General features: G+C 45.5%; 1 protein-coding gene and 1 long non-coding RNA gene across 3 annotated transcripts; one reads left to right on the top strand and one right to left on the bottom strand.

The window, feature by feature from the left end:
• The first annotated feature begins 11,489 nt into the window (after positions 1–11,489).
• KCNK1 (potassium two pore domain channel subfamily K member 1) lies at positions 11,490–57,599 on the top strand. 2 transcript variants are annotated; one of them, XM_074373142.1, is made up of 4 exons: positions 11,490–12,302; positions 53,342–53,737; positions 56,147–56,235; positions 56,665–56,881. In XM_074373142.1, the coding sequence occupies exons 1-4, from the start codon at positions 11,948–11,950 to the stop codon at positions 56,731–56,733; spliced, it is 909 nt and encodes a 302-aa protein (XP_074229243.1). In that variant the 5' UTR covers positions 11,490–11,947; the 3' UTR covers positions 56,734–56,881. The 2 variants fall into 2 exon arrangements, with proteins under 2 accessions (XP_074229243.1, XP_010950408.1); XM_010952106.2 differs by lacking the exon at positions 56,147–56,235 and having other exon boundaries at positions 11,492–12,302; positions 56,665–57,599.
• On the bottom strand, positions 44,794–60,547 carry LOC141579022 (uncharacterized). Its single transcript, XR_012509906.1, has 4 exons — positions 58,301–60,547; positions 56,475–56,571; positions 49,098–49,298; positions 44,794–46,947 (listed from the first exon to the last, which is right to left on the bottom strand). It is a non-coding gene; the product is annotated as an uncharacterized LOC141579022 (long non-coding RNA).
• Between the last annotated feature and the right edge of the window lie 10,879 nt (positions 60,548–71,426).

Here is a 71,426-nt window from a genome sequence, read left to right as displayed (position 1 = left end):
TTTATTTGGATAAGATTAAAAATCACTACCAAAAGCTCCTCCTTCCCTGATCTTCAAGAGACTCATATGCCAAATTCATTCTAAGAGTCGCTCATTCAGGGAGGTTTCTGCCCTTCTGAAATCTGGCTTGAAAGGCAGTCTGTTAGATATGATAAAGATCTTAGAAGTACGGAGGTCTGTCAGGGCTTATTTTTCAGCAACTGTTCTTTTGTTGCCTTATTCTCATCATTGATTCCATGTCACACACTTTCATCTGCGTGTGTGTGGTCTTCAGCAAAGACAAGTGTATTTCTCAGTGATCTAAAAGTCCTTGGAAGGTGACAACGTATAGTGACCAGAAGCTCTTATTGCCAAGCCCTTGGGTTTCATTTTTAAATATATCACCAAGCGCATCACGGAGATTTCGTAGGTATGTCTCAGAGCAGCCTTATAGATACACACAATTCAAAGGGCAGGGGACCCTCTGGGACACTGAAAGAGCACTGAACTAAGATGCCCTTGAAAAAGCGCGTCTCTTGTTTTTAATTTACTCACCTAGAAAAACTGGATAATAATGCCTCACCTACTTCCACAGATACTATAATGAAATTCTAATGAAATTACTCTGATTGCATCTGATGAATGATCCCTACGGAAATGATCTACAGACTTTAAAGCAGCAAATAAAAGTGAAATGATTTAGGAAAACTGAAAGGCTTTTAAGAGAAAAAGAAGGGCTCTGAAAAGAATGGTCATTCTAGAGTGAAAACTAGCATGCCCCCTATGTTCAGTGAATAGTAACAAAGGCGGGGCCAGGCTGGTGTTGGTTTACTGTGACACTGTTTTTCAAGTTGAAAGTGACCATGTTTTTTGTATCCGGTGAGCAGTGGGGGAGGTAGAGGGTGACAGGGAGGGAGGTGAGCAGAAGCAGACAGGTGGACCACAGCCGGGAGCAGCCAGCCTTGAGATTCAGTGGTTGGTATGCTTACTATACTCATTGTCACAGAAACAGAAGAAACCGGGCTTAGCGAGATTGTGTAATTCTACGAAGGTCATGCTAATTGCAGGTGGTGGAATGATATCTGAAACTGGATGATCTGACTCAAAAGTCCAGGCTCTCAGCGCTCATGCCAGTGTGTTATAATTGTTTATCCTGCAATCTGCATGTCTGTTGAGGGTAGGAGGTCTTCGTTCTAAATACCCGGAATATTGCCTTATATCTGGAACAGAGTAGATATTTAGTACATTTTTTCTTTCACTTTTGAAAATCATTACTGTGGTTTATATTGTATGTATTTATTATACATACATAGTATGTAAAATATATTGTATGTATAATGCATGTATACATGTGTGTGCATATTGTGTGTAATTTACATACACTAACATTTATCTATTTTAAGTGTGCAGATTATAACTTTTGCAAATCATCATGCACGTTTCCACTCTTTCTCTTTTTGCTCGGATTCCTCCCTCTGCCTGAAGTGTGCAGATTATACATCAATCCAATCAGGATATCCAATATTTCCCTCTCCTCAGAAGTTTCCTCATGCCCCTTTGCAGTCCGTCTCTCTCCCACCGCAGGCAACTACCAACCTGGTTACCACTGTGGGTAACTTTCACCTGCTAGAATTTTATATTTATGAAATTATACAACACATGTTACTTTGTGTCTACCTCCTTCACCCAGCACACTGTTTTCAGATTCATCCATGTGGTTATGTGTATGAGGACTTCATTTCTTTTTATTACTGGGGATACGCCGTTGTATGAATTCATACAATTTAAACAAATTGAATTATGAGTGATGCTACAATCAACATTTGAAAACACACATTTTGGTGACTGCTTTCTTTTTTTCTTCTTATTTTTTTAGAGCTCTTTCTCATTTTTTCAGCTTTATTGGGGTACAAGGCAGACAAATTACTGACCGACACCTCGAACTTGAGTGGACTGAATTGTGTGCTTTGTTTCCATAGGCTCCCTATTTAAGGTCAGCTGATTAGTAACCTTAATTCCACCGGCAAAGTCTGTTTATGGCAGTGCCTAGATTTGTGTTTGATTGAACAGTCAGGGGACAGAACTCTCTGGGGATCTCTTTAGAACCCCACTTACCCCTCTGCTCTGGTGTCCTGATGCAGCACTGCAGGGGGTGGGGGGTGCTATGGTTAGTAGGGAGTGATCGCCAATGCAGCAGTTTTGCTTTCAAAGAAGGTACTGGACAAGCATAGAAAATGCCAGAGCAAAACTCTGAATTCTTGTGGGGACTAAAACATACCATGGCTATCCCACTAATTTTGCATACCGTGTGAACGGCTCAGACACCACAGGGAGACACACAAAGCCTTTTTATTTGGGGTGTCTTAGTGAATTAGGGCCCCCAAAGATAGCCAGTTATGGAATACGGTTTCACCCAATTCCCTGAGGCTGATGGGGAGCTGAGCTTCAGGAAAAGGTCTGGATGAGGCACTGCACAGGGTTTTAGCTCCTGTCTGCTAAGTCTGTGCTGTACACACTTGTGCTACAAACTCCCTATTACTCTGACACACTGATAATTACAGTGTTCCTACTCTTTTCTGAATAAAAAAGATTCATCATCCACTTTATCCTGAAAAGAATGGCTAAACATTTTCTGTACTCTGGAGAATATAACCATATGCTTGATCACAAAAAAAAAAAAATAGCAGATCTATATCTTTTCTTTTTACCTTGTTTATTCACTTGTACTCTGCCTTCAGTTAAATTTTTATTTTATGGTCTTGCTAATTCTTATCTCAGATTTTTTCTTAATTATTTTTTCCTTAATTTTTGCTTATCCACCCGCTGCTATTTCAAGTCCTAGCTCAAGAATGACTCCCCTCAGGAAGACAGTTTGGGTAACCCAGCCCAGTTCACAAAGTGTCTTTTATCTTCTGAATACTTGGGGCTTTTCTTAAAGCCCAGCTGAGGAAACTGATCCCAGCCAGGCTTTACTTTTCAATAGTGCTCAATTTTATATGTATGTAAAAATTATTTTCCTTGATTCTCACTGTTAGACACAGACAGGTGATGGGTTAATATCATACTTCTTTGGTTTTTTGTTGTTGTTGTTGAGCGCGTGAAGAAAAAGAGGCTTCAGGGCGTGAAGTGACTTGCTCAAGGTGCACAGCTGGTGGGGGGTGGAGCCCGAGTCTTCTGAAACCTAGCCTAGTGCCCTGCTCCGTACCTGGCGGTCTTCGAGGTGCGAGGGACCATTCCTCAGCCTGTTTCTTTTCTTTCCTCTGTCACTCATCAGGTCCCCGAGGACTTTGGAACATGGCTGGTGCTGTCGCTCACGCCTCAACTCCTACCATCTTCTTGGGAGATAGTTAACATCTATGTGCGTGTTCCAAACAGCAACCAATATCCATATGTTCTTGAACTTTTTTCCTCCAATCATCTTACCCCTTTACTAAGCTTCCATTGCCAAGTCAAAACAAAGTCATTTTCTAGAGGTGTTCCATGTATATTAAACTGGATAACACGCCATTTTGATTTCTATCTCCACCAAGAATTCTCTGAGCTCCAAGCTCGTATATAGGACTGCCCAGTGGAACAGATTGTCTTAGATACCTGAAAAGTACCTCGCACTCAGCTTAATGGAAATCGTGAGTCTTCCCTGCAAACCTTAGGCTCCTCTAATGTTTCCAACATCAATTAATGGCACCGCTGCCATTGAAACTGATCAATGAGCCAGAAACCTGATGCCTTTCTTACACCTACCTGCCCACGCGGTCCAGCCCCAAACCCTGGAGACCTCTCAGGTCTAAGCCCTTCTGCTCTCACTCACTCACTCATTTTCATTCCACGACCACTTACTGAGCCCACTTTACAAGCCAGGTCCTGTTCTGGGCGCCGAGGCTACAGCGATGGACGGAACATACAGTGATCCTTGCCCTTGCTGAGCGCCACACCCTGGAGCAAGCTGCCAGCGTTCTCCTCCTGGGACAGCCCCTCCCAGACCGATGGTCCTGTCAGCACCCACTGCTGCTCTGACCCAGTCTTCACACTGCAAAGTGGCCATTTTGAAATGTGAATCCCTGTGCTGAAAACCCTTCTCTGGAATCCTAGGAAAAGACATGATCTGGCCCCGGCCGCCTTCCCAGCCTCTTTCCCCACCAGTTCCTGTCCCAGAGAACATCATATTCTCTGAGCCTAGCACTATTCGTGTTACCTGGCAACTTCCAACCTCCGTGTGTTAAAGGAAGCAAGAGACCAATGAATGGACAGCCCGCCCCAGCCTGCTGCTGGCAGGCATGCCTTCCTTCTCTGAAACCGTTCCTTTTGTTTGTTAGTTCTTTTGGGGAAGGGAGATAATTAGGTTTACTTTTTTAATTATTATTTTAATGGAGGTACTGGGGATTGAACCCGGGGCCTCGTGCATGCTGAGTATGAGCTCTATCTACCACTTGAGCTACAGTCTCCCGACCCCAGACCATTCTTCATCAAGTATCTCCTCTCTTCTCTTGCTTCTAGTCCAACTTTTCCATTGGCTCCTTCCCTGCGATACTCAATCATGCTCAAGCCTCTCCCGTCTTTAACACACATGTCCACTCCCACAGCCACACACCCCTGTGTCCTATGTTCCCATCAGCGGGCTTCCTTTCCTCCCATGCACGGTTTTCACTTCTCTGCCTCTCTCTCCTTAACTGCAATAACTCTTCTGCCCTTAAAACTGCCCCAGGTAAGGTTCTCAGCAGTGTCTTGATGGTGACATCTCCCCCTTCCCCTTTTGTGTCCTCCTGCGGCATCCAACACTCCTGAGAATTTTCTTGGTTAAACTTCTCTCCTCCTTTGTCTGACAGGTCACCACTCTCTCTTGGTTTACTCCCTCCTCCGCTTCCCAGTCCCTTTCTAGATTTCCTCCAATGTCTTCATGTTAAAATCTCTCTCATCTTAAAATAACAGGTACCACTCTCTCAGTCCTTCTGACTTCTGTCCTTTCTCCTCCCTTTTCACAGTCAGACTTTTGTGGAGCAGTATCTTCATTTGCTATTTTTGCTTTTTCATCTCCTATTTACTTCTCAAGCTACACAATCTACTTCCAACTCTTTAATTTCCTTGAGTTAAATTTCTCTTCCTTTTGTGTCTTCTCCTTTCTTACGTTTCATGCAAGTAGTTTCCTCACCTTGAAGCTGGTCCTTTCAGCCCCAGTGCTCACCACTGCCTGAAGATCCCCACTGGGTTTTCAAATAATTGTAGTGAATCTAGTTGGTAAACAGACAATCATCAGTTTCATTGGTTTTGCTCCAAGTTGTATCTCTAGTCCAATCAGTCGTGATGGGGGCTGGGACATGGCATCATCCTGCTTTTTCTAGAATCTGTAAGTGGATGTTTTGTTTTGTTTTTAAGGGTGATGGGCAAGGCAGACATTCAAAATTAAAAGTCTAATAGAGGATCTTTGCCTTCCATTAAAAAAAAAAAGAATCTCAAAAGTCTTCTTTATAAATGGAAAATCCTAGAATCCAATAGAACAAAATTACCCCTAAATAAATAATTTCCTGTCTAGGGCTCCTCTGGCAGGTCCTTGTACTAAGAACAAGTTTCCTCTCATTGAAAGCAATCACAGATATTTCATAAGAACAGGGTGGTTGACTATGGTTCTAAAAATATTTCCCACTAAATAATACACTGCAGCCTGGGGAAAGGGTAATCACTGTGATTATTTATTAATCAAACAAAGATATCGACTGTACATATGTCATGTGAAAGAATTGTGCTGAGTGTTCGCAAGGATACAAAGAACTAAGAGACACAGAGATTCCTCCTGGGACTGAAGGGTCTTTGGAGAAGACAAAGAATGTACTCATAAAATCAGTGATACTGGGAGGTGTATTTTAGGAACCTGGTGACTCGCACAGATAATGCTGAGTGAATTCAGAGAAAGAGAGAGAGGTTTGTGTGTGTTGATAGTTAAAGAAGGAGACCTGAAGGGAGGATTTGAATGAGGTGTTGAAATACAAGGAAGTTTACCTGGAAATGGTCTGTGATAGGAATCTAGGGGAGGGTCTAATAGAGCAAATACGGACGTGTATGGGGTGGGCGTTTACAGAGTTCACCTGGAGTTCTGGCCCTCCAGTTTAGTGGGGGTGGGTAGGGCATCTATCGGGCCCAGATCTGAACTTTTTCTGAGTAGATAAGTTCTTGAAAAGGTAAACCACTGCCCTTCAGCCTGAAGCCACTCTGGGCTGGAAGGCTTCCTGGATACCAGCTGGCGCCCTGCGTTCATCCTACTGTGTCACATGCAACCGAAATAGTTCATGAAGTGTATTGTCCTGTGTTGTCAAAGAATTCGCAGCTCAGGTGTATCCCCTAGGTGGGTGTGGGACAAGACACAAGGACCCTGATAATCGCCAGCAGCCTGGGCTGGACACTCCAGAAGGCAAAAAAGAAAAAAGACACCGTCCTGCCCTTTTTTTTTTTCTTTCTCTCTTTTCCAGCATCAGGGCCATAACCCCTCCTACACTATGTAATGGTCTGAAATCATGGAATAACCAAGCCTACAGGAACCCAGTCCGAGCTGCTGAGACACAGGATCTGGTTTTGGAGAGTGATCAGGAAGCCGAGGGCACAGCGAGGTGGCTTCGGGCTGGGAGCGGGGTCCCAGCTCACCCGAGCCTGCGCTGCTGCTGGAGAGGAGGGAGGGGAGGGTGAGGAGGAGGGGAGGGAAGCGCACCGCTGGGGGTGGGGTCACCTTCCAAGGCTTGAGGCAGGCAGAGCAGGGGAGGCCATCAGAATCTTTTGGCTCCCCTGTTAATTTCTTTTTAACTTCACCTTCTCCCTCTTTCATTTTCTTAACTTCCAGAAGCCCTCTGTGCTTTCCCTCCTTATCTCTTGTGCCCCCTGGAGGGCGTGTGAATAAGAGGTGAGCAAGATGGATTCTGTGTTCACACCCGCAGGTAAAGTGAGGTTAGGAGGCGTGGCCAGGAGACAGAGGTGAGGCCAGGGAAATTATGGGCATCCCTTAAGCCGAGGGTGGACAGTCTTTCACAGGCCTGTGTGGACAGGAGGACCACTTTTTCACTTGCTGTCACTTGTCACAGCAAGTCACTGTCACTTGCCACCCTACCAGCAGACCCTGTGTAGAGACCCAGCGGGATCTGCCCACCGCAAGAAGGGGGACTGTGACACCCTTTGAGAAAGATGGCAGAGAAGCTAGAGGCCTGCTCTGGCGGGGTTCCCTGTCACCTGGGGATGGCGCCACAGGACTGGATCACCGTGGGCATCCCTGGTTAGGAATCTCGCAATTTTCAGAGGCACTTCAGGACGACTGTGCTTCCTCTGTGTCACTCCTTTCTCCCCAGGCTCTTGACCTTGCCAATGCTGCCACCATCTCAGACTGGGAAAGAGCCTTAAATGACACAAGGCTCTCCACTTCACCTTCTCGTCTATCATGGTTTGCCTTCTGCTTGAACACTCCTGGCAGCGGGGCTGACTGCTTCGAGAGGTAGCTTGTTTCATTGATAGTCCTAGGATTAGAATGTTCTCTCTCACCGTGATTTTTAAATCTTCCACTGCATATCTGCCACCCACGAGTCCCAGCTCAGCCCTGGGAAGACACACAAAATAAATTCACTTTTTTTTGTTTGTTTGTTTTTTTGTTTTCTCTGCACCCAGCTTATATTTTCCTTCCTCGGGGCACATGCCTGGAATACTCCTGCCAGTTTCTCCAAGCTGAGTTTCCAGACCCATCACTCACCCGGTGTATCTCATTTGGGTGTACAGTTGCCAGGTCACTAAGGTCCCTTGTGCTGTGCCCTACCTGAACCGTCCAATGCTCTCTGGAAGTGAAGGATGTCTACTTCTTTAAGAATCCACATCACGGAGACATCCTGGAGCCAGTTGTGCAGTAGAGAAGCTTCAGCTCACTTTTGATGCCTGTCTCCCCACTGTCAACCCAAATGCTGACTTTTTAAAACTGTTTTAAAATACACATAACACAAAATGCACCATCTTAGCCATTTTTAAGCCAACAGTTCAGTGGCATTAAGCACACTTGTAATGTGCAACCACCCTCACCAGCCGTCTCCCAATCTTGCAAAACTGAAACGCTTTCCCCATTAAACAATCACTGCCCGTTCCCTCCTCCCTCCAGTCCCTGACAACCACAACTTGTTCTACTTTCTGCCTCTGCAAATTTGACTACTCTAGGTACCCCACGTAAGTGGAGTCATACAGTATGTGTCCTCGTGTGACTAGTTTATTTCACTCAATATTGTGTCTTCAAGGTTCACCTGTATTGCAGTACGTGTCAGAATTTCCTTTTTAAGGCTGAAAATACTCTGTTGTTAAGTATATACTACATTTTGTTTATCGATTCATCCATCAGGGGACACTTGGGTTGCTTCCACCCATTAGCTATTGTGAATAATGCTGCTATGAAAGTGGGTGTACAAATACTTCTTTGAGTTCTTGCTTTCAATTCTTTTGGGTATAAACTACAAAATTGAATCACCAACACTAGCATTTTGTTCCTGCTGCTGATTGACTGGGTTTTCCCAACTCCGTGTTTGTGAACTTCACTTTCTGATCGCAAGCGAAAAACTTTCCTATAGACCTACCATCTCTAAAAATGGCTCTTATCATCATCCCAATCTGTGGCGATAATTAACCCCATTACACGAACTGTTTGCCATTTATCCCTAATTGTAATACAGCACAGTAGTGATCACCTACACCATTAGCTCCCTGTCAGATTAACTTGCAAGCTCTGTGCCAAGTGTTTCTCACAAAGCTTGGTCACCTGTTGCCAAACTACATCAATTAAGGAGCGCAGTGATGTAGAAAGCAGCTGCAGCCTGCTGAGGTGCAGCCTCTCCCACGTGCCTCACCCCCTCCCACGCACCTCATCCCCTCCCTTCTCACCTTTGCTCCCTTCCAGGGAATCTCTACACATTTCCCTGAGCCTTCTTTCATATTCCCAGTTTTTTTTCTTCTTCTGAGAAATGCTTGGAATGGTCTCTGGCACACTGGGTGGGGGGAGGGTAGCAGGGTTGTCAGCTCCAGCTTGTAGATTTCCCGGGAGGAGGAGGCTGGCCAGGAAATAGCTTGTCAGCAGGGTGGTACGTAGGAATCATGTAGGGTAAAGGTTTCAACAGAAGTAGAAATCCTAACATCGCTAATATTGCTCCAGACGCATGCTGTCCCAGGTGCTCTATTGTTGCCTAAACTTCATGGCTGAAAACAACCACTACCTTGTTACAGCTCACAATTCAAGCCAAGTTCAGCCAGGAAATTCTTCTGCTACAAGGGGCATCGACAGAGGTTCCCTGGTGGTATTCAGCAGGTGGCTAGCCTGATCTGGAGGGTTGAGGACGGCTGCACTCATGTCCCAAGCCTCAGTGGGGGTGGTAGGAAGGCTAGTTCAGCTGGAACTGTCACCTGGAAGACCTACACATGGTCTCTCCAGCAGGGCAGATTACCTTAATTACTTCAGAGTCATCAGAGATCTTAAGTCGTGGCTCAAAGCTCCAAGAGAGGGGTGTTCCAGTGAAAAATGTCAGAAGCTTCTAGCCTTCCATGATCTAAACTTGAAATCACCTAGTGTCACCTCTGATGCACTCTGTTGGGTGATACCGGCATGAATCCACACAATTTCAAGAGTAGGGGACACAACACCCTACCTATTGATGAGAAGAGGGTCAAAGAACTTGCAACCATGTGTTAAAGCTGCAGTATATGTGTATGTATAGTTGAGTGCATGATGCTGAAACCACACATGTATGCAGTTAACCAAAGTACACCACAAACCGTGGTGTTTATAAAGGGTTATGTGGTCTGGGAGGAAAAAGAAATCACATCCCTTTGGGGCATCGCAGGCCTTGTGGATGAGATACAGCATTGAAGCCAGGCTCTGAAGGACAGGTACCTGCAGTACCATCACAGATGGAGACTGGAGCAGGGACAAGGAGGACAAACAGAACAACAGACCAACAAACAAAAACCAAGAAAGCAATGACACTGGGAGAAAAGGCCCCGTGAGAGGCAGAAGGAGGTGGCCCCAGGAGCAAGTAGGTCCCCCAAGGTGTCATACTGGCAAAGATCAGGAAGGATGGGGGAGGAGTGGGAAGGGTTACAAGGCACGTTGTAGAGAGCGTGTGTTACAGGCTGGTGATTTAAAAAAATCACCAGAGAGAAAAGAACCAGCACAGCAGGAGGGATCCAAGTTCTAAAAAAGTAGGGGACTGGCTGGGGAGGTAAAGATTCCTGGAGACCGAGGGACTGAGGGGTGGGTGAATTACTTCACCTTGAAAATAAGCAGGCACTTGTTTCCTCAAGGGTCAGAGAAAAGGAAAGAAGTGGGTTACTTATTAAGAGATTCCGAAGTATAGAGAAGTAGGGGAGGGGTGGCTTCAATCCTCTAAGTAGGAGGTAAGCTCATTTACTTAAAAAAAAAGCTTGATGCTGTTAGATATTTCCATGCAAATTTCTAAACAAACCCCAAACGAGTTACATTTTTTAAAAGAATTTCTTCAAGTACGCAGATAGAAATTGTACTAAATAATTCTGTTTTGTTTATTTTTAATGTTTCTCCCGATTACAAAAATAGGTCCGCTGGAGAAAATTTGAAAAATATAAAAACATACAAGAAACAAAATGTCACCTGTTTACTCCATGGTCTTCCAAAGACAATTGTTAGAAGCTGGTTTTATTTGCAGTGGATCTATTATGCAAATAGGTCTATTTTACAATACAAAAATACAAATGTTTTACATATTTGAGATTCCTATAAGACTGAATCTACTCTGTACAGGAGATGGCTTCTGCTTCAATGGTCTTCAGACACACCTTTAATAGCTATATGGTATCCAAGCTGTAGAGATACCATAATTTAACCATTCCTGTTTTTGGAACAGTTAGATTGTTCCTGATCTTCATTATTTCATATTTAACATAGATATATATATTGTTTGTCAACAGTCGTGTCTATAAATCTTTACCTTTTTGATCATTTTTTGTTAGGACACATCAGGGAGACAGTATATAAACTCTTTCAAGGCTCTCGAAACGCATCCTCAAACTGCCTTTGTAAAAAGGGCACACCAATTTTGACTGTTGCCTACAGGAATACCCTCCTCCCCTTAAAAAGAAAAGCCACTTGGGAAAGCTCAGTCTCTTCTAGTAGTTGGCATATGGGGGCTTTCTTCAGAATTAGAGTTCAGAAATGTGACTTTTCCAAATCTCTCCCTTACTTTTCAGGTCCCAGGTGCCTGCCAGTCTTGAGATTCTGGTATTTTCACCATCATCCCTGGCACCAGATCGCTCAGTCCTCGGGACAGTAAGAGAAGGTGGGAAGTATTTCAGCGTTCGCTTTCTTCTTTTTTCTTTTCTTTTTTTTTTTTTTTTCTTTTTGTAATAAGGGCTTTGATGAAGAAATAAGTGGGAAAGTGTGGACCTGGGACCGGGTCTTGGACCCGCAGCGCGCTGCCCAGAAGTGATCGCACGTGCGCGCGCGTGCACACACACACACGCACGCAAGCACGCACGCACGCACGCACTCCCTCCCCACCCCGCCCGCCGTCGGCTCGGGCAGGTTGGGGAGCTGAACCCCGCTTGGGGGTGAGCGGGAGGCGGAGTGGCGGGGGTCCGGGAGGCCGGCGGCGGGACGTCGCCAAGGGCGGGGGCGTCCTGGCCGCGCGCTCAGCCCCCGCGCCGCTGCCGCCAAGTTTGCCCCCACGGTCCCGGGCGACTCTCCGGTTACCTGAGCCGGCAACCACGTCAGCGCCACATCATCTGGGCTTTTTATATTTGCGAGGAAACAGGAAAAGAAGGAAGAAAACGCTCTCGGGAGCGAGCCAATCGCAGGCAGACGGCGCTGCGGGCGGGCGCGCCGGGAGCGGGGCGGGCCCGAGGGGGCGGCCGGGCGGCCGGGCGGCGGGGCGGCGGGGCGGCGGGGCGGCGGGGCGGCGGCGGCTGGCCGGTCTGCGGCGCGGGCCTTGCGGCGGGGAAGATGCTGCAGTCCCTGGCCGGCAGCTCGTGCGTGCGCCTGGTGGAGCGGCACCGCTCGGCCTGGTGCTTCGGCTTCCTGGTGCTCGGCTACGTGCTCTACCTGGTCTTCGGCGCCGTGGTCTTCTCGTCGGTGGAGCTGCCCTACGAGGACCTGCTGCGCCAGGAGCTGCGCAAGCTGAAGCGGCGGTTCCTGGAGGAGCACGAGTGCCTGTCGGAGCCGCAGCTCGAGCAGTTCCTGGGCCGGGTGCTGGAGGCCAGCAACTACGGCGTGTCAGTGCTCAGCAACGCCTCGGGCAACTGGAACTGGGACTTCACCTCCGCGCTCTTCTTCGCCAGCACCGTGCTCTCCACCACAGGTAGGATGCCCGCCCGCGCCCCCCGGTCAGTTCCCCCGATCCCTTCTTCCTGGGGCCCCTCCGGCGCTGATCGCGAGGGGCCCGACTCCGCGGTGCCGGAAGCCGGCGAGGTGGCCTCAGAACGCGACTGGGGTGGCCGCCCGGAACTCTTGGAACGCAGTCCCTAACCCTTCGGCCTGGGCGGCTGCAGGGGTCCCCTGCTGCGCTCTCTTGTTCGTGCCACCCTCCACCACCCGCCCGGCCGCTGGCAGTCGGTACCCTGCGAGGGGGGAGGGTGGTGATGGAAACTCTGGTGCTGCGAGTGCGCTCTCCTTCCACCCCCATCCCGCCCGGCCGAGGCTGCGGGACTTAAGGATGACGCGTTCAAGGGTCACCTTACAGAGAGGGCCTCTCTTTCGCAGGTACCGAGAGATTTCGGCCCTTTTCTACCATGGGGGCGGCTTCAGGGGTACCCTAGTGACATCACTCTGCTCTTCGCAGGTGATCTTGGAGCGCACAGGCTGCTCCGGTTTCTTTAAGGAGCAGAAGGAGGGGTGAGGGAAGGGAGCATCCGATTGCCGGGGATCTGGCAAAATGGGGGCACCCTGATTCAGCAGTTCCCCCCCCCAACTTTCGGCCACCCTTAAACTTCCAACCTCACTTCCCTGGCACCGCTCACCCGGCTGGGCGTTCGCGAACGGAGAGCGTCCTAGGGGCGCGGAGCGCGGCCCCACGCCCCGCGGCGCCGGGCGGAAGCTGGAGGCTGAGTTGTCCCAGCTGTGGCCCATTGAGGCGCACACACCTGAGGGAGGTGTTATACAATGGTATTTGGATCCTGGAAAGTGGTCTTAAAGAGCATTCAGCGCAGTCTGGTCTCTTTGTCCGTGAGATCAAATCTTTGAACAGTCCTTTGTGGCTTGCACAAGGTCACACATACTTCTAGCTAGCCACTGGAGTTCTGGAACGTGGGCCTTGTGATTTCCCTGCCTGTTAAGTGTTGTACCCCACCCCCACCTTTATACTTGAATCGGCTTTACATTACTCCGACTCTTCCATCGCACCACGCCCTCCGCGCCTCCAGGGTTTAGGGCTTTATAATCCCCCTGGGCTAAACCCAGATGATTGTTCTGGTAATTATTTGGTAATAAGTAATGGTACAGTATCCACGTATGTCGTGTCAAACAGTGATTCAGAAGCCTAAGGCGTATTACTAAACTGACATGAGTTTACCCGACAATAAACAGAAGTGCATTTCTAGTTCTTACTGGAATTCTTTTTAAAGGTAGCTCTAAGATAGACCTGTTATCTTACTGTTCAACTTTTCGAACACTACTCTTTAGTTTTATTTCCAGCCCTTCTGCTTCTTTAAACCCACCCTCCCCCCACCCCCACCCCCGCTCTATTCCTCAGATCCTGTAGAACTCACTGTGCCTTTCCTTTGGAGTGTGCTACATTTTGTGCTACATTGAGAGTCATTCATTCTCTGCAGAAGGAAGTGCTTTCACTGGGCTGCAGGTCTACAACTGGGTCACAGTGTTGGGGAAATATTATGAAAAATGATGATAACTTTTAGTAGTTTCCAAGTAATGGTACTTCAAGGATAGAACAGGAGTAAGAACCGCATTATGAGGAAAAAGAACATGTTTGCTGTTCTGGGTGGGATTTTGCATCACTGATACACTCATGGCAATCTCAGCAGCATAGCACCTAATTAAAGGTCAAAAATACTAGTTTACATCTTGAACAGACAGTTATTTCCCAGATTCCCCTCTTTCCCTTTTTGGTTAGGAAAATCTGCAGTTCTGGTTGGAAAAAAAAAAAAGTTGGGAAAGATGTCAGTATTGGTATTCAGATTGCATTGTGGTTCCTAAGAAAGTCTGTATTCATACAAAACAAGAGTTCATTTAGGAAATCAGTGCAAGGGGCACTTAAGGATAAACTAGATGAAAAAGGTTTGCCTCTTGGTTTGTAAAATTAGCAAATCAATGAATTCTTGTCATTGATAGAATAGAATCGAATTGATTAGTTCAAATAGAATTCTAATAAAATTTAGAATTCTGTTCTAAATCAAAGATACTCTTCTGCTGGTTTTGTACTGACCCATTCATTATCTGACACGTTTGATGTTGCGTGTGTTTACTGGTTCACTGGCAGAGGATTAGATAATTTTTAGAGTGAATCTAGTATACGTCATTACTCAAAAAACATTTTCTGGAAAAGTACCAGACAACTCAAATGAATTGGAATTGTGGTTTCTGCTTCTCTTTAGGTAGATGTTAGCCATGGTATAATTTTTTTTCCAAACTCTTCTACCCCTGTTGATGGCAACTTAACTGACTTAACTCACCCAGACAGTCAGTGTAGTCCATTCCTGACTTGTCCAGAATGGTAAAAGTGAGCATCGCAAAGATGCAGTTCTTGATAGTCATCACGGTGATTCAGGAACACGAATGCCCTTACGGCAGAACCTTCTCATCCCACAATGTATAAGCTTCCATTTCTGGAAGGAACTGGGTAAAATCTTCATGGTCTATTTGGAAGAAGCCTTAAGTTGGCAATTCAGCAATATTCCCTTCATTCTGTGCTCTGCCAAGGCCTCTGAATTACTTCCAGCAAATAATTTAACATTTCTTTACTTCTCCTTGATTCTGAAAAGATACAGCAACGTCTATGCAGGAGTCATGAGAATGGAAGAAAGAGTGAAATCCGCATTTACCTTTTCAGAGGGAAGGGCTGTATAAAAAGAAAGGGAGGTATTATACACTCAAGGATTCCCACAGAAGTTTTATACTGTGGTCTTTTTGTCAGGGATTAAGGAAATAATGTCTAGGTGAAACTTGGAGAGTAAGAAATAATTTTCATTGAACTTGTCTTTAGTGGTCATATGAAATGTTAAGCCAATCTTATTCTTTTTTTTTAAACTGGAAGCTAAATTTGTTTTGTAGAGTAATACATATATTTTGTATAGATTACGTGGATAAGGAACAAAGGTGTCATTTTGAATGAGTCACAAGTTTTTTTTTAATTGAAATATAGTTGATTTACAATGTTGTGTTAATTTCTGGTGTACAGCATAGTGATTCAGTTATACATATATATAATTTTTCATATTCTTTTTCATTATAGGTTTTATAAGATATTGAATATAGTTCCCTGTGCAATACAGTAGACCTTGTTGTTTATCTCATTTCATTCTTTTTTTTTTTTTCTTTCAAGAGAGTAAAATGAGGATTTATTAAGCAATAGTACACTCTCAAGGGGAGAGTGGGCAGGCTCAGGTGTGCTGAGTTTCTTTGGCAGGTTGGTTACATAGGGTGTCTGATCTCATTCTTTCTTTTTTTTAATTGAAGTGTAGTCAGTTTCCAATGTTGTGTCAATTTCTGGTGTACAGCATAATGCTTCAGTCAAATAGGAACATACATATATTCGTTTTCATATTCTTTTTGACCATAAGTTACTACAAGATACTGAATATATTTCCCTGTGCTGTACAGTGTAAACTTGTTGTTTATCTATTTTATATGTATTAGTATCTGTAAATCTCGAACTCCCAGTTTATCCCTTCCCACCCTTCATTCTTAAGAACAGCCTGTCTTGTCAGTTTACTGTAAGTTTGCCTCTTTATTCATTCTCCTAAGCAAGGCTTTATCATACGGGGGATGGTAAAGACACAGTTTTTGTGTGTATATGACTATAAAGTTGCCACTGCCTTTGCTGCTTTGCAAGTGTGGGGCCCACGTGGTAGCATAGTCCCCGTTCCTGTCACTTGTAGGCCTGCTGCCTTTCATCAGGATGCTGCCTTCCCTGGTAGAAGAGAGGTTTTGAAACTCTTATTTATAAAAGGGCTCAGAAAAGGAACGTGATTTAGCTTGTTTATGGTGGCCTTTGTCTTGGTCAAGTCGACAGCTTACCGCAGTGCTGGAAGTTTTCAAAAAGAGAAGATGGGAAAAGAGATGTGGGGCAGTGCCTGATCCACCCTGCATTTCAGACTGTTTTCAGAAGGAGAAATGTTTTATCACCACCAGCAAATATTTATTGAGCTTTTAAAATCGGGGTGGGCAAACTGTCGCTTCTGGGCCAAATCGGACCCACCACCTGTTTCTATGCAGCCCGAGCTAAGAATGGTTTTCATATTTTCAAGTGGCTGGAAAAAAAAATCAAAAGAAAAACAGGACTTTCTGACACATGAAAGTTTTATGAAAATCAAATTTCAGTGCCCATAAACAAGTTTTTTTTTTACCAGCAAAAAATTTTAATGGAAAAGATATATTCTGTATTTAAAACTTTCATAAACAGATTTTATTGGTGTACAGCCACACAACCATGAGTTTCTGCATTAGGGTTGCTTCCCACCTATGTTGGCAGAGTTGAATAGTTGAGACAGAAACCATTTTACCATTGGCCTTTTGCAGAAAAAGTTTGCTGCCCCCTGCTTAAAATAATACTTGGAAGGAACTCAAAGTCCGAGAGCACCTAAGTGCTTTACTTCCTTTTGGAAAACTTTCTATAGGATAATTTTGCTTCGCAGGTTTGTGCTGTTTTTTTATGCAGTTTGCAACATTTAAGTTTTGCATGACCACCCCCAGCCGCTTCCACTATAAATGATTGTTTATTACAGGATGTGTCACTAGTTTCTGGTCAAATTGGTGACTCTGCCTTTTCTTTCTTTTTTTTTTTTTTAAAACAGTGACAAGGCTACATTTCATGTTGGGATTACCTTATCTAAAATGGGTAGTAAATACTGTATTATATCTGGAGCAGAAATGACCACAAGGAAGGAAGTCCCACCAAAAACACACAAGCAAACTCGATCAGCCAGAAGAGAGATCTGAAATCCCACACGCAGAAGTTGGCACTTTTTGTTCACAGGAGAGCCTTTGGTCTCGATTTTGAACCTTTACATTTAATTCTAAGAAATCCAGTTATCCGGCTTTCGAGCCCCTAACCGATGAAAGAGGGAAAGGCCTGGTTCCAGGCAAACAGGTTTGAAAGGTCACGAAAAGACACACACCTTAAAAAAACAATGATACTGTGTGCCAAGCAGTGTTTACACGTTACTTCCATGAATGGCCAGGAACTAACGAGGCGTAAGTGTCATTATCCTCACTTTACAGAGGCTGACGCGGAAGGGGTGGCTGAGTGACTTCTCTAACTAGGTCACAGAGCTAGAAGTGACTGGTCTTGATCTGAATCCAGGCGTGTCCAAATTAAGACTGTGAGTTTTGCCAAGTGTCTGGCTGGGAGAGGTTGCTACGGAATGCATCGTGCCTCCCCCAATTCAGAGGTTGAAGTCCTAACCCCAGCCCCTTAACGTGTGACTGTGTATTTGGAGGTAGGGCCTTTAAAAAGGTGATTCAGTTAAAATGAGAACACAATGAGAGGGTGGCACCTGCTAGCCAAGCAGAGAGGCCATGGAAGAAACCAAACCCGCTGACACCTTGATCTTGAGGAAAGAGAATTTTAAGGTCTTTACTGTTGTAGCCACCAATTTCATACGCCTGGAGAGGACATCATTGTTGTAGAAACAGTCTACTAATGAATGTCTTTGAGATAACAGGAAAAATATACTTGGAGGGGAGGGTATAGCTCAACTGGTAGAGTGCGTGCTTAGCATGCACAAGGTCCTGGGTTCAATCCCCAGTACCTCCTTCAAAAATAAATAAATAAGTGAACCTAACTACCTCCCGCTCCAAAAACAAAATATTTAAAGAAAAAAAAAAAGAAAAATATACTTGAACGTGCTTCTGTTTAAGAAAGCAGAGAAAGTGTGTGATACCCGCCTAATAATGATCAAAGAGAAGACATTTAGTGTTTAAGGTGTAAACCCATACCCGTCCCATACCTTAGTACTTGGAAGGTTCTTTTATTTCCCAAACTGTAAATATGCTGTTATCTATGCCGATTTTATGGCCCCTGGAACATACCGTTACTGTTATAAATGACTGTGACTTGAAAGAAATTATGTGATGCTTTTGTGACATAACCGTAAGTCTTGTCAAGCATGCAGTCTTGGATGAAACCGGTAACTGAGTGGGAAATCTGGTGCCTTTCAGGACAAGCAGTTTTATGGCCTCGCTTGTTGGACTGCCGTTGGGGGGAGAGCACCTGTTGTCTGGAGAGGGGAAGAGTGCTCTAAGGTTGGAGCCGGAGGAGGTGCTGGTGCTCGACTGTTCTGAGCTGTAACCACAGCAGCACCACGTGGGTCAGCTTCCTACAAGCTGGTTCCGGGCACAGAGATGCTGTCTCCATGGCATGCTGTCTTTGACACAGTCAAGAGTGCACTCTGCTAGAGACACCCTTCCGTCCCAGCTGTGGCCAGATCCATGCGATTCAGAGGTGCTTTGCTCCTGCGTGCACTGCTGTGAGGTCCCACTGCCTGCTTCTGGTGGGAGACAAGGGCTGCCTCTTTATCAAAAAGCAGGCAACTTCGGGGGAATCGTCTTGAGCCTCGCAATGCTGCTTTCTCCCTCCTGGACCCAGTTTGTGCCATGACTTCCTTTGTTCCTTTGGGATGGATCCCTTGTCCTCAGAGTTGGTGGCCACTCTCTGTCAGGGCAAGGTCATGCCCTCTGACCCAAGGTCAGAACAGAGAAGAGGGGGTGTCGGAGGTGGAGAGGGGGTCCTCTCCCTGAGCACGAATCAGAGCAGCAGGGCTTTGTCTGTTACCTTCTAGCCGTGTTCGTGTTTCTCTACTTTAATCTGTGAAACGGAATCAATGCTTCTATTAAAGAGATTAATTGGGCCGCGTCAGACGTTAGCAGTGGGTTCTAATTGGCTTCTCGATGCTTGTTCCCAGATCATTCTCTTGGCTTTGGCTCCTCGGGCTCAGGCTCGCTTGGCGAAATCAAAGCCTGCGCCCTGAAGCCTTGGTAGGTGTGTCCCCCGTGATAAGCTCTAGGCAGAAACCTCCCAGGGGACTCAGAAGCCCAGTTACTGCAGAGTTAATGTAACCATGGCTGGTGGGTGCAGAGCAGAGAAAGCCAAAACATGCAGAATTTTAAAATGCCAATTTTCACTTCTCTTGGGTGTGGCCAACAAATTGCGCACGAGAACTGGGTGGGAGGCTTTAATGATGGTGTCCAGCCCTCATTAGTGCTTATGTGATACTGTGACCTGAGGTAGGCTATTTAATCAAGTGGATGCCTCAGTCCCCTTTCCACTCAGCTCAGTGGAAGCCTCTTGTGGGTTATTCAGACCCTGGTTTCCTTGTTTGGTCTGAAGGGGTCTTTGGTGCAAACTTGCACGAAACGGGGGAGGTGGGAGGGTGGCCAGAGCCCAGGGCTGGGGCTGTGCGGAAGCAGATTCTCGTCCCTGTCTTCCCAGACCCCCTTTCCTCCTGCTCTTCGTCCCGAGCAGGGAGCCTTCTGCCTGCTGCTTCCCACAGCACCTTGCGTACCACCTTCGATGGGAATATTCCGTTCTTCTGTTTTCCTACCTGACCTCCCCCAGGAGCGGGCTGGAGGACGAGCACATCTTGGCCTCTCTCTGCTTCGTCTGCACTCAGTAGATCCTCAGTTAGTGTGTTGAAGGCACATCTCTTCACATGTCTGAGTCTGTTTCCTCTTCGGTCAAATGAGGAAGGTTCTAAAGGTGTTGTTCATTTCCAGGAGACCTGAGATATAATTTCATTGGGTTGATGAGGAAACTGAGGCCCAAAGTGCTTAAGTAACTTCTGAAGGTATTCAGATAAAAGCGGTTTAGCTGAGCGCCCGTGTGGACTCGGCGCCCTGTGAAGGGCCCTCGGGGATCTAAAGAGCAGAGCGGCGGGCATCCTGCAGCGAGTGCTCACTGAACGCTGGGGGAGCTCGCCTCCCTGGATGCGTCCATCTGGCAACGGGGGAGATGCAACAGACAAGACAGTAGGTCAGATGCATGTTGCGGGCCACAGGGATAAACTGTTAAGGAGAAACATCCTACAGCAGAGTGAGCCAGGAAGCCAGGGAGTGTGTCTCCGTGTGTGCTCGGGGTGGGTGCAGCCCGGGATGGTGGTCTTTGATGAGGAAGCCAAAAATCGCCTTCCCGAGAAGATGGCATTTGAGTGAAGGACTAGAGGAGGTGGGAGGGCCTTAGACAGCCCCCTGGGGAGCTGTGTTCTGGGACTAGATCCCCATAGTGGAGGGGCAGCTAGAAAGCCATTGTGGTTGGAGCCCAGGGAGGGGGCAGTGGTGAGGCCAAGGAGGAGAGAGAGAAAGGGGGCGGATGGCAGAGGACGCTGCGAAGTGTTCGGCCGTTCTCTGAGTCAGGTGGAAAGCACTGGGAGATGCTGAGCGACGGGATGATAGGATCTGACTGACTTTTCTAACATGTGCCCTCTGACTGGTGTTAGGAGGCCAAGGGTAAAAGCAGAGGCCTAAGCGGGGGAGACTGTTACAGTAACCCAGAGGGGGCGGATGGGTGGGTTGGAGCAGGGCAGTGGAAGTGGTGGTGAGAGGGGTCAGATTTCGGGTACGCACTGATGATGGAACCATCAGGGCTTGCAGATGGATGGGATGTGACTGGTGAGACCGAGAGTGGTCGAGAGGGACTCCAGGGTTTTTGATCTGAGCCCCTGATCATGTGGAGATGGAGGGGAAAGTCGGGGAGGGAACAGGCTTTTGGGTGGAGCCCAGGCGTGGGCCTGTTGAACTTGAGATCCCTACTGGGCATCCAGGTGGCCAGGAAGGATGCGCTCATGCCAGCGTGGGGTCCTGGGGAGACTGGCTCCTTCTGTTTAAACAGCGTACCGTGATTTCAGGCCACATCACCGGCTCATGTGTCTGACGGCAGAGGCTCAAGGCTCTTGAGGGATGACATCTGAACCTGTCCTTGAAGGAGAAATGGAGTGTCCTTAAGCGGAAAAGAGAGAAAAGATACTCCAGTTGAGATTGTGAATTCTCTGGGCCCAGTGGCCCTTTGAATGCATTTAACCACGGTTTAAACCAGGGACTTCAACTTTCAGGCTAAGAAGGGACATGTAAACTACGGTATTTTCTACTTTAATGTTATGTAAGCCTGTGTGGAAAACGGGGGTGGGAGCAGGGAGCGGGAAGGGCAGAAGGATCTGCTTCCTATTATCTGAAATTTAAAAATAGTATATTTAGTATTTGATATAGTTCAATATAAAACTTACATTGTATATTGTTTAAAGAACAACAATAAATATCTTTATTTAATTTTTTAAATTGAACCTTAAATTCTTTTTTTAAAGTTTTTTTTTTTTTTGTGGGGATAGATAATTACATTTATTTACTGGAGGGACTGGGGATTGAACCCGGGACCTCATGTGTGCTAAGCACATGCTCTACCCCTGAGCTATCCCCTCCCATCCCTGCCACCTTAGTACACTTTTCTTTAGGAGGAGCTAACATTACAGTTACCAAGGAGTCAATCTAAGTTGTTTCTGTTTTTAGGAAGTAAATAAGAAAAACATGAATTTTTTTTCCCCCACAAGGGATCTAAACATTTTAGAGTCTTTCAGCTTCAAATAAACACATTTACAGTTTGTCACTGATGGGGCAATTATCACATGACTCTGAAAACTACCTGTGTAATTTTCATTTCTTCAAAGGATGTTTTTAAGTTTGTGGAATTACCGCTTGAAATGATCCCGTTTGTTTAACAGTTCACTGCTCAGGGTCATCTATGCTCTAAGCGTCCTCCTCTTTTGAACCAATACTGATTTTTTGATGTCGCTGTAGCTTGTGCTTAACAGGAAGGAAAGCGGAATGTTTGAAACTAGAATTAAAAGGTTAAAACATCCTTGTAACTAACATTCTTCAAATGTTTGAGTGCCGGTAACCAAGGCACTCAATTATTTAAAGACTGGTTGGGTGGATTAAGTTAATTAAAGAAGCTGGCAAGGCTGCAGGTGCCGCACTGAGAGGTTCTGGGCGGGGAGAGAAGCCCCCACATCGCGACCCACCTGCCACCAGCGCTGTGACATGAGCCGTGACAGCAACACAGCCCACGGCAGCGGCACGGATGCCACATCACCCCCGCCTCGGGGACCTGCCACCTGGTGCGCCCCACCTCCGCCATGCAGCCTGCGCTGAAAGATAGAAAGAACAAAACTGCAATTACCTACAACAGTGACGGAAATGCAAACTCCTATGAGCCAATTGTGGAACGCAGCCTACACCTGCATTTGCTCTTCCAGCAGCTCCCGCCCGACACCTGTTAATTTGAGAAGATAACCTGAATAAGGCTAAAGAAAGATTTGGCACCTGAACTTGCACCGGGAGGTTTCCTTGCTCGCGTCACTCACAGCTGCGTCTTGTGTGTTGATTTGTGCTGTCTTCTCCTGGCCTGGCGGGGCTGTCGCGACACTCAGGGCTGGTGGGGGAGTGTGTTTCCCCCGGGTTTCTCCTGCCCACCCTGTGTGTCCCCTGCAGTGTCCAGCCGGCACCTCGAGGCAGTCTCCCTCCTAACCCGGGGCGGGGCTGGTGGTCCCTCACTAGCCCAGGGAGTGGAGCTGTGAAGCGTGGCTGTCCTCAGTGAGAGCAGCCTGAATTAATTAATACGAGAAAGTACAGCCCAGTGAGTGAAAAGTGTGAATTGTGAATTATCTTGAGGGAGAAGTTTTACTTTCAGAGGTACCAAATGATGCAACATTGACCAAGTAAATGCTGTTTAAAGTGTTCTTTGGGGAACTTTAAAAAGGAAGCCATGGCTTTCAGTGAAAGGTGGTGTGGATGGGGGCTGTGAAAACCTTGATCTGGGGACTGGGGCAAGTTATCTTCAACAAGAATCTGTTGATAACTTCTCTAGAGGTCAGGTGTTTCATCTGTGCAAGCAAAGGGCCAAGACCCTTCTCCAGGTCTGAGGTTCTGTGGTCCTGGTTCTGGGGAGGGTTTACTGAATGCTTATCTCCTGTATGCCTAACACATAGGGGCATGTGAAAATACCAAAACAGTTAACCACTGACCACCAAAAGCCAGCAGCACCATTGACAATAGCCAAGACTTGGAAGCAGCCTAAATGTCCATTGACAGATGACTGGATAAAGAAGTTGTGGTGTGCATACACAATGGAATACTACTCAGCCATAAAAAAGAGTGACATAATGCCATTTGCAGCAACATGGATGGACCTGGAGATTGTCATTCTAAGTGAAGTGGGCCAGAAAGAAAGAAAAATACCATATGATACTGCTTATATGTGGAATCTTAAAAAAAAAAGACACAAATGAACTTATTTACAAAACAGAAACAGACTCACAGACATAGAGAACAAACTTATGTTTACTGTGGGGAGAGGGGATGGGGAGGGATAAATTGGGAGTTTGCGATTAGTAGATACCCACTACTATATATAAAATTAACAACAAGGTCCTACTGTAGAGCAAAGGGAATATATTCAGTATCTTGTAGTAACCTATAATGAAAAAGAATATGAAAAGGAATGTATGTATAGTGAATCACTATGCTGCACACCAGAAACTAACACAACATTGTAAATTGGCTATACTTCAATCAAAAAAAAAAAAAAAGAAAGGAAATAAGGTGGGAAAAAAGCCCGCAGTCCAGCCGGGGAGGCTAAAGGAAAACAGAAAACTCTCAGAGCTGTGAATGGTGCAGGGCCCTGGTGGCAGCTGTAGGGTCTTGAGGGGAGGCCAGAGTGGGCTGAGGTGTTCAGGGACGCTTTATGGAGATGACCCAAGATGCGGTAAGGGTTAAGGTTTGGTGGGTGGCGCAGAGGAAAGCACGCTCTGAGGGAAAGGGAGGTAGGTGCAGCACTGGTACCCAAGGAGGAATTAAGATACTGTGAGGATGCAGGCCTCACCCAGCCCAGAGCCACCTGTGGGCCCGCGGCTGATGAAGAGACATAAAGGTGGAGGCGGGGGCCTCTAGTGTGGGAAGCGGAGTCTGCTCTTGACCCTGTTGGTACTAGGGAGCCATGGTGGGTTCCTGAGCCTGCACTACGATGAACATCCCAGCCTGCAGACTGGCTTGAAACAGGGAAAGCTGGAGGTGGGGGCCAGGGCTGTGCGGACTTGTGTGGTCATTCGAACACAGGTAGCTTGCCCAGAAGAAGAGACAGACGTGCCCAGAGGATCACCAGAATAAGGAGGGTTGCAGGGATGGGGCGGGGAGAGCTACGGGGAGACCTCACACAGAGCACCTAGCTGGACATAAATGGGGGCTCCCAGGCCCTGGGGCACAGTGGGATATGGGAGGTTGCTCCGGGCTAGCACATCAAGGATTTCACAGCCCGCACCCCATGTGAGGCCTGGGCAGGGAGCCACCCTGCGCCTGGTGATGGACATGTAGGTCCTGGTCGGGGATGTGCATGGCTGGGACCACCCCCGGTCCCGTGTTCCCTCACCTCCTCACACCTGTGTGGAATGGCCAGCCCCTAGACTTCCGTGTGCTTCTGGGGGTCATAGGGAGGCAGTGGGGAGCTGTGTCCCTCACCCCAAATTCTCGTGGATTTAGCCAGAGGACGAAGAATAAGTGTCCCAGGGCGTCGTGCCGGTGTTACTTGTAATTCATACGCCACCGAGTTACAAACTAGCATTTGTGAAATAGAGTAAGTATTCAGTGTTCTAAGTAGAATAGCCCTTCCCCAGACTGGGTTTCTGCTCTTACTTGGCTTTAAGGAAGTTCTTTTTGGACATACTAATATCTCAACTTCAGCCCAGCTCCTGAGTGACCAAGCTCTAGACTTGAAAAGAAACATAAATACATAAATGCAATTTTTTGCCTTTCGTAATTGTTAAAAGATGCTTTCTTAGTGCCTGGACTCAGATTCAGGCCTTCTGGCTTCTCTTTAATCTCTTAGCCTTCATTTTTGCTTAAGGGCATCCAATATTACAAGTCCCTTCTTCACAAGGGAGCTGGGATGGCCGGGCAACTGCATGAAAACTCAAACGCTTCGAGGAGAAGGCACCGTTTAGTATAAGCTTTACATTTATAAAAATACATAATAGTATATAATATATAATAAATTTATTTCACTTAAAATATTTTTCTTGTGTTTTCTGCCTCATCAGCTGTGATTATTTTTTTTTTAACCACACAAGTGGTCACAGTTGCAAGTCTCCTTTTCCTTCTTGCTGCCTTATTGGAAAGCTGTGAATTCAGAAAGTGTGTTCACGGTTATTCTCTCAGCCAAGGTATTTCCATTGTTCTCCGGTGAGTCTGAGAGTGATTCCAGCACGTGGGAATGTGGAAAAGCAAAGTTGGTGAGATTTTTGTATTCTCTTAAAGACCTGGCGTCTACCCTCTGAGGATCCACCCCGGTGAATCTCCGTGTTAGACACGCTCCCACCGCCCCCCAGGTCTCCGTGGGCAGGTGGATTCTCAGAGTAGTTAGAGGGCCGGGGAGTGTGATACAGAGCTCACCTGCAGCAGGTGAGAATCGGGGCGTTGGCATTTCCAAAAGGCTGATTAACTGGACTAGGTTAAATATTATTCCTATATCCTCACCCTTCCATTCTGTATGCTTTCTTGAACAGAAAAAAAAGAAGTGTGTTATCTCTGGCCCTGAGAATTTTGCACCATCCATAGTCTGCTTCATTTCTACCAATGTTGGCAGTTAGTGATTCTAAAAATCACGATGGTGACTGGTGATCATACTGCTTCCTTCCCTTGGCCACCAAGTCGTCGGGTCCCGATGACATTGGAATATACCCAGGCGGGGCGCGCCACTCACTGGAGAGCTAATGTTTGTTTAGCTGTTGGGGAAAAGGATGAGAATCATTGCTCAAAGGCAAAAAGTTTGGGGGGGAGTGAGGGTTTAGTTCAGTGGTAGAGTGTGTGCTTAGCATGCACAAGGTCCTGGGTTCAATCTCCAGGACCTCCATTAAAAACAAAAAAGGCACACAGTTTAATTGGATTCACCTCATTATAATTCTTAATGGTGGGATTTTTAAGTCCAGCAGTTATCAGCTCAAAAACAGAAGAAATGAACTATAGCTTGTGCCCTAATTCCTTAAAGATGAGTATGCAGTGGGCTAGCTCACCGTAAGTTAATTGAATTCCTGCTGGCTGGTGTTTGTGATGGTTCTGAAATCGACTCTCCCTTCTACCCACGAGTGCGGTAGAGTCGGTCCTCCTTGCATGTTTCAGAAGGTGGCGTGCACTGGGGTATACGGTGAGACAGCTTGCTTTTGAGTTTTCCCAGGCGCCCCTCTTCTCCCCTCACCTGTGAAATGAGGCTGGGCTGGAATCTCGCGACGTGTTTGTAAAAGCAGCATCCTCACCCTTCTCACTGGTGGGCTCCTTGCTCCCTGTGGTCTCATTAAAGGCTGATGGGGTCTGCCTTTTCCCCAGCTGGTGATAACTCCATTTCCCATTAAATGCAGAGGGAGAGAGTGTCATCCAGAAGCTTCAGGGATGAGGCTGTCTTCTAGTTCGATCCCCTCTGGTTGGGACAGTGCTGGGACCACCTCCAGCCTTTCTTCCCCATCAGGCTTCTTTGCAGTTTAGCTCAGAACTTAGCTTTTGGAAGCTTCTCATCTCTTAAGCAGGCTTTTCCTTTGATGATACGAGCTGGGAGACCATACTCTGTATTCTCAGAAATGTTTTGAAATCTGTCTTCCCAGTGTTTCTTGTCTACTCTGCACCAGAGCTTCCTCCTTGGCCCTTCCAAGGCTAGGTTAGCTGTTAACTTTGGTCTGAGTCCCTGTGTTGTTTCAGTGAAAGCTGTATTCATGGCTAATGAGTGAATTGTGTGAAAATAGCTGTGGGCTCCTTGAGAAACTTGGAGTGGAGAGGAGGTTACAAGCAATACAGGTTCATTTTGTGACCCTTAGAAATCTACCCTATAATATAATACTATAATTTATATTATAATATTGTAATAAACATGGGATGCAGAGGACATTCAAAGCAATACAGTTTCATTTTGACCCCTTAGTAATCTGCCCTATTATATATGTAATATATTTTGTAATATTAATATGTGTATGCATTAATATTTATATATTAATAGTTATTAATTTATATTTTATATTATATGTTATAGGATAGATTTCTGTACCTTTCTATCTTATAATATTTAGATGTATTATGTATTATATAATATTATCTATTAATAGTATAATATATAATGTATAATAGGGTAGACCTAATTATATTCATTATATATTAATAATTAAATATTATTAATATTTATCAAAATATGTATTTAAATATTTATTGTATATTATGTATTATGAGGTAGATTTAATCATTTATATTAATAACAAATATTTAGCATTTATTAAAATGTGTATTTATTAAAATAAATAGTAATAACTATTTTATATATTATATAATGATGTAATAGACGGACTTGGCATTTGCATCCTCTGACAGGTATGAAACAGGAAAAAATATGTAACAGAAATTAGCATTTTAAGAAGAAAACTCCTTTAGAGTATGAATTTTAGGTCTCTTACCCAGGGCATTCTCATGTAGGTCAGCACATTTAAAAGAGCCAGATTAACGTAATAGACTTGGGAAATGTTGATAGCTCATTAAATCTAATGTTTATTTTTCTGAGGAATTCCAGAAATAGTCTCAAAGCTGACAATATTTATTACATTCCTTAAACTGTCAGTTTTGTAAGACAGAATTTGGAATCCCATTGGATCCTTCTCTTTTGAAGAACAAACTCATGGTGCTAATTTATCTAAAATAGTACCCTGTGAAATGTTGTATTTACTTAGTGTTTAGGGATAGTGTGAAAAGGAGCCAAGTTTGAGTAGTTTCCAGTGTCTAAAATGCCATGTTTTATTTTTCAAGAGGTCCTTTTTTTCGGGGGGGGTGTTGTTTGAGGGAGAGGAGATGGTTGGAAATGAGTTGATACCAGAGGCTCAATATTTAAGAAGAAAACACTCATGCTCACTCCCCGTTGGCGCCCAGGAAAACCATTTTTGCTTTCAGGACCATGAAGAGGGAGTTAACGTTGTCAGGTTTCCCACCAAACAATGGTTCCATTTATTCACTTACCGAGTATTTGCTGGGTACAAGCAATTGTGAAGAGTTTGGCAGTGACAGGGTGTGAGATCAGGAGATAATAAGAAATCTAAACAATGAGAATATTTGCATTTTGATTTTTCAAACTGCTCTCACTAACATTGCATCCTTCGATTGTTGAAATGTGTGGACAGCAGGGCAGCCCTCAGTTATCCCTGTAGTCTTAAAGATGGGAATGAAAGTGTCCTGTTTAACCGGGAGCAGTTAGGAGTGGAGTGTGACTCAAACCCCAGTGCTCGGACAGTCCTGGGAGGCTCTTTGGGGGAGTCGGCTAGGTGTGGAGACCAGAACCTTCGGTGGAAGGGGGGCTCCTGGGGTCATGGCCACTCAGTGCCCTGCGTATGGTGACTTTTAAGTTTATTAAGCTCCTCGGTTCTTCTTGGATCACTAGGGGACCTCCACTGCTGCTAATGACCGTGTCCTTACCTTCCTGCGAATCACAATGTAAAGTTGAAATAAAGTCAAGACCGTCTCTTGAGCATCTGAGTATGAAGTGGTCATTTTGTCCAGATGGAATGAAATAGAAAGAAATAACTGTTTCTCTCTGAAGTTAAATGGACATATTATAACTCCTCGTGGATATTTAAGGCTTCTACCCATCGGCCCAACTCCAGAAGAGAATGTTGAAATAGAAGTAGTTCTCTGGTCCAACTTATCCACTGTTTTAAAGCCAGTTCTTTAAAATGGAATTGTCTTGAGGTGGGGAAGGGGTAGAGCGAGCACCGAAGATTTTTAGGACAAAGAAGCTACTCTGGATGGCACTATAATGTCATTATACATTTATCCAAGCCTATAGAATGTATGACACCAAGGAATCTTTAAAAAAAAAAATGGCACAAATGAACTTATTTACAAAACAGAAACAGACTCACAGACATAGAAAACAAACTTATGGTTACCAGAGGGGAAGGGGGAGGGATAAATTAGGAGTTTGGGATTTGTAGATACTATGTATAAAATAGAAACCACAAGGTCCGGCTGTAGAGCACAGGGAACTATATTCAATATCTTGTAGTAATGAAAAAGAATATATATATATGTTTAACTGAATCACTGTGCTGTACAGTAGAAACCAACACAGCATTGTAAATCAACAATACTTAAGTAATGAAAAAGGAAGTGCACCACCACGAGTGAACCCTGACGTAAACTGTGGACTCTGGGTGATGACGATGTGTCAGTGCAGGTCATTAGTGGTAGCAGAGGCTCCACTCTGGCGGCGGGCGTGGATCCTGGGGGAGGCTGTCCATGTGTCGGGCGGGAAGTCTGTGGCAACTCTCTGTACTTCCTGCTCGGTTTTGCCATGAACCTAAAACTGCTCTAAAAAACAAAAGTCTTTTTCAAAAATGGAATTCTCATAATAGCTGAAGTAGGTAAATACCTACTTTCATTTTTCAGGAACTACTTTAATTTTCTGTTAATAGCAATAATCAAGTTGTAAATGGAAAAATAATCCTCTTTTCCATATAAATGTTTTACATATATACCTACATGGGCGGGAGTACCCCTGAGGGTGTGTTCACCCTAGCAGAGCTCAATGAATAATGACCCTTAACTGCTGTAAAATAAAAGCCTTATTTAGTGTTCATTCAGGCCACAGAGATCTTCGGAGCTCCCACTGGGAGCCAGCCTCTCCTAGTATTGAAATATAGGAATAAACAGCACATAACAGTCCTTGCCCAGAGGGAATCTGGATTCTGGCTTCTGGATCATCCCGTTTTTGTTGCTTTTCCTACTTTTGAATGGTTGAATAAAAATGGAAAGCTTAAGCCAGTAGAACACCACAGCTGTATATTTTTATTTGAAATTCTGCAGCTTCACATGGGATCCGGTTAATAACATGTTAATGAGCCACCAAGACCAGCAGCTTGGGCTTCTGTTAAAGATTACGCTTTGAATTTGCTCCTGCCAAGGGAAAACCATCCATTCACTCCCTCATTTATTCATTCATACTTGGGGTAAAATACCTTCTGGGCACCTGCCTTGTCCCAGGAGCATTTTTAACTGCTGAGGGATGTCAACGAACAATGTAGACCCAAATTCCTGCCATGGGGTATACATTCTAGAAAAGGAGAATGACAGTAATCAATATAAGTACCTTACAAAATTATAAAATATTTTATATAAAATAAGTGCTAAGGGAAAATAAAATAAAGCAGGGAGGGTGATACAAGGTTTGCACTGAGAGGAGCATTGCTATTTTATATAATGTGCCTTGGTGAGGCTTCTCCGGGGAGGTGACTTTTGAGTAAAGACCAGAAGTTGGTGAGTAAGCCAGCCAAATGGATAATTGAGGAAAGACCGTTCCAGGCAGTAGGGACAGCATGTGCAAAGGCCCTGAGTCGGGACTGAGCCTGTCATTGGGTTGGGAGACTGGTGTGACTGGAGCTGAATAAAAGCAGGATGTAGTAGCAGATGAAACTAGAGATGGGGGGTCACACAGGTAGGATCATACAGGCCATAATTAGGACTTGGGTTTTATCGTGAGAGAGTGAGGCAGGGCATGCTGGAGGATTTGAAGCAGAGGAAAAACACGATCTGACTTGTTTTCCCAGGGTCACTGAGCTGCTGATTGGAGAGCAGAGGCTGGACAGGTCAGGAAGACCAGTTGGTTGACCATCACTCTGATCATCAGGGAGGTTCCAGTGGCCTGGACCCAGGTAGCAGAGGGGGGGGGATGGTGAGAACTGGTCCAATATGGACATCCTTTAATGGCAAAGACATTTGTAGGATTTGCTGGTGGATCGGACGTGGGTAAAAGAGAGCGAACGAGAATAGATCCAGCTTGCAGGGCTTTTGGCTGGAGCCACAGTGAGATGGAGTTGCAGGTGCTGCTGACAGGGGGGATGAACCCAGGTAGAAGTGGGTTGGGAGTTGGTGGAGAAAATCCGGGTCTCCGCTGTGGATGTGTGGTTTAGATGCTCGTGTGACAGCCGAGTGGAGATACTGAGTGGGGGATGGATGTGTGGGTCTGGGCTGTCAACCATTAAGAGGTCATAAAGGAGGAATCAAATGAGAAAGACTCAGAGGTGGCCAGTGGTTTCATAGGAAAACCAGGTGGTTGCCTGGAGGTCAAAGGTCCGTGGTAGAGGTCTTGCACGGAGGTGTGAGCTGGGCTGCTGACAGGTCAGTCAGGTGAAGGCTGAGACTGGCCACTGGATTTAGCAGTGGCCCGGTCAGTGAGTGGGTGGGGGTAAAAGCCCTATCTGAGTAAGATTCAGAAGGAAATGAGAGAGTATCCTTCAGAAGGTGAATGGAGAAATAAACTGTGGAATCTCCAGACAAGGGAACGTCATTCAGTGCTGAAAAGAAATGAGCTAGCAAGCCATGAAAAGACATGGAGAAATCGTAAATCCACCTGGCTAAGTCAAAGAAGCCGATCTGAAAAGGCTACATACTGTAGGATTCCAACGATAGGAAAAAGACAAGATTCTGGAAAAGACAAAACTATGGAGACAGGAAAATGTGGTGGCCAGAGGTTGAGGGTGAGGTGAATAGGTGGGGCACAGGGTTTTAGGGCAGGGAGACACTACTGTATATGATACTGTAATGACGGATCTATGTCATCATACATTTATCCACACCCATAGAATGTACACCACCAAGAGCGCACCCTACGGTGACCTTCACACTGGGCGATAATGACATGTCGATGCAGGTCCATGGGCTGTAACCGAGGCACCACTCTGGTGGGCGACACTCATCATGGGGGAGGCTGTGCTTGCGTGGAGTTGGGAAGTTTATGGGAGCTCTCTGTACCTTCTGCTCAGTTTTGCTGCCAACTGTTCTGCTCTAAAAAGTAAAGTCTATTAACAAGAGAGAGAGAGAGGAGAGGAATTGGAGGTAGGAGGCAGAGACTGGTTTCAAGTTTTGCTCCACAGAGAAGCAGGGAAATGGAGAGTCGCTGGTCAGGGAGTGGAGGCTCAGGGGAAGGGTTAGCTGGTTCATTTAAGATGGGAGAGTAACAGTGTTCGTGGAAAGAAGGTGGAAGTCCTGGGCTGAGTATTTGGTAGCTGAGTGGGGCTCGGACCTCGTGCCTGGCTAGAGAGCTGGCCTCAAGCAGCAGAGAAAGCCTGGCGCTCGTCATTATGGGTGGGGAGCTGTGCGGCTCTGTTCCCGTGGGAAGTCCTTTCTGTTGGCTTCTGTTTTCTCCACGAGATGAAGATGCAAGGAGAATTTGAAACAAAAGGACTTTTGCAAATATTTTCTCCCATCCTGTAGATTGTCGTTTTGTTTTGCTTTGCTTATGGTTTCCTTTGCTGTGCAAAAGCTTGTAAGTTTAATTAGGTCCCATTTGTTAATTTCTCTTGTTATTTCTATTGCCTGGGGAGGCTGCCCTGGGAGAACATTGCTAAGATTTATGTCAGAGAATGTTTCACCTGTGTTTACTTCTTTAAAACCTCACCCATATACTTAACCAGTTTTTCCAGCCCATCTCTGTTTTCACCATTGTTTCTTTCAAGCTAGCCTCTGAAAAGGGTGGTTTATCTTTTCATAAATACAGAGGTACCGAGCTTTCAGAGGGTCCTTTCTGACAGTGGTGTACTTCCCAGGGCTGACCAGTGGTGAGATTGCGCCTGTACAAAACTTGCACAGTGGGAAGTCTGCTTTTTTGGTACATGAAGTGGTTAGAATGTATATTTGTTGGGAAACTCTGGATTAAATGTAAATCCAGCCCAGCCATTTGAGGGGCAAGAAACTGGTTTTACATTTTAAATAGTTCTATTTATTGGGCTGATTAGAAACAACACATAAGGGCTTTAAGACCAGAGGTTCTCCATGTCTATGTGGGAAGAGGGATGTATAGTTTGAATACTAAGTATTATATTTTATATTTATTATTTATCATGCTGTTACTGAGTCTAAGCTTGTACTGCACGACAGGCCAGTAAATCAAGAGATGACTTGTTGGAGAAGGAAATAGTGACTTTATTGGGAGAGCCAGCAGATCCAGAAGATGGTGGACCAGTGTCCCAAAGAACCCTCTTACCTGAGTTAGAATTCAAGCGTCTTACAATAAAAGGGGAGGGTGTGTGGTTGGTTGGTGCGAACTTCTTGGTGTCGGAATCCTTTGCTTTTGCACCTGTCCACCTAGGTCTAGTCATGATGTTACTATAAATCTCCAATAAGGCAAATGTTATCCTCTATCCTGGAACTTTTTATCTCTGTGTGAATGGGAAAGCGTTATACCTTTAAAGGTCAGAGCCCTGAGAATGGACTCTTCTCTGTATTTCAAGCTATAAGCAGCACTCTTAATTTGAAGCAAAAGCAATAGAATACAAAGGTATTTTCAAAGAAACTGATCCAGTACGGAGTCAGATTTGTTCTTCCCTATTACAGTGCAAATTACAGAAATTAATGCTTGAGAGAATGTTCTGGGATGTGGAAAAACATAAAGGGTTATCTTTAACACCCCCTCCCCTGCCAGTTAGCAGCACGACCCCCCAGCCCATGATGGATTTATTTTCCTTGTATTGTTTATCCAAAGGGACATTGATTTTTAAAGTTAGTTAAATACCAGTTTGGATACTCACTCTTTCTGTCTGACATGGCAAAACAAAGCCATATGAGGGTCTGATTTGAGATGCTTAAAAGTGGGGGGGATCCCATGTGCCTCTACTGCCCCTGGCTCTACAGTGTGCCCCCCCCCGAACAGGGAACTCGCTGCCCCTCTTTCAAAGACGTGGGTTAGGAAAAGGAAAAAAAAGGTGACCCTCTTCTCTTTGTGTTTTTATTTAATGATCATTTTCCAAGAAAGAAGTGATCAGGTCAGGAAATGATGGTTTAGCTGAAGTGAGAATGTCTTCTGGGACCGATGGGACTGAAGCCGTGCGGAAGCCATGCGGAAGCTGTGCAGAAGCCAAGCGGAAGGAGCTCGCTGTGCAGCAGCTTTGCAAAGTGCTGACGGGTTTTGGAGGCTGCAGAGCAGCGGGGGCGCGTGGAGCCCGCCAGCCTCCCAGCCTCCTCTCCCACAGGCTCTCCCGCGCTCTTTCTGGCTGAGCCACCTTGTTGGCAGATGCAGGGCGTGGGGACCCAGCTGGTGGGAAGGAAGCAGGTGGTGATGACTCTCCCATCTCTGCGTCCCTGGGCTCCGTGACCGAGTTGAACCACACTCAGCAAAGTGTTAAGTGCCAGGAAGTACTGTTTTTAGAAAGGGAGGAATTCACGTGATTCTGCCAAGCAGCGTGTCCTTCGTGCACCTGGCTCTGCAGGGTAGCGTGCGTATCCACAGATCCTGCTCCCTGAGGTCACTGCCCACTCACTGTCTGGGAAAATAACACGTAAGCCCAAGGATGGTTAGTTTCCTCTGAACAAAGTCTTCAGAAAGCCCCCACTTCGTGTTTCGGCACCGACCTCCTATTCAGGAGGTGAGGTCTGAGGGGCGTGGGGACAGGGTGGAGAGACGAAAGGGAGCAGCGCGTGTGAAGTCACACAACTGTGAAGAGCAGAGGGTGTTCTGAGAACATCTCCGGGTTCATTCTGATGCAGCCCTGAGCAGGCAGTGAGGCTGCACAGATGGACACCAAGAGCTCACCGGGGAGCAGGGGTGGTCTGAGTTTTAACCTTGTGCAGCCCGGGATGGGCACAGTGGGAGAAGAGCTGGTCCAGGCTCTGTGTTCAGAGGAGGGACAGTAAAATCCTCAACTGTGACACTGCAGTGGAGAGAAAAAAAGGGATGAGTCGGGGAAATTCTCCCAGAGTCAGGGGCCCTCGGCGTGCACTTGCGTGTGAGTCAGGCATCACTCTGCGGCAGCGGGTGGGTGGACGGCAGGTGGAGCCCGTCTCCAAGCTGGCAGGGGGGGCTGAGCTCGCTAGTTCATTTGTAGATTTGTGGGGTCAGAGGTCGCGATGGCACGTTCGTCCCCCAGGTGGTTGGGAATGGAGGGCTGGGTTGGATGAGAGACATGGGGGTTTGGGGTGTCATGTGTGTGGCAGTGAGAGCCTGGAGGTACTAGTTGAAATCAAATGTCTGGGTGGGAGTTCCGGGGTGAGCGGGTGGCCCACTCGCTGTCATTCACTGGACACTGACCAGAATTCATGTCCATACGTGAATTTGTGGTTCTACACGCCCCTCAAAGGTTTTCTCTGATGAGCTCCCCATGAGAGTGAGCACTCTCCCCGGAGTGAGCCCCTTTTAAACACTGCACTTCGTCCCCGGCTCTGCTTCTCTTCCTGATCGAGCCCTCAGACTCCGGTCCCCGCTGTTCCTGTTTACAGAAGTCAGAAGGGGTGGCACGGAGACCTTCTTAACTGGGTGCGGGATGCCCGTGGGGTCTTAGACCAGGTTGGCTGGAACAGCCATGACTGCTCCCCACCCCCTCCCCACTGCCTTTTGTGAAGTGGCCGAATCTCCAGAGCCAGCATCGTCTGAGTCCGCCTTGTCCCCCCAAGCCACGCTCAGGTAGAATATTTAGAAGGTGGAGGAGACAGAAATCAACTGTGCCGCCCCAATTCCAAAAGAGCTTTTGTAGTTCTCATGTCTTTACAATAAAACTGCCACCCATCTCAGGGGCTTTCATGGTGCTTCTCAAACAGATACTCAACTAATTCACGTAGGCAATGGGGAATGTTTATTAAGCTCACCCTACTGGCCAAGCGGCCCCCCTGGGCACTTAGGCATAGAACAGTAGACAAGACATTTTTGTTGGTACGTAACTAAGTAAGCTGGTGGTCGGTGCCACACGAAACTGAAACAGGGTCATGGCTTCAGGGTGATGGGACCGCTTTAGAGAGGGAGACCTGGAACGTTCTCCGAGGCAGTAACATTGGTCTGGGTCCTGAATGAAGAAAAGAAGCCGCTCCTTTTTGGAGCTTGGACTTCCTGAAGAGTAGGCAAAAGGCTGGTGTATCCAGAGGGTAAGTTGGGGGGAATAAAAGGAGGAAATTTGGTCAGAGAATCCTACAGAGCCCTTTAGGCCACAGCAAGGAATTTAAAATTGCATTCTATTTCCAATCCCTGCAGTAAAAATTCGCTGGAGGATTTTAATCTAAGGAGTGATGTAATAAGATTTTCATTATGAAAAGGTAACCCTGCCCTGCACAAGGTCCTGGGTTCAACTGAAGTGGGTTGAATGGTGGCCGCCAATTTAGGTTCCTGCCCTAATCCTGGAACCTGTAAATGTGACCTAATTTGGAAAGAGGGTCCTTGCAGGTGTAGCTGAGGGAAAGATCTCGAGATGACATCATCTGGGTTATCTGAGTGGTCCCTACATGTGTGCAGCCCAGCCGCCATCTTGGATTCAGACTTATGGCCCCAAGAACTGTGAGATGATACATTTCTGCTGTTTTAAGCCACCAGGTAGGTGGGGATTTGTTAAGGCGGCTCCAGGAGACTCAGCCCTAGACTTGGCCTACGTTAGGGTCCGGAGGAGTGGAATTGTGGGGAGAAGTGGGAGGCTGTTACAGTAATCCAGGAGAAAAACCGCATGGCTTGGATCAACAGCAGTGAGAATGATGAGAAGTGCTCTGACTTAGAATTTCTTTTGGAAGTAGACCGAGGAGGATTTCCTGATAGATGAGATGCTGGGGACAAGGGAAAGAGGAATTTTTAAAAATCTCCTTGGTATTTGTTCTGAAGAGCTAACCAGATGCCAGCACTGTTACCTGAAATGAGGGAGGCCAGGAGCGGGGCAACTCTGGGCTGAGGTGGTCAGGGTGAGTGGTGATGGTGGGGGCCTGAGTGTGACACAATCGAGAAATCTTTTGTGGACCTATTCATTTGGAGACGCCTGTATCACATCCAAGATGGGATTTTGAGTAGAATGTTAGGCATGGATGGATTTAAAGGTCAGAAAAGCAGTGAGGGCAAGTAACTTTGGAAGCCATGACTATAGCATAGATCACTGGTTCTTAATCCTAGGTGTACGCTGGAGTCTCTTGGGGAGCTTAAAAAATCTGTACCAATATGTGCACTCCATCCCAGACCCACTGAAGGGAACTCGCTAAGGTATTTAAGAGCTTCGCAGGTGTGTCTAACATGCAGCCAGGTTGAAGAACCACGGGTGTAAAGCTGGTACTTAACGCCTTGAAGGAGGAGGGTATAGCTTAGTGGTAGAGTGCATGCTTAGCATGCACAAGGTCCTGGGTTCAATCCCCAGTCCCTCTAGTTTAAAAAAAAAAAAAAAAGCCTTGAGTCTGGATAAGATCATCCAGGACAGGGCTGCCTGAAAGATAAGATGCTGCTGACAGATCACAGGCAGAGGGACTCTGATCCCTGTGGGAGTGTGGGGTTGGCAGTGAGTGTAGACGGAGCGGAGCGTGAGGGCAGAGTCCTGGAGGACTCTGGTATGGTGAGCACAGCAAGGAGCAAGGACCAGCGAGGGGCACTGGGACATCGGATGAGAGGGGCGGGGCCGAAGCCAAGGGAAGAAAGTGTTTCAAGAGGGAGGGGGAGTCAGCTTGGGCAAGTGGCGCTTAGCTGCTGAGAAATGTGAGGATAGCTCTCCTGAGGGGGTTTCACGAGATGGAAGGCAGCCCTGTGTCAACAGAGTGGTTTGGGTGGATTAAACCAGTGGAAGAAAGTGCATTTGGGTCAAACCTGGAGCAGTGAGGGAGGCTTCTGATTGGCACACTGCTCAGCCTTCCCCTCTTAGAAGCTGGCGTATCTGTGAGCTAGAAAATTCTACTTGAAGTGACTTTATTGAGCGCGATATTTCATCTTTGGGGATGTGGTACCTGACTCCCGTTGTTAATGTGTCAGCTTTACGAATGGGATGTCATGTGCGCCCCTATTCCGTTCATGTAAATCTGTTTCTTTCCAGTCTGACTTTGCCACAGACAGATCTTCTCCCTGGGTAGGTGCAACTGGCGGGCTTTGCCTGGTTTCTCTTTTTTTTTTTTTTTTGAGAGGGGGATTAGGTTTATTTATTTTTTAAATTTATTTTAATAGAAGTACCAAGGATTGAACCCAGGACCTCGTGTATGCTAGGCATGCACCCTACCACTGAGCTGTAGCCTCCCCACTGCCTGGTTTCTCTTGAGCAAGGTGATTCTCCCTTAACGACTCACACCACAGCTGCTTCAGACCCAGATGTAAATATAGGGCTGTCAGCCCTTACTGCCTGGACCACAGACAGGGCTCAGCAAAGGTCAGATGAAATGTAGGGCTAAAATAAGCCTAAGGCAGACCCAGCTGCCCCGGGGAGAGCCAGGTGCACATCTGGAAGTCCCTTGGGAGGAGGGCACCCCAGCCACCCTGGTGGATGGCAGTACTTGGCCCTTTCCACGTTACCCCACCACCCTCACCACCCTCCCTCTCCCGTTCTGCCACTTGCCATGATGCTGAGCAGTGAGGGGGGTGGGTTGCCTCGCCTTTGAGTTTTGGCTACAAATCCTCAGTTCCGCTCTAGCCCCCAGCCCTCAAAGAATCCTGTATAACCCTGGGAGCTTCACAGGATGATGCAGTCAAGTTCAGCATGTGGGCGCAGACTGCAGTTCCCACAGCCTTGGAGAAATAGCGTTTTCCGGAACACTGCTTATCAGTGACGGGTTGGCAAGACCAGGAGATGCTCCCTCAGCTGCACCCCCTCCAGCCTGGCAGATGGACCTGAGGCTCGTGTCCCACGTACGAGAGCAGACAGCTGGTGTGCACCAACCTGCCGGAAACTCTCCTGAGGAAGCCCCAGAATTTATCCTCCTCCCACCTTCAACCAGTTGGCCCCTGCACACTGGAGCTGCCCATAGCCTGGGAGTTTGTGCCCTCAGAGAACAATTTGAAGTGTTAACCCATCTGTCCAAGGAGATTATGGAACTGTTACAGATTTGGAGGGATTTAAATTAAGGAAGCACATTTGACTGTACCGTAATGTTTGTAGGTGCCGCACCTCGGGGTCATAATTTATCGTCTGTTTATGTGCGAACTCCCAGCACCGTCCACACAAACACAGGATTTTAAGGAGTAAAGAAGAATCTTAGAACTTCCTCCTAGAGGTTATCTAGATGAAAAACTGTCTTCTTACACCCTCATTTCGAAGCCTTCAGCTTTAGATGTGTTATTCTAGCTTATTTTCAAATATGTACAGAATTAGAGCTGCATAATGAACCTTCCATGTGCCCACAAGCCAGCTGTCAGCACTCTGAATCTTCCCACCCGCGTAACATCCATCCCACGCACCTCTCAACCTGCTTTTCAGTTTTTCCTGGCATATTGTGTGAGTAAATTTTTTGCCAGGCGATGCTGTGGTGACGTGGCCCCAATCTCAGTGGCTTCCAGTAACAAAGGCACGTGTCCTTTGTGGGTCCACGTGGCTCTGCTCTTCACTGGCTTTGCTCCGGGGCCAAGGCAGGAAGACAAGCCCCTCCTGGAAGACCTGCTCCTGGTTGTCCGTGAGGGAGACCCTCCACCGATCTGGCCGTGAGTCAGAGCCCAGAGAAGTGACATTTCCTCGAAGGAAGAGTCAGTCCCATTGTAAGACCGTCTGAGAAGCAAAGAAGTGTTGTATTTTCCCACAGAGGTAGTGTGATAGCTTCCTGTCCATTAACGTGTACTCCAGGGGCAGGGAGGCAATGTTCGGAGTTCCCTCATTAGGGATGTGTCCTCCAGGGGAAGTAATTAGCATTTAAAAGACCTTAGTCTGGAATCCTCTCTCCTAAGGATGGCTCAACCAGGGCCTAAATAGCTAGACAGTCCCTTAGGTCGCATAAGCCCTAGGAGTAATTTGCCTGGGTGAGGTGGGTGGTTTCCAGGTTACGTAGATTGACTCGAGATGTTTTTCCTCTACTTTTGCCTGAAGGGGTATCAGATCTTTTGAACCCAGCAGATGGAGGTCGTTCAGTGTGGTCTCCCAGCTCTGGGACTCCATCCGGTTCAGGGAATGCTCTGTCCCCTCACGGGGGATCCTGAGGGTTCTGTCACCTGATTTAACCAGGAGGTGGTTGAAATCTGGCTTCTTGAACAGTGTTGTATCTGCCCCCACCAAACCTTTCCAGTGACCGCTGGTCCCTGCACCTAAAGGAGAGAGAATTGAACTGCCCAGAGCTCACAGCTGCTGGTGGGACTAGTTTGTGCCTCTTTTCATTGTCACACACCACCTAGCAGAGATGTTTCACGGGAGGGGTGGGCTACAGTTCTCCCCTACCTTCAACCCTCGGGCTCCACTGGGGTGTCCCCGTAAGAATGTGGCTGTAGTGAATGGCCGCCCTATTAGGTCAGTTTACAATGAAGGGAGTGAGAAGTTGACAGGGAGCCTTTGGATTTTTCCATTGGGGTTGGGGGCACATTAATGTTCTCCCAAAGGACAGAGAGGCCACAAGGTTCCTGTACGTCAGGTTGTTCCCCTCAGTGTGTTGTCAGGTCTCTAATTGTTACCAGGAACTGCTCTGACCACCAGTGTGGATGGAAGAGGACATCTTGCAGGACGGAGGGAAAATTCACATGTGTGCAGAGGACAGAGGAGTGAATACAGACAACCTCTAACTCGTGTGCCCAGTGGCCAGTCCGAGAGAGCGTGCATAGTGTCGATCATTCAACTAGTTAATCCCTTTCAGCGTCAACAGAAGAGTTTACTTTTCTCTGCTTCCTGTGTGCGAGCATCGGATTTATTTACCTAGATGATAAATTTATGTAATCCTCATTAACACCTACAAGAAGTAGGAAGTATTATTCATACTTGACAAATGAGGGAACTAAGTCATAAAATCTGAATTAGGAAGTCAGATTCCTCAGTCCGTTCCCTGAATCACCGCCTTCAGTTTACAAATGTGATACTGCAAAGGACTGTTTTTGTTTGCACCTTCCTTCCCTGTGTTCTTGATGTTCAAGAGCCTCAAAGTCTTTAAAGTCTAATGGAAAAGGGGGAAAAAAGGTTTACTTGATTCCAGGAACCTCTGCCTTTATTTTTATTTTTATTTTTTTTTCTTTTTATTGAAGTGTGTCAGTTACAATGTGTCAATTTCTGGTGTACAGCACAATGTCCCAGTCATGCATATACATATATTCATTTTCATATTCTTTTTCAGTAAAGGTTATTACACGATATTGACTATAGTTCCCTGTGCTATACAGAAGAAACTTGTTTTTTTTTAAATCTATTTATATATATATAGTGGCTAATATTTTTATATATAGTGGCAAACCTCAAACTCCTAAATTTATCCCTTCCTACCCACTTACCCCCTGGTAACCATAAGATTGTTTACTATGTCTGTGAGTGTTTCTGTTTTGTAGATGAGTTCATTAGTGTCCTCTTTTTTTCTTTTTTTTTTAGATGACACATATGAGTGATATCATATGGTATCTTTCTCTCTCTTTCTGGCTGACTTCACTTAGAATGACCATCTCTAGGCCCATCCATGTTGCTGCAAATGGCATTATTTTATTTTTAATGGCTGAGTAGTATTCCATTGTATAAATAATACCACAACTTCTTTATCCAGTCATTTGTCAGTGGACATTTAGGTTGTTTCCATGTCTTGGCTATTGTATATAGTGCTGCTATGAACATTGGGGTGCATATATCTTTTCGAATTAAGAGTTCCCTCCAGATATGTGCCCAGGAGTAGGATTGCTGGATCATATGGTAAGTCTATTTTTAGTTTTTTGAGGAATCTTCACACTGTTTTCCATAATGACTGCACCAAACTACATTCCCACCAGCAGTGTAGGAGGGTTCCCTTTTCTCCACACCCTCTCCAGCATTTATCATCTGTGGGCTTTTGAATGATGGCCATTCTGACTGGTGTGAGTTGATACCTCATTGTAGTTTTGATTTGCATTTCTCTGATAATTAGCTATATTGAGCATTTTTTCATGTGCCTAATGGCCATTCATGTGCCTTCTTTGGAGAATTGCTTGTTTAGGTCTTAGGCCCGTTTTTGGATTGGATTGTTTGCTTTTTTGTTATTAAGTCGTATGAGCTGCTTATATGTTCTGGAAATTAAGCCTTTGTCAGTCGCATCATTTACAAATATTTTTCTCCCATAGGTTGTTTTGTTTTGCTTATGGTTACCTTTGCTGTGCAAAAGCTTATAAGTTTATTTAGGTCCCATTTGTTAATTTTTGCTTAATTATTTCTATTGCCTGGGTAGACTCCCCTAGGAGAACACTGCTGAGATTTATGTCAGAAAATGTTTTGCCTGTGTTTTCTTCTAGGAGGTTTATTGCATTTGGTCTTACATTTAAGTCTTTAAGCCATTTGGAGTTTAATTTTGTGTATGGTGGGAGGGAGTATTCTAACTTCATTGATTTACATGCTGTCCAGTTTTCCCAACACCACTTGCTGAAGAGATTGTCTTTTCTCCACTATATATTGTTGCCTCCTTTGTTGAAGATTGACTATAAGTCTGTGGGTAGGAACCTCTGCCTTTAAGGTGTAGAGATTTTCCCCACCAGGTGAAGTGGACACCTGTGTTTTCCTGCCAGAGTCATCAGAAGCCTTGGGACATCACCGCTTTGAGTCTCTGGGCAGAAAAGGGTGGTTCGATTCAGCATGTCCAGGGCTCCCTCACCCCTTTCCACCATATAGGAGTTTAAGACCACTTCTAGTCTGGAGTTAAGCTTTGGGCCAAGCGAGAACTATGTCGATTATCTGCAGGGCTAGGGTTTGGAAATTCAGGGTCCAGTCAATGGTGTGTCTTCGCCTTGCTATCCAGCATTTTCCTGGTTATCTTTCAAGCCCGTCTTCCATGGGCAAAGTGCCCACTGTTCCCAGTGAAGAGAAATCCTGAAGTCCCAAGTTGTCTGCACAGCATCTGCGCGTGGGGAGAAATGCCTACAGCATGAATTTGAAAACTCTGCTCCAAAAGTACCTTACCCGGGAGCCTTCACAGCCGAGTAACTTTTCAACCTCAGGAAGTGACGGCCGCAGGAAAATTATGTCAGACCTGAAGGCAAACCCAAGGGAAGAGGCAGGTGGAGGAAATCCCACTCAGGTTTAATAGATCAGAAAGCCTCATTTAAAATATTGGCGCTTTAGGACGAACCCGACGGTTCTGTTGCTTTCTTTAGTTTTTCTCCACACTGTTGTCCTGTTGGCAGAACTTTCTAAGGAAATGGCCAGAAATGAGTGAGAGAGGAAAACCAAAATAAATACTAAAAAAGGCAGGCTTGAATATAACGTGTGATTCTGCAGCTGTAGGGCTTTCCACGTGCATCAGGCTTCGCAGGTCAGGATTCTAACTCTTCCTGTCAAATGTCCCGGGGGTGGAAGGGTGGATGTGTGTGTGACCAGGCCTGTGCAGGTGTGCCCACCCCTACACAAGGGGGTGCTGCAAAGGGCACGGCGGTAGCGCCTGGTGTGACAGTTCCCAGGCACTCGTGGGTAGCGCCTCCTTTACAGCAGGCTGTGATGCCTGCAAGACATTGACGTGGATTGCATTCACCATGAGGTCATATAAACCCTCTGACCTCGTGGAACTGGGACCGGGAGACCAAGGATGACCTTAACATTTCATCTAGGGTAGCTCAAAAGTGGACAGCAGAAGTGGTAAGAAATCCTGGGAAGTAACCCCCACGCAAAGGCAACAGCCAGTACAAACAGGCTGGGCCGAGTGGATGTCCTGGGTCCAGCAAAGGATCAGGACAAGCCAGTGTGCCGCCCAGGCCTCCTAGCCCTCACTAGGGCGCCGGATCCACAGGGCAGGGTGATTTTCTGGGAGCTCCCAGAGTGGGTTAGCCAGGCCCTGTGGTCACTGCCTTAGGTCAGATCTATTTCAGAGGATTTCTCCAGCTTTTATTTCCCACATAGTCAGCCATCACCCCTCCTCATCACAGCCCCTCTGGCCTGACTTACAAGATGGGGAAGCACATGGTTCAGAATCTGCCTCCCTCATGTGCTTGCTGTTAGAGTTTCTGTGAAGGATGTAATTGCAGAGTCTCTTTTTTCTGTAAAATACGGACTTTCGTGCCTATCTCAGAGGGCTGATGGAAGGTTAAAGGAGATGATGCTTTTAGAGCATACGCCTGGGTCATAACATACCGAACGCTTTCCACTGACTTTCTCTTTGGAATGCTCCTCCCAGGTCTGCAGGGGAACCAGGAGTTAACCAACAACAAAATTTGTATCTTGTTTTAGATTTCACATGTAAGTGATATCATATGACATCTGTCTTTCTCTGACTTCCTGCCCTTAGTGTGTTCATCTCTAGGTCCATCCATGTTGATTGCACATGGCGTGATTTCATTCTTTGTATGCTGTACACTGGAAACTAACATTGTAAATCAACTGCAGTTCTATACAAAAATCAAATAAAATTAAATTTAAAAAAGAGTTAACCACTAACAAACATGAGGATGTTTTAAAGGTTCTAGGAACTGGAAGTATCCTTATCATTATTTGTCAGACTGTATTCCCTGACTTTTCCTAAATGCTCTCCAGCGCCTCTCTCCGCCCTGTAATCCAGCGTGCTGGGTGCTTCCTGGTTTGGTCGTAGAATGAGCTCCTCGGACTTATCACTGCCTCTAGGCCAGCCTGGAGGGCGTGCCTTCCTTGAGCCAGGCTCTATCTGGTCTTGCTCTCCTTCTGTATCAAGTGTGTCTTTGAATTGTGATGCATTGTTATCTTGGAGCCTTGCTGATCCTGACAGAAACTGCCCCTCCCAGGGTTAGCCAACTCCTAGATAAGAAAGGGCTCACCTGCAAGGGTGCTTTTCTATTCAAACCTGCCAGTCCAGAGCCCACACCCCAGAATCCGGCTCTCAGTCTCGGGGATGCTGTCTCGCTGGTCTAGGGCCAGGGTGCTACCTGGTACTCCCTACCCCAGCCCCTGTGTCCCAGAGCCCCCTGAAATCATGCAGACCAGCCAGTCCTAAGCCTGTTTACCCCGCCTTGCCGCCTGTGGAAACCACAAGAAATGTGACTGCCTGGAATTCTGGGAAAGCTGTACTAAAAACTTGAAGTAACCAGTTATAATCTATCTCGGATATTGGGTCATGTGCTAACTTCTTCTGCCTCTCGTAAACCAGCCAGGGCATTAGTGACAGTGCTCAGTGGGCAGCCACTTGAACGAGCTGCTGTTTGGGAAGATTATGACCTGATTCTTCTTCACAGGGAACAAGTATTACTATGACGATTAGTGAAACACGCCCGCAGCCACTGTTTCCTTTGCAGAAATACCGTGGCAGGGTAACATCTGCCTGCAAATGTTACTTCAGAGAAGAAGAAACTTTGCCGGCGGAGAATGAGGAGAAAAAAAAAAAAAAGAGATTTTGAAAAAAACTGAAGGATACAGAGTTAAGAGGGCAGACATGAGAAATCAGAGTTGTGGGTCAGTGGGTGAGAAGGTGGGTTTTTGTGCTCCTCGTCTAAATGGATGTAACTCAGAGACACCCAGCCTTCCTGAGTAGTGAGCACCATTCTTGGCTGTTTCGTACAGAACCAAGAGGAGATGGGGAGATTGCAACAATTCTAGGACTCAGATTCAGGACCTGGAGAATCTGTTACTCAGTGTGATTTGAAACAAGGTGTATGCGTTGGTGAATAAACACTAAGTTTTCCAGCACATGCTAAAAAAAAAAATTACGACTGAACAGTGTGAGCAGGCCTGTTAGCATCTTCACAGAGTAAGGACCATACAGGAGGACCAGGTGGAGCAGAAGCTGGACTGTGAGCCAGGTACCCACCTACTCAGAGGGCGGGGCAGGAAGGAGGAGGGACAGTCTGGAAAAGTTCTTGCAACATATTTACTCCTTTGAAAATTTCAGTTTTATGAGGGAGCGCTTTGTGAGGTGACCTTGGCTTGTGAGACGATGCAGACGCTGGCGTGGGAAGATGTTATAGGACCCGTGTCTTACAAAGGGACTAAGGAACAATTCCCAAAATAGGAAAAAAAGAAACAGAAAAAAAGAAAGATCATCATCATTTGTCCTCTGGAGCTAAAACAGATCATTTAGAAAATTTAAAAGTTCAACTAAGAAACAGTGCTAGGGCGAAGAAAACACATAGGAATGAAATAGCTGAGATCACTCAGAGTTAGGCATTATTAGTATTAACTAGTATGAGGGGTAAAATGAGTAAGCCCACGTTTTATAGTCACAGGAGATGAACCCCGAAAACTGTTAATGCTTAGAAAAGGAAGCATAGGGATTCCTATGATAATTATTTTACTATAAATAATAATAGAATATATTATATAATAATATAAACAAATTACAATTTATTTATATATTTACATATTATAATATAAATGTATAATATTTATATTCTATAATATAAATGTATAATACACATTATATAATACAAATGTATAATATAAACATAAATATTATATAATATAAACAATATACAAATATAAATAAATTATAGTACATAATAATAAAGCATATTAGGAATTCCTAAGTTAGCTGAGTTATTTGGGAAAAACGAAAATGAGGTATTTTCGATGGGCTCATTCGGGACAGACAACAAGCAGGTAGTGAACAGTGAAAAATGATCCACTGAAGCAGAATCATCAGAGCAAAAGCAGATGTTTGTAAGAGATTGTCTGCTGACTCTAGGAAACCAAGAAAGAAAATGATAGCATTGCCAGCAAGCCCTTACTGAAATAGTGGAAAACTATCCACATGAACGAGAGGAAGCCAAGGGGAAAAAAGGCGCAAGGGAGAGGTGAGCACCTTCCTCAGGGCGGTGGGCCAGTTCTCACCAGGAAGTCCAGGGACCGAGCGCTGTTTGTGCAAACACCTCGCAGGAACCGTGCGTGTGAGTGGCGGGGAGAGCCCTCGGCTGGGAGCGGCGGGGTTGTTCAGCAATGGAGGAGTTATGCTGAGGTCCCTGCTGAGAAGTAGCTGGAAATCTGTAAAGGAGGGAACGTCTGAGCTCACGGACCCCACTGTGTCCTGCTCTCAACCAGTGACTTGAAGACGTAACTCAGTTGCCTGTGACCTGTGTTACTATGGATAACCGGGAACACCCAGATTCCATCAACCGGGGGATGGGTAATCAGCTAGGGTGCTGGCGTAGCCTAGAACACTGCCTTTCAGCAACAGGTGGGCCTCCACAGTCTCACACAGAGCCGTCTCCAGGACGTATTGTTCAAAGAAAACTGAACACTAGAACAAGCCCTGTGGTAGACTCTTTCTGATAGAAACAAAATAAAACTGTTTTCCTGGAAGTATATGTATACGTATCTAAACACTTAGAAAATTTTCAGATATTCTGGCTACAAACTCAGAACAGGAACTTCTAGAGATCTGGAACTAAAGGGGAGGTGGGTGGTCAGGGACACTTTGGCTTCATCAGTATTTGCAGATTTTCCAGTGAAAATGTTACTTTATGTATTGCGTAACTGATCATTTTTACAATGTACAATTTTGATTTGAACTTTTACCTGATATTTACATTGGCATCTTTGGAATATAACTCATCATCGGGGCCACTGGACATCCTCTCTTACTTGACTGGTGCCTCTGGATTTACAGACAGGGATTCCATATGGAGTTACCAACGTTACGTTTAACAGTTAAACAGGAATATAGGAATTGTGTTGGACCTTATTCTATTTTTTTTAAACATTTTTATTTCTACTTTTTTTTTTTGGCAGGGGGAGGTAGTTAGGTTTATTTATGTTTAATGGAGGTACTGGGGATTGAACCAGGACCTCGTGCATGCTAATCAAGTGCTCAACCACTGAGCTATACCCACCCTCCTTATTCTATTCTTATATCAGTGATTTTAGTTATGACCACTGAAACCCTGTTTTCCAAGGACACCACTACACCACTATTTTGTTGTGATTTCGTGTTCTCCTGTCAGAATGTAAGGACACTCCTCTGTCCTCTTCTTCACTGGTGACCTACCATTTACCATAGTGGTTCGTCCACGTGGCTTCTAAGCCAGAATTCAAGCACATGGCACCCATGTGGCTCATGCCCACTTTCTCTGTCCTCTGAGGGGTTTCGTGCTGCCCTGCCTCCTGATACTGTAAAGTGACCCCAGGCTCTGGTTCACCTGCTGTCTCTGGGTGAGAGTTGCACTGGCCTTTGTCCCTCCCTGCACACCATGTTCCATCTCTCCCGCCCTCTCATTCCAGAGTCTCACTCTCTCACATTTGGCCCCATGGAGCTGCCAGAAAAACATGATGGCTCTTCCTTCTCAGTGATGGCCAACACGACCACCTTTTCATCACGGGCTCCTGAGAAGTAGTGCCAGGGCTCAAGTTGACTTTTGAGGCGTCACTGGCTTTTGCACTGCATAAGACGTCGGGGTGGCACGGCAGAAAGATTGAGATCTGTTTATTTGTATGACTGAGCAAGTTGGCTAAGCTCTCAGAAACTCAGTCTTACTTGTAAAGTAGAAATAACAACTTTAGATGGGGAGGGTAAGCTCAGGCATAGAGTTCGTGCCTAGCATGCATGAGGTCCTGGGTTCTATCCCCAGTCCCTCCACCCAGTCAGTCAGTCAATCTCATTACCTCTCCCCTCCCCCAGAAAAGAAATAATATAACTTCAGGGTTTGAATCTTATGGAGATTCACAATTCTGCGTGCGCACGCACACACGACAGGCAGCAATGGTGGCTGTTTTGAGCTCGCCTCCCTCCTTCCAGAACCTTCCAGAGCCTCAGTCTCCTCAGACTGATGGCATTGTGGCAGGTGTCCCTTGCCTTAGCTATTATTTGTAATCGTTCTTTCACCTTGCTGCCATTTTCGGTTGAAACTTCCGCTGTAAAAAAGTGCCGGGTGTTTCCATCTGTGACATTCAAGCCATTTGCTAGGATCCCCTGATTTTTAAATGCAGTGTGTCAACACGGTCCGTCTCTTAGAGATGGCCACTTTAAGGTAAAGAGCCAGAACCGTCTCCTACCTAGGAATGCCACTCGCTCTCTCCTCGGATGTGAACAGGAAACCATCCGTGACTGAGCGAAGCGACCACGGCAAAGCACTAAACGAACGGGCCGGCGAAAGGGGATGCTGAGAAAAGCACGCGGACCTCCCGTGACTTCTTACCTCTGCTACCCCTTTGTCACTTTCAGTCTTCGCCACCATTTCTCCTTGGTCTGGTTTAGATGTCCCTTGAGTCGTCTCTCCCTGGTAAACAAACTTCCTTTTCTAAGCAAAGTAACAGAAGCTGTACGTCCCCTGTTGTGTAGACGGCTCGGATGGCAGGGGCGAACAGTTTATCTGTGTGTGAGTCTTTGAGAAGGGTTGCTGTAAAGGGAGAAGTGTGCAGAGTATCCAGAAGTTAACCATTTATTGCCACGGTGGGACAAAAATGAACTTCAAGTAAAAGGTAAGATTAAAGTGGCAGAAAAAGTCAACGTGACCTGAAGGCTGTTCATTGAGGTACAGTGAGTTTCTAGCTCTCCCGAATTTGAAGTCCCTTACAGCCCCAGTGTTGCTGCCCTCCTGGACTGGCCAGCACTGGTCAGGGAGTGTGGAGAGACCCCCAGCAGAGGGGGATGTGACCTCCCCACTGTGGGGCTCAGTCCAGTGGGAACGAGGGAGCAAATAAGCCTAAGTCCGGGATTGTAAATTAAAGTCTGTTTTACGGAAGAGAAGACCATGCAGTTTCATTCAGTATCTCTGCTGGGATCAAGAGGTGGAGATTCTCTTTTTATAGCATGTGTCAAGCTAACTTAATGGAAAATGCATACATGGTACCATATTCTACTAAGTCATGTGAATAAATGAGAGTATTTATTGTATGTGTGGGGTGGTGAGCGACACTTCTCTCAAAAGCATCGGGGACATGTGGAGACATCGCACGTTAGTCACTTGCTCTGATGGTCTGACTAGGAGACCACAGACGTTCTCATGGACCTCGTTCAGAAGGACTTAACAGCCAGAAGCATGGCACAGCCCCAGGTTAGATGTTAGCTAGCATCGTGCCAGGGCTGTTGCAGTTACAGTGACAAATTTGTGAAGTCAGATTTCTTAGAAGACTGCCATCGGTGTGAAGTCCGTCCCCACCGCCCCCCATCACACACACACCCCTAACAGGTGCAGAGTCGTAAGATGAAGCCCAGCACCTGTGGGGCAGGAGGCTACAACACAAGGACAGTGGTACATGGGAGTTTCACTTCAGGATCCTAAGTTTTTGAAGTTCCTTTTTTCAGTAGACTTGGCTATGCTTAATCTTTTGGGCCCCCAAATTATATGCATAGCCTTAGAAAAATTTAAGGAACACCAGATATGTCAGGTTTATTAACATTTTGCTAAATTCATCATAGTTTGTAAAAGGATTTTCATATGGTTGTAAGATTTTAAAATATGAGCTTTGCTTTGTGATTTACTTGGGGATTCAGTTGACTGAACTTGAGTAACTCATTCACCACTTCATTAAAACTCACGAGGACAGGTTTCCATCTGATGCATTAAGCTGTCTATTGCCAAAGAAGTGCTGTGTACTCGGTACAGAGGACAGTTCTCCCAGTGCAGCCAGCACTGAAAGTAACTGTGAATGAGATGTAAATTTTACATTGTACTTTCCATTAATGAAAATGATTTATGTAAACATCAGGAGACGCTGGCTTTCAATAAGGATCTACACTTTGGTGATTTTTAATCTCTTAGTGGGAACCTTATTATTTGCATTAAAATGCCTTACTGCAGAGAGACATCCTGGAATCTTGTAATGATGATCTCTATTACTTGGAGATACCATCTTAGTAAGTGGAGATTTAGTGAAGATTCTAGGTAAAAGAGCTGTTGTCCTTTGAGAGTAAAAATTATATCCTAAAAATTTTTTAAACTAGAAATTTGTTTATTTTTTTCTACTAGAACTGAAATCATGCCATTTATTAGAATGGATGATACAAAAGAGGTGGGCTGTGTGAAATAGGTGTGTTACACTTTTAGTAAAGATAATTCATAACATTACTGCCAAACAATAATAAAACCATGGGCTTCAGGGCTTTTACCGAGTTCAGCTGATTCAGCTGATCTTATGTTTTTCTCTACAAAATTCCTACCAAAGTTAATCCATCCCTTGCTATCTCTGCGTGAGCCCTGTTGTCTCCTGGCACTTTTATTATTTTAATATTTTTATTTTTATTTTTTAGCAGAAGGGGGAAATGTGTTAAGCAAAAGGATACAGCTGCACAGCCAAATTAATTATTTTATTTATTTAATGGAGGCACTGGGGATCGAACCCAGGACCTCGTGCACACTAAGCATGCGCGCTACCACTGAGCTGTACCTCCCCCATCCTGGTACTTGTAGTCACAGGCTCATAACCAAATTTGTGCATTGCTTTCCAGTTGGCTTTGTTGTGGGTAAATAAAATTCCATTATCAGATACTATTTCTGGATCTCTGGCCATTAAAAAATCCTTTGTTAATGCCTGGCATAGCTCTGATTGGCTCCGGTCTCCTGGGATGTGAGCTGCTTTATTCACAAAGTCTAATTCCTCTTTGTCACATTATTTTTTTTCTCAAAAATAAAACATTTACATTTCTCCTTCTTCTTTTTTTTTTTTTTTTTTTTTTTTGCATGAACTTTATTCGGCAAGCTTTCTCCATCCTTTGTGTTACTCTCTGGGAACTCTGACTGGCTTGTATCCCTCTAGAACTACGCCAGAATTAGCCAAAGTTTCCAGGAGCAGCTGGCGATGCAAGGACTTAGACAGATTCAGGAACTGATGCTCAGAACGTTGGTTCTCAATCCTTCTGAGAGTCTAAGCTCTGGAATCCGCGCAGAAAAATGCACGTGTGCAGAGAGGTTCCAGTCGATACAATTCCAGGGGGTTGCTGGGACTCCCTGTAGCTCATTCATAACTTTCTGGGGTCAACCGCTCTGATGTGTTGAGACTGTGCACAGGAATAATGGGCGACCTCTCAGTGACCACAGGTACCTGGCCTGCACTCGGAAACTGACAGAAGGCAGAGAATTGGGAGATCTGACGCAAAAGGCTTTTCAGAGTTATTTCTAAGCTGGAGAGAGTTTAGAAATCAGATTTGGAAACCACTTTTCAATTACCAAGGCATGAGTGAGGTTTGTTTGGATTTTTTTTTTTTTTTTTTTGTCCAGAATCTGATTTCACAGAAAATACATTTAGTTGGCTTTTTCCTGAACTGACTTGTTTAGACATGTTGGTCCTTTTAGGATGAAATGCTTGTTAGATTTTAAAAATGGTCGGCTGAGCCTCACGGCCAGCTGGCTTCTCTCAGACGCCATTTGTTGGATGAAGAATCTCCTGACTGCCTTGATTTGGGAATGACTCAAACATAGTGGAAAATAAAACAGACATATGTTTTGACCACTGGCCCTAAGGCAGGATTTTTTGATGTCTGTTTTGTGGAAGATAGAGCTTCTTGGAACCTACAGAAATGGCAAGGGGGAAGAAAATGTTAGTTTTTGGATGTGTCATTTAACCAAACAATTGAACAAAATATGTGTTCTTTTTCTTCAGGATTGCTTTGGTAATTCTGGGGGCTTTTTGTGTGTGATTCCATATAAATTATAGGATTATTTGTTTTAGTCCTGTGAAAAATGTCTTCAGTAATTTGACGGGGATCGCATTAAATCTGTAGATTGCCTTGGATAGTGTGGCCATTTTAACATTAGTTCTTCCAATCCAAGAACATGGGATATCTTTCCATTTCTTTAAATCATCTTTAATTTTCTTAAGCAGTATCTTATGGTTCTCCAGGTGTAAGGCTTTCACCTCTTCGGCCAGGTTTATTTCTAAGTATTTCTGAACAGAGTATTTGGAAAGAAGTGTCCAGCCCCGTGCTTTGGTTGGTGTGTTTTCACCTCCCGTTCTCTTCCTGTGTCCACCCTCCCACCGTTCCCTCCTCCGCCTGGTTCTCGCCCCGCACCTTTGTCAGTCATCCCTGCTAGAACGTGCTGTGAGCAGTTTGTTTTGGATGCAAGGGCAGGCGTTTGGACCGTAATGAGGACTGGGGAGGGGAGTGCATCCTCCCGGTGAGCTAGGTTTCTTGCATGAGTTGCCTGATGGCTTAAGACAGCGCAGCGTTATATCCTAGCACACGGAGCTTCTCTTTCTGCCCAACAATGGACTCAAAACCAGGTTCGGATGTGTGGGAGGAGCCGGTCAGACGTGATCCAGAGTGGTGGACATCGCGAATGCCTGGCATCCTCTGTTGAACTTTACTGTAGTAACAGTTACGAGGGAGCCTTTACTGTACCCACCTCAGTTTCGTCTGGCTCTTCCCGCGGGTTTGAAGGGAGGAGGGGGGCACAGCAGGTGATGTTATTTACCAGGTGTCCTCCTCCTCTTGCCCCTGCAGGTTACGGCCACACCGTGCCCTTGTCCGACGGGGGCAAGGCTTTCTGCATCGTCTACTCCGTCATCGGCATCCCGTTCACCCTCCTGTTCCTGACGGCGGTGGTCCAGCGCGTCACCATCCATGTCACCCGCAGGCCGGTCCTCTACATCCACGTCCGCTGGGGCTTCTCCAAGCAGGTGGTGGCCATCGTCCATGCCGTCCTCCTCGGCTTCCTCACCATGTCCTGTTTCTTCTTCATCCCAGCCGCCGTGTTCTCCGTCCTGGAGGATGACTGGAACTTCCTCGAGTCCTTCTATTTTTGTTTCATTTCCCTGAGCACCATTGGGCTGGGGGACTACGTTCCCGGAGAGGGCTACAATCAGAAGTTCAGAGAGCTCTACAAGATCGGGATCACGTGTGAGTATCGAGGTCAGGTTCACAGCCTCTGCCCGGGGGGGGTACCCATCTGCTGTCCCTCGTCAGAGCTCTGACTGCTTTCCATGGATAAGTCTTCCATGTTTTCACCTGACTGTAACAATTTCATTTCATCATGAGTCCCTTCAAAACCCTTTATGCAAAAGATCTTATTATTACTGAGAGTTATTTTTCCCAGGCACCTTCAAAGTACCAGTTTCTTACTAATAATGTCATAGGCATTACAAATTAGTGTAAAAATGCGCCACTCAGAATATGCTTGATAATCAGCTTTTCATTTTTAAAAAAAGTTGCTTTACTTTATTAAATATTTAAGGCTCAAGAAAACTGGGGCTGGGATGTAGCCTGTTACAATCAGTCCTGTTCTTTAATTTGTCAAGGAACATCTTAAAACAGTTGCTAATCTCATTCATCCATCTGGTTCTTTTTTGAAGTTAAGAGTATGTTCACCACTTTCAGATTTTGTTTGTTTGGAAGATTTCAGATTTTTTTAGGTGGAAAACAGGCATTAAAATTCAGATGGCCAGTGACTTACCATTTTTAAACAGTTTATAAAAATTCAGTATCATAGCATGGAAACACTTAGAAATCCATTTGCAAGACAACTATTTTTGTGTGTCCCTTTCCAGTCTTTTCACAGTGCATAGAATTGCATCATAATGTGCAGAGTTTTCATTTCTGCCTTCTCAAGAATTTTTCAAGTTTCAGCTTATGCCAGGTCTTCTAGGAAATCACAGAACACATTCAAGCAGTCATGTTCTGTCCTGGCCCTCTCCTAAAGTCTTAACATAACAAAATGCTTACTTGGACTGTGTATTTCAGCATTTCCATTAAATCATGCTCACCCAGGGAAAAGGCTTCTCTCATAAACTTCCAGTGCTTTGAACAGTGCCTGGCTACCAAGAAATATTTACCAAATGGTTACAAAGGAGGTTTCATATTTTCTCTAATTACCATGTTTATTTTTAATACCCAAATAATATTTTACCAGGCGACGATACCACAATCTAGCTATGTTTCTACTGTTCAATATTTAGATTGTTTCCAGTTTGGGGGGCACTGTAAATAATACTGCAATAAATATTTTTATATGCTTACATTTTTCTCTACTTTGGTATCTTTCGAAGAAGTGGGATTGCTGACCCAAAGTGAACATGCCCTTTTGTGACTCATGGAACATGTTGACCCAGTGCCTTCCAAAAGGCATTACGAATTTACACGATCACCAGAATCTCCTGAGTGGAACCGTTGCAGGAGTCCTGGGGGGTGTGGGCCAGCAGCAGCACAGTAGAGGGTTTTGTTGTGAATTTGATAGCACAGATAAACATCATCTTAACTTTCTTTTCCTACATTAGGGTTAAATGTTACCTCCTTATTTTAGTTTTTTCATGACTTATGTATATTGAGTATGTTTCTGTCATTGAATATGTTTGTCATTAATTATGTTTGCTAGCTCTATTTTTCTGTTGGGTTAATTGTCTTCTCTGAAATTCAGCCCAACAGTGTAACTTCCTCAGTTTTTCATACAGCACTAAATCCTTGTAGAACATTTTAACACTTGTTACAATGTGTATTTTTAAGGCAGTCCACATAGTGTATATGCTGGGTGGAGCAAATGAATGTTCCAAAGGTATATTCGTTTGTGGATAGGCTAAAACCCCACAACTTTTGTTTGAAACCCCATGGGTATTTTTGTCAGCCCTCCACAGTTTGACTAATGGATAAAGGAAAAGTAGGAGATTTGCCAGTTAGTCTAACGGTGTCACTGCTGTTTCTAAAATATGCTGTATTATTATGGAAACTTAACAGCAAATTCTAAAGATACTGTGACTGTCACTTTGCATTCTGGACCTAATCAGCCTCCTTATTCCTATGACACTGCTGATTCTGGCTTCTCTGGTTCATTTATTTTCTGAAAATCTTCCCTCGAACATTTTACCACTGGGACATGAAATGGGGATTCCTGTTATTCTTAAGCGTTTTCATTTTCACTTTTTTGTCCTCCCTGATGATTTTTTTTCCCTGAAAACTGACTTTAAACGCGTGGAACTGACTTAAAATGACCCTTTTCCCATTACTGATCCCAAGGAATAGCACTTTACCTGAAGCAAAAGGTTGTCTTTTATTTCAGAGCAAGAAGCTGGTAAGAGTTATTCGATGAGTGGTCCATGTGCCCCTTTAATGACTTGTCACATAACGGAGACATTAGTTTGCTGCTGGATCTCAATGGATGTGTAAATAGCCACACCAAGACCTTGTTAATATCTGTGTTCCTTCTTAAAATAATTTTCATCTAGCTTGCACTGTAATTTTTATTGCCAAAATCTTTATTCTGTCGTGGAATAAAGATCAAAGCCTGGAGTGTGAAAAGGGTGCCAAACATTTTTCTAGGCACTCATGACAAATCAAAAGCTCTTCTGAAACGTCACTGGCTTTTTGAGAGGGACTGGTTCTCCAGTGGAGGTGGTGGTCACCCCTGTGTGAGTATGTGTCTTTAACGGTGCCACAGCAGCCCCAACGTTTTTCCCCCCGAAATTGAACTATGTGATTCTTTTTTGTTTTTCAACCTTCCCCCCCCCCAAAATTGCACCATGTGATTCTTTTTGGGGGAGGGCAGGTAATTAGGTTTATTTATTTATTTTGATGGAGCGATTGAACCCAGGACCTCGTGCATGCTAAGCACATGCTCTACCACCGAGCTGTACCCGGTCCACCTTACCACGTGATTCTGAATAATCCAGATTTGTAGGAGGGTTAAGTCATTTGGCATCTTCCTCTGGGTTGTCCTTCTTTGACCCATGGAATCCAAAACATCCCTAAGAAATGAGAGAAGCGACAATGAACTGACCCATCAACAGACAGGCTGTGTCGTGACCTGATCCCACTGAGACCCTGTCCTTGTCACGCAGGCTACCTGCTGCTCGGCCTCATCGCCATGCTGGTCGTGCTGGAGACCTTCTGCGAGCTGCACGAGCTGAAGAAGTTCAGGAAAATGTTCTACGTGAAAAAGGACAAGGATGAGGACCAGGTGCACATCATCGAGCACGACCAGCTGTCCTTCTCCTCCATCACGGACCAGGCGGCCAGCGCCAAGGAGGACCAGAAGCAGAACGAGCCTTTTGTGGCCCCTCCATCACCAGCCTTGGCTGATGGGTCCGCTAACCAGTAAGCCCCGGGCAGGGCCGCGGAAGAGGCTGTAGTTTGTGCGTTTTTATGAGAATGTAAAATCCAAGGTGATATTTTAACAGATATCTCCTGTTTGTGATTTTTTTTTTGGGGGGTGAAATAGAACAAAGGAAGTTTTTACTCCAGAAGACTTGTCTAAAATCTGAGGAAATAGGGTATGCACCTGTAAGTCCAAAATTATCCAGACTTTACTAATCGGTGAAGAATGCTTGAAGCCAGGTGCCGCTGTGGATAGAAACAGATTTTACCCTTTTTGCTGGGGACTTTGGGATTTGCATTTACATCATTTAGCTGGTGGGGAGACAGCAACATTTATATTTAAAAGCAGAAAAAACGCATAGAAATGTTTTATAAATAAGTTTATGTGTACCAATTTGCATGGGCCCATCCAAAGTCATTATTTTTGTAGACTCTAAGTTAAACCTACTATTTATAATGACTAGATAACCATTAACTGTGTACATATGAAGTATAAATATGTTTATATTCTGTACATATGGTTTAGGACGCCAGATCCCAGCACACTTCTTAACCCAAGATTGTAGAGATTTTTTTCCTTTTGATAAGAGTTGCTGTAATAAGATAAGGGGCATAATGCACTTATGAGTGAGCTACTTCAGTATTCTGCTACAATAAATGTTTCTACCCTCTTGCAGTAGTATGGTATCAAATGTCTAAAATGTTTGAAAGCGTTTCTCTGGAAATGAGCAAGAAATGAAGACTAAAAAAAAATAGTTAAGATATTTTTATTTTGAAAGTGCGTTGTGATCTGCAGTCCCCCAGCACTAAAGCACAGACTGTGAACATACAAACCCCAAGTGAACAGATTCTGTCAAATTAGTCTGAGAGGTTTGTTTTTTTTTAATTTATAAGCTAAAAGAAATAAGAATCGTAGCTGGTTGCCACCTCTCGCTTTAATATAGCAAGAAAAGTTTTCCTCCCCGTAGATAATATGTTTGCACTGCACACCTTTATAGAAACCATAAAGGCAATACTTCAGGGCTGAACTCAGGAAACTGTTAGGAATTTTAGGAGAGAAAATTGAGCCCTGTGTGGTAACTAATGTTCAGTGACTGGCTAACCAAGTCTCATCTCCCTGGCAGCTGCTCAGGAGGTGGTGCTTGAGGTGTTGGTAAAAAATCAACTTGCTGGTGGAGCCAACCAAGCAGAGCTCCCCCACCTTGGGGGCTCTCCCGAAGTCTCTGCGCCGCCCCGGGGAACCCCCTGACCAGCCCCGTCCTGCTCACTGCTGTCAGCCTTCAAACGCTGTACCCCCTGACTTAGAACAGGGCCCTTCTTTATTACATAAAATCCCATCTGGTGTGAGAGCAACCAAACCATAAGAAGGAAGTACGTTACCTCTGTAGCCCCCGTGCCCCTCCAAAGCTCCTGTGATGGTGAACTGTCCTCAGCAGATCCTTTCCATTGTTTAATTCCAAACATGTCAGTCTATTCCATTGAGCTGGGTTACGCCTTCCCATAAGCACATTTCTGTCTCCACGGTGGAAGACTGCTCACCCCGGGCCGGTAACTGGCTAAGGAGCAGGGTAGCGACTCCTTGGAGAACAGGGACACACTTCATGGTCGGGACTGGCTTTGGGAAGTTCACGGTGCTCGTGACACTTGGGATGGTACAGGGAGTCTGAAAGAGAAATCACAGAATCAGTGCATTATACCTGGAGAATGTCACGACGTTTCCCTCAACGCAGGATAAAAAATGACGCCTTGGCTGTAATCTGAGAGGAGAGTGCAAAGTCCAGGAAATGAGGAAGAGCCTAAAGGGAAAATTCTGAATCAGGATGTCATTAATAAGCAGTAGAATGCAGGACTTAACTTTCAAAGCTTTTGTGAATCTGTAGAGATTACACTAAACCGTACTGCTTGTCACGTTGTTTTTGTCTTTTTTTTTTTTTTTAAACTTCTAATTGAAGTGTAGTTGACTTACAATGTCAGTTTCAGGTGTACAGCAAAGTGATTCAGTTATACATACACATACATATGTATTTTTTTCTTCTCAGATTCTTTTCCATTTTATGTTATTACAAGAAATTGAAGTTCCCTGTGCTATACAGTAGGTCCTTGTTTATTTTAAAAAATTTTATTCTTTATTGAAGTGTAGTTAATTTCTTTTTGTCATTTTTAATGTGAAGTATGAGATCCAAATACTGGAGCAAGTTTTGCCTCCCATACCTGTCAGATATGAAATGGGAGTGTGTCTTCCCTGGATTTTCTTTCTGTCACCAGCCAAGGGGCAGATGCTGCCCTGGGGCCCTGAGGGACGGGTGAGCTGTGTCAACCCGGGAATAGGCACAGGGTCCTCTGGGGGCAGGATGTAGAGGGAGGCATGGCAGTGTGACTGGGCTGGAACTGTCCTTGGAACCCTCTGGCCAGAGGTGAGAGAGTGTAAAGGTGGGGGTCAAAGTTCACACTATACAAGAGGCTCCTATGCATGAGTGAAGTGTTACTGAAGGATGGGAGCCCAGGGCAGGGGTGCACTGGAGCAGCAGACACACGCAACATGAGGAGAGAACAGAGTATCTCAGTAAGAATTCTCAACCTTGCAGAAATCAAAGAGACTGTAGACCAAGACATCGGAGCCATCTCCCAAAAAAACAAACTTACCCTGTTACCCCGCAGTCTCACTCCTGGGCATATATCCAGAAGAAACTCTAGAAAAGATACATGCACCCGAATGTTCTTAGTAGCACTATATATAATAGCCAAGACATGGAAGCACGAAAGATGACTGGATAAAGAAGATGAGGTGTGTACACGTACACACACACACACACACACACACACACACACACAACTACTACTCAGCCATAAAAAAATAAAAGAACGCCATTTGTAGCAACATGGATGGACCTAGAGATCATCATACTAAGGTGAAGTAAGTCAGAGAAAGAAAAATAGCATATGATATCACTTGTATGATATGGATCTAAAAAAATTAGACAAATGAACTTATTTACAAAACAGAAACAGACAGACACAAAAAACAAACATGGTTACCAAAGGGGAAAGGGGTGAGGAGGGATAAATTAGAGGAGTTTGGGATTTGCAGATATTAACTACTATATGTAAAATAGATAAACAACAAGGTCCTACTGTACAGCACAGGGAACTGTATTCAATATCTTGTAGTAACCTATAATGCAAAAGAATACATATACGAAAAGAATATATATACGATGACTGAATCACTATGTTGTACACCAGAAACTACACTGTAAATCAACTATACTTCAATTAGAAAAAAAAAGGGACATAACCTTTGGCCCAGATGACGCCATTTATGAGTGACTTCAGGAAAATTGGGAATGATTAAATTCCTAAGATGAGGTCACTTTCTTGCCTGGAAATCAGTCATGGCCATACTTCCTACTGACCAGCCTTCTGGGCCTTTTGGAAAATGAATGAGGACATACTTACAAATCTGGAGATGTCAAGGTAACTGAAATAGTCAATGCAAAACGTTTTTTAACCCTTTAGAGTTATCAGCACAGGAACTTGCCGATGGGCTGGCAGGGCACATCCACTGGGTGACTGATCTTCAAAGCTCCTGTGCTGAGGAGCACTGTGAGGTATCTTAATATCCTCAATTCAGGAAGGCAGTCCTTTGGGGGATGTCATTTCAGAAACACATACGTGGTCAAACAGATCATTCCTGGGCAAATTTAGAAACAAAACTCCTTAGAAAGCTGAAATTCAAATAACATAGCCTTTACCGCTTACTGTATTTTTCTGTGCCCAGTAAAATTTCAAATCTGCCTCTTTAGTCCATTTAAAGTTTTCCCTATGGTGACGTCTTATTTTTCAAGTGTTTTCACTTTATGAAAATTCAGTACGTCCAAGCTTTTTTGTGTTTGAGGCAAAACACTCAAATGGTTTGCTGAAGACAATATTCGTAACAGCTCATTTATCGAGTACACGCTGTCAGGCAGCCTCAGCTTTCTAAAATGCAGTAAGGAGCCCAGAAATAAGTAAAAGCACTTTTAAGCATTTTCCCAGCTGGGCAGTCAAGCAGGTTTAATTAAAAAAAGCCCCCTCTTTGCTTCCCTCGGGGCTTATACTTCCTTTGCACACAGCGCTAGTTAAATTACTGCTCTGGTTTCCCCATCCACACAAAATAAAGGAGCGTGTTGTTCACAGATTTTGTGTTTGCATGCTTACCATGCTATAATTTTTGGTGGCACAGTGAAAAAAAAAAATTAAAAAGCTGGCAATAATTACCGGGCAACTGCTTACGAAGCCTTAAATGAGCACTGGCTCTCAACTCCCATAAAAGCATCCACCATGCCTGTGCCACGCCTGGCCTCTGGCGCTCTGCATCTAGGAAGAAGAGTTTCCTGCCTGAGCCCTCTGTGTCCTTGGAAGGAACAAGGAATGGTCACATGCTCCAGGAGCCCGGCAACTTCTCACTTACTCAGAGCAAGTTGTATCCATTCTAAGTCAAATGGCAAGACACACTCAGGTCAGTATGATGGTAAACATACAAATACTTGGGGCAGTATACAAGTATGTATACTCCTGGGTTCAATCCCCAGTACCTCCATTTAAAAAAAGTTTAAAAAAAATTTTTTTTAAGTTTGCTTGGCCGGCTTTGTGTGGCTGGCGGATCCGAGTTCACTGCCACCCTGGCTGAGAACCTTGTGCTCACTGCTGGTAAGAACACCAAGGAGAGCAGCCGCTGCTGCGGGGGGCCTGATGTGAGAAACAGACCCAGATTAAGAAGAAAAGACCTTATGTGTTTCTTTTTTATGGCTGAGTAATATTCCATTGTATATGTACATACCACATCTTTATCCAGTCATCTTGTCGATGGACATTTAGGTTGCTTCCATGTCTTGGCTATTGTATGCAGTGCTGCTATGAACACCAGGGTACACGTATCTTTTCGAATTAGAGTTTCCTCCAGATAGATGCCCAGGAGTGGGATTGCTGGGTCATAGGGTAAGTCTATTTTCAGCAACATGGATGGACCTGGAGATGGTCATACTAAGTGAAAGCCAGAAAGAGAAAGAAAAATACCATATGAGATCACTTATATGTGGAATCCAAAAAAAAAAAAAAGACACGAACTTATTTACAAAACAGAGACAGGCTCATAGACATAGAAAACAAACCTAGGGTCACCAGTGGGGAAAAGAGATGAAGAGGGATAAGTTGGGAGTTCTAGATTTGTAGATACAAAGTACCATATATAAAATAGATAAACAACAAGGTCCTACTGTAGAGCACGGGGAACTATATTCAATACAGTGTAATGGCCTATAGTGAGAAAGAATACGGAAAGGAATATATATGTGTGTAACTGAATCACTATGCTGTGCACCAGAAATTAACACAACACTGAAACTGACTATACTTAAATTCAAAAAAAAAAAAAAAAAGAGACCTGCCGTCTAGAGCTCTCAGGCAGGGGCAAACAGCCCCCAGCACAGCACAGAATTTTAATTGATGTTATTTCAATAACACCATTTTCATAACAGTGTTAAACTATGTTTCATCTCTTCTATTTAAGGAGATAGAGTAAACTAAGATGCATTTCCATACAAAATGATTCAATTCCATTTTTAAGAGGCTTGCTTTTTAAATGACAATTTCCACTGTCTAGGGAATTCGCTTAAACCAGGCATCTTCCTTTCCAACATGAATGAGGTCCCGTAAGTGTATAGATAGGCTTGTTGTCATTTACATGTGAAGATGAGACTATGGCTAATGTCTTTGGTAAATAAATTAAATATCTACATTATTTATTTTTAGTTGAAGCTGAGTGTTGAGGGTGTTTATATTTTCCCCCATTATTTACGTAAATTATATACATACATATATGGATATGTGCATATAACTGCTCCACTTCCATGTCTAAGCAGTGGCTAGAAACCTGGAGCCCATTAGCCATCAATATTTAACCTTCTAATGAGTTCACAGACGCTCAAAGACATGAGCGTAATTACCCGAAACCCCCCGCATTACTTTATTCCTGCTCTGTTTAAACATTTTTACTTCAAATTGCTGCATTCTTGGGAGAAGTGCCCTTTTTTTTCTGTGCTCACCTGCATAATGAAAGCCTTCCTCTGTGTAGGTGTTTCCAACCTGGTACACGGCGTGATGACTGCAATTTAGAACAATGTGACCTTGAAACTGGAAGCCTGGTCCCAGCCCTTCAGCGGTGACTAAGCTAGATTTTAAAGGTCACTGTAATTTATGGCATGTGTCACTTTATTACAAGGTACAATAGACTGCCTGTTTTGTCCTGGTCTGTCATTTCCCCCACGCTGCTCCCTCTGAATCTGGGGAGCTGAGAAAGGCCTCCTGTCTTACGGCAGAGTGAAGCAGAGCCCGGTGGCAGTGCCAGGCGATGACTTCATATGTCCCCGTTGGTGACATGCTCCCGGGGAAGGGATGCTGGTTGCAGGTGCAGGACATTGTCCCATCCATCTGTCTGCAGAATCCTGCTGTATCACCAAGAACACTTTTCAGATCACGGCAGAGGCACTTAAAAAGTCAAAAGAACCTAGACTCTTCAAATTTTGCCTTTCTGGCTGATCTGTGACACTTAAGCCTGCAAATCTTAAGTTTTCTAAGGCAGAAAGAAAATAGGTATTTTATGAGCGTTGTGCTGAATAGCTGGTCAAGTGCTTATAAGTAGCTTTTTACTTCAGGCATAAAATGGTTGAACAGTGTGTATTTATTTCCCTTAGCGCATGACACATGGGAGGTTATGGTCACCGAATCCCACTCTGAGCCAGAGAAACTCTCTGAGAAGAGATGGGTGTGAGTGTGACTTCCTGACAGTAATGCGCTAAGGAGAAAGAAGGATGCTGTCTTTGGGGGTAGACACAGAATAAAGTTTGCTGAGTAAGTTATATACTATATTTACAGGTAAAGGGAAAAACTCCAGTGTAAGCCACCAAAATCATCTGAGAGCCTAGATTTGTTTCAGTTTTAAAAATGTATTGAAGGGGGAGGGTACAGCTCAGTGGTAGAACGCATGCTTAGCATGCACAGGGTCCTGGGTTCAATGCCCAGTACCTCCATTAATAATAATAATAATAATTAATAATAGTAATAATAATAATAATAATAAGTTAAAAATAAACTTCCCCCAGCCTCCCCCTCAAAAATATAAGCAGTGACTTGAAAATCAGGATACTGGACAAAACTATAAAAACAAAACTAAACTAAACTTAACAGTGAATCACTACCTTTATAGGTAAGTAGATGGAGTCTCTGGGTGTGTAAAACTTCCCAGTAACTTGACCTCTTTGCACACTTTGGCTACACCCGGGCTGACCGCAGGTGGCGGGCTCGGTGTCCCCAGGGCTGAGTAAGACGGTGAAGGAAAAGCCATCACCCAGAGCCTGGCACGTAGCAGCCAACACTCCCATGATTGTTAGTTGCTTCTATTAAAGCCGATTTCAGGCATTGTCCTCCAGGAGGAAAATGAAACCTAGTGCTGTAGAAGTGATGGAAACGCAGGTTCTCAAGGAAATCCCCGGTTTCTCAGGTGGAGAAGAAACATACCAACTGGCCAGCCACATGGGGCCTTCAAATTCCAATGCCACGCAGCGTCCTGCAAATAGAAAATAAGAATGAACTCAAAGGATGGAGAGGTCTTCTGGGAGTGGGGTGGACAGTGTCAAAGAAAAACCTGAAATAGTAAAAATGAAGACCAAATCAGTAAGACAGTATTTAGTAAGAGTTTATGTCCACAGTTCATGAACTGGGAGCTTTCGAACCCCAAACTAGAATCTCAGAGGCACGATGTTGCAGGATGCCTTATACAGTAAAAACGAGGAAGCCGTTTGGCCTTTCCAATGCGTGGTTATTACAATGGGAGTTTCCAGACGGCAAGGGACCAGTCATAAGTGATTATCTCATACTATATTTTAGGAAGATGATTTAAGTTTCTTTTATGAGGATCAGAAGCGTTGACAAGAAATAACCATAGTTTAACAGCAGGAAAGGTTTTGTGGGAGAGCTGGACCTGGAGACTGAGGAGGAGACCATTTTAGGAGGCCAGCGGGAGCCAAGGTGAAACCCACAGCTGGGCAGCAGCTGGACGGGGACCTGGTGGTATGGGGTACGCGGCTCAAGCCACAGGGCCTGTCCCCAGGCACATGGGTGCCATCCTCTGGTCGTGGGGCTTGGGCAAGCTACAGTCAACCTCAGTGTCTTCGCCATCTAGCTGAGGAGAATGGTACCCTCTTTGGGGATGTAAGCATCATAGTGATTTCTTGAGATGCACTTAGGCCAGTGTTTGTCATAATAAACTTCAGTTGCTCGTATTATCGAATAACCATTCTGAAGGCAGAAGTAAAAACATTTCCACATTCAGCTTATTTATTAAATAATAGTAACACTGGCGACTAAGCATGTGGAGGAGTGCTGAGAAATGACTGGTTAGTTCTCTGACCTGAGAATTAGAGCAGGAACACTGAAAGCAGTGTTAGGATGCTCAGCCTCTCGGTGGTACCCAGGCTGGACCACAGGGAAGGGCACTGGAGCTGGGAAGGACACAGGACTCGGTCGCTGTCATGAAGGCACATGCTGACTGACCGCGGTCTGCACCAGAGACAGAGGAGGAGAGAGAGAAGCAGTGGATAAAGCCGGGGACAGGCTTAAGGAGTTATTCCCATGTCTTCCCAACCCATAAAAATTATAATGAAGAAGCAGACAGAAGTTCCTAGCCTAAACCTAAAGTGGTTTAAAGTAAGAAGTGGGCTACTGTAGAGCACAGGGAACTATATTCAGTGTCTTGTAGTAACCTATAATGAAAAAGAATATGAAAAGGAATATATGTATGTTCACGTATGACTGAAACACTATGCTGTACACCAGAAATTGACACAACATTATAAACTGGCTAGACTCCAGTTAAAAAGTATGCAAATTAAATTTATTAAGCAGAACAGTATAACTTCCTATTTCAGCTTTAGGGAAAAATTGTTAGCCATGATGTGCAATTAAAACACCTGCAATTGAAAAAAAAATTCAAAGAATCAAAAAAAAAAAAAAAGGAGCTGAGAAAGGAAGATGAGTTTGGTTTGCGATAATGCTGGGTTTGGTATAATGGTGACCATCGCAGATTGAATGAGATGGTGTGCACGAACAGCTAACGCAGCGCCTGGCACCTGGAAGGAAATAGCAAGACTCGGGAAATGAACCAAGTGTCGACTGCGGGAAAATGCCCAGCTGGCCTAAAGAAAATGACACTGGATCTAACAACAAGGTGGACTTGGTGGCTTTGTGGGATGAAGAAACAAGGACAGGCTCTCAGCGTAGACACCCAGATTGAAGGGACTGTGGCCTTAATACCTACAAGGTGGTGTGTCTGATAAACATTTAAAATAGTACACGTGAATAATCAGAAACAAAAGACATATGCCTACCTGTGCTGTACCTTCTGCAATACTTAGCCATAATCTAAATACACCCTGCATAAAATTCCAGTTTTACACACACACACACACACACACACACAAGTGACATACAGTATCATTCTATTTCATTCTTAGCAGGTTAGAGTTTCGTTTTAGGAAGCTAATTTGGTAAAAGGTTGGCTAATTACAAAATCAACTGCATCTATAGCTGTTTTAAAATAACCCATTACACTGCATTTTTTAATTTTTTAACCTGGTAAAGGTTGTTTGTTAAACAGATCCGTTTCCAAACTCGTTTCTCAATCCAAGAGACCCTGCAGACTAAGCGCTAGTCCTGAGATGGCCCAGGAAACCCGCCTTCGGAGGCTGTCCCCAGGACCTGCAGGGAGCCCTGACTCTCCAGTCCTGGTGGGGACACCTGATGTTTGTGAAAATCATTTTCAAGTCAGTTACCATGAGGGAAGAGAGTTTACCCTGTAACTCCAAAACAACATTTTCTTGTGCCGCGTCACTACTTAAATGATGTTGTTTCTGACCTCATGTGTCCAGGTAATAAGAAGCAGTCAACTAGGTATTTATTTTAACTGGCTCTTGCTTGCACAGTGATAATTAGCGCTCCCCACAGTCACCCTGGGGCTGTGCAGAAGACGTTCGTGCCTCCTGAATCATCAAAGAGGAAATCCTACCCAGCAGAGTTGTAGTTTTGCATAAAACCTACTGCATTCTGACTCCGATAATGACTAGTCTTAGTTACTTCCATCAAATGTATACGCCATTCCCCAACTTACACCTGCATAAAACAATTGTAAAAATGGGTACAATGGTGAACATTCCTTTAGCTGCTTAATAGTGCTTACACACTGCAATATCTCTGCTTTTTTTTTCTTTACTGGATATCAGTAGGAGAACATCCCTGAAAAAAAGACAGTGTCTTTTCATCTATAGATAAGAGGCGATGTCGGGAGATTTCCACCTGCCCCTCTCAGAAACTCTAGGTCTGAGTCCTGGGCAATGCCAAATCGGCTACTTCTCTTTTTAGCATTTTAATTTATTCCTCCTGAGAATGGAACCAAGACCAGTCGTCTCCACATTCATCGGGTTCATTATGAGTCAGAATTAACTGAATTCCCACTAAGCATATCCCCTAAGGACTGGACTTGATAGAAAAACAGGCTATTTCTTTGGTGAAGTACAAAGGTAGGGCAGGTTGTCGGGAGGCTGTAACCTTTCAGATGGAGTCCAGCACAGAGTCAGCTACGCGGTGAGGAGGGGACACCCTTCTCCTCGTGTGGATCTTTACCAGGAAAATGAGGTGTGCCAGTGGAGCCACAAATCGTAGCTGCCAGGGAAACCAACTTTGCGTTTCAGATTTTATCGTAAGAATGTTGAATTAGAAATGATCGCAGAGATTACGTAACCTAACTAGGGGCTGAACTTGAGAACTTAATGCTGCTCCTGGCACGTGATGAGACTGCTCTGCTCCCAGGCTTTTCTCGTCCCTTCACAGCTCTAAATGGACCAGACTCCACAGGGTCACACACACCGCATCATCCTCCCCCTGGTGCCGGCCTGGCTTCTGACCCGGGCAGCCCGTGACCCCCACCAAGCCTGTGGTTTGGGAAGGACCTAGGTGTTCCTTGGCAAAGCGGCACCGCGCGTGAGACAACACATCACACCGTCTCCATGTGTTCAAGGGAATGAAGAAAGGACAGAAATAAGAGGCCTTCGGTTGGTAACAGGATGAACCAGGCCAGAGGATCCAAAGCTCAGGAATCTGGACAGACCTGTTGGGTTGCAGGAAAGGACGAGGCTGCACAAATGCAGGGCAGAATCCAGGAACTTGATGATAGAACCTAAGTATGAGCAAACCTCACCAACATGCTTCTTACAAATAGACTTGATACAGTAAAAGTGGGGCGGGAGAGGATGGCAGGTCCCAGGTCTCGGGCGAGTCCCTGGGACGCGCCCACCGAGTCAGGGTCCTTGGCTTCGCGCAGGAAAGAACTCAAGGGTGAGCCTCAGTGGAGTGAAGGTAGATTTGTCAGAGATGCGCACGCCATAGACAGTGCAGGCTGTCTCAGGAGGCCAGAGAGAGGTCAAGAGGCGTGGGGGTGTTTAGTTTAAGGTAAAAGTAAATACACGCCCCATACACGCCACCTCCGAGGGCGAGAGAGAGTGTGAGAGACCGCAGGGTGGGGGTGGTGAGTTTTCATGGGCTCAGTAGCTTCATACGCTAACACGTGGGAGGCTTATTCCAACGACTTTGGGGAAGGGGCAGGGAGTCCCGCGACGTAGGCCATCACCCACCTTTGACCTTTGATGGGCTGCCCTGAAACTGCCCTGGCACCTGTGGGAGGACCGTTTAGCAGCTACTGTGTTCCAGAGAGTGTATACAGAAGCTCAAGATCTACCGGGAGTTGAAGCTCCTGTCATCTTGGTGCCAACTGCTGTGTTAGTCCTTTAATAATTGTCCCCTGCCCCTGCCCCTGCCCCCCCTTCATTCCCAACTGATTTCAGAGTCTGTCTCCCAGGGAAGCCAACCTAGGACCAACATCTCACATTCCAGCCCTGCCAGATGCTCTGAAAGAAAAAGTGCACAGAGTTCTGGGAGCCCAAGAGAGGGCTGTGACTGACTTGGTGCTCAAGAATGACCGGAAGTTTATCAGGTGGAGAAGGGAGGTGGTCCAGCCATAGTAAAGAGTGTGAATAGTGGCCCTGTCGTGGGACAGACCATGATGAAGGTCATGAGGAACTGGGTGTGGCCAGAGCAGAGAAAGTCAGGGGAGCCTGGGGGGAGCTAAGACCCGAGGGGCAGACCCGGGGGTGAAGTGAGGGAGGGTCGTCCGTGTCCTAAGAGAGGTCACTGAACGGTTGTAGGCAGGTAAGTAACAGGATCCTATCCAAGTGCAGGAGATCACATTTCTTTGAGGAGAGCCAGTAGCAGGCTAGAGTGACAGGATGCTGTCACTGCCCTCCTGTTCCAGTTTAGAATGTGACTGAGCCCACATGCGAGGGCAGCCCGACCATTACAGGAAGGTACAGGGGTTTAAACGATTATACTAGCACACTCAAATAATTTAGGTTTTGTGCTGCAGATCAAAAGACAGGAGGCTTTGATTAGGGCCACCGTCTCTTCTTCCTGGACATCAAATAACCTCCAGCAGCTCTTTCCTGGTCTCCGCCCTCTTGCTTTGCTGCTCCCCCAGGGCTCCTGTACCATCAGGGCCTGACGTTAAGCTTCTGATTGTCAGGGCATCTGCTTCAAAAGACATCCCTCTGGAGTGAACACCCTGCCAGCCGTGTAACCTCGCTGCTATACACAATTAGGCCGCCCCTCACCAACGAAGTCCCCCCCTTTCAGAACCACTGGGTGACCTAGACAATCGGCCACTTGAGCGACCCAACTTCTCCCTGCTGCACCCTAACTCCTGCTCTGATGACTTAAATTAGCCAATAAAGTGAATTCACGAGAGAGTGGGCACCCCACTCTCAGATCCTAACAAAGACGGAAGCCCAGGTCCACACCCTCTCTCTCCAGCCATGACCTCACCGTGTGGGCCTCGGGCGTGCCGTGTGCCCTCTGGGACCTGTGAGTCAGCCTCTCCATCCTCAAAGCTGCCTGCTGGTTATTACTGAGGTGCGTCCTGCCATGATAATAAAAACCACAGGGGCTGGTCCAGCCACATAGTTGGCTCTGGTTGGGAAATGTCTGTGGGGCTCACCCGCCCCGGGCGTGCCTCAGGCATTCCTACCCAATTGCATCACTACCAATAAGCTACAACCTACCCAACCCACGTATTTATTTGACTCATCCTCCTTGTGTGAACTTTGTGTGCCGCTGACGGCTGGGGGATAAAGGCACACTGGCAGCCAGACACGGTCCCCGCGAGATGCGCCTCCCTGGCAAGGAGCTGCCTGCTCACCTGACACCCCCATCGGGTCACCGTAGATTTCACGCAGGCCTTGGGTGATGTCCCCATGCCTCCTTGCTCCAGGCTTCTCAAATCATCTTCCTCTCGGGGACAGCGCCCAGGCATGTCCAGCCTGAGTGTACACCCCCACTGGTTCTGGTGAAGACTGAACAGGACAGGGAGTTATTGGGAGCTGAATGCACCTAGGTCAGATGAAGGCCTGCTAAGTCACCTTGAACCTGGACACCCACAGCGCAAGAGCCACAGCCTCAGAACCAGCCACCCTGCTGGCTCGGCTGCCGGGGACATCCCTCAGACACTCCCAGTTTCCAAAAATGCACTAAGGTCATTTATCCAGGAAAGCAGACAGCCCTGCAGACGGGTACAGGAATTAAGTGAGAAAAGACGCAGGTGCGGACAGAGAACGGTGCCTGCCATTCCAGCGAGTGAAAATGGTGCCCTTCATCAAACCAGCAGCCCCTGCAGCTGCCCAGATGCTGCGTCCTGAGGGCGCTCAGCATCCTGGATCGAGAAAAACAGGGCACTGGCCCTAGATAGTTAAGGTGCAGGCCAAAGGAATGATTTCAACAGGCCCAGACTCTTGCATGTTCCCATGCATAGAAAAGCCCTAAGATCATTAACTTGAGATATCTGTTTTTGTGATTCCATTAGAAATAATCTTTTAATGTTCGACTGTATTTTGGGATTTTGTTTGTTTGATTTTGTTTTTTTAAGCAAAAACTCCTATATTCCCGGCTCCTCCCTTACCTCTTTGGAACAGTTCCTCAGAGCCACCTGAGAGGCTGTCTCTCCAGTGCTCAGCAAGGTCCCCAAATAAAACATAACTGGCAACTTTTAGGTTGTGCATTTTTCTTTAGTTGACACAGGTTATGTCTGTAATTGAACACGCTTGTAAGAGTCGTCTTCGTGGAGATGAGTGGATTTGACTTTCTGTTTCTGAAGGGAAGGAGCTGGGAACTTTCGCCCGTCCAGGTCTAGAAAGCGCTCCATCCTCACAGGGGATGGGAGAGGTGCCTGGTTTGGGCACATAGGTATTAGGGATATGCAGCTGTAGGAAGAAACGCAGGAGCAGAGTAAGGTAGGGTGAAAAATAAAGTAGCAGGCTGTATGTGTGTGTGTGTGTGTGTGTGTGTGTTTCCTAGACCCATCGCAGTCAATATG

This window comes from Camelus bactrianus, chromosome 11 (genome assembly GCF_048773025.1).
Source record: "Camelus bactrianus isolate YW-2024 breed Bactrian camel chromosome 11, ASM4877302v1, whole genome shotgun sequence".
Taxonomy (NCBI): domain Eukaryota; kingdom Metazoa; phylum Chordata; class Mammalia; order Artiodactyla; family Camelidae; genus Camelus; species Camelus bactrianus.
The sequence above is the reverse complement of the archived record's forward strand: the minus strand, read 5'-3'. Positions and strand labels throughout refer to the sequence as shown.

Bases quoted from the DNA above. Each gene is read 5' to 3' on its own strand.
- KCNK1 (XM_010952106.2), top strand. From the start codon at position 11,948: ATGCTGCAGTCCCTGGCCGGCAGCTCGTGCGTGCGCCTGGTGGAGCGG. The intron at 12,303-53,341 runs GTAGGATGCCCG...TTGCCCCTGCAG, and splicing joins CACCGTGCTCTCCACCACAG to GTTACGGCCACACCGTGCCC. The intron at 53,738-56,664 runs GTGAGTATCGAG...CTTGTCACGCAG, and splicing joins CTACAAGATCGGGATCACGT to GCTACCTGCTGCTCGGCCTC.